The following is a 71,372-nucleotide window of genomic DNA, read 5'->3' on the forward strand; positions in this document are numbered from 1 at the left end:
CGCCTCAGGTAGCTGCCAGGCAGTCTCGTTCCAGAGTCTGGGCCCTTTACCACGAGGCTCTACTAGCCTGCCTGCTCTATGGAGGCACAAGTATGGAGCTGTCAAGTCTCAAGGCCAGTGACAGGCCCAGAGGGGTGGAGAATGGGAGGGAGGGATGTAGAGGTATGGGCAGGAGGTGTGGGAGGGGGAGGGGGTAGGAAGGAGAACCCAACCAGAGACAGCCAGTGTTTTTCTCTACAGTTTTTCCAGTAGGAATTCAATGCTGAGTTCCTTTCAAATGAGCATAATGACTCCTCAAATATTTTTTTTGAAGGGCATTTTGTTGAAGTGGTTCTTAATTAGCAAATACAGCTGCTTTGCAAAGAGGGGTTGTTGCCTTTTTCCCTGTGGCCGGGGCCGCCTGTGCCGGAGCTTTCCTGAATGGCCCCGCGGGCTTCCAGTTAGGGTTAGCGAATTACTCTACTGAGCAGGACATGAGCCAGATGGGGCTGAATGGAGGGAACGGTCGGTGTGGATGTGGTCAGATTGAATTGAGCAATGGAAAGGAAACTAATGTAAGTCTATCCAGGGTCTTTGGGACCAGTTTAATTTTTCCTGACTGAATGGAAAATTATAAGGACAGCTTTGTGGAGGTGGAATGATCCCATTTGGGGAAAGGAAAACTGTAGGGAGACACAGAATTAATAATAAAGCACATGAACCCCGAAGTCAGACTGTCTAAATTCAAATCCTAGCTCTGTTACAGTATGACCTTGGGTGATTTTCTCAGCAAGTCTTGGTGTCCCATCTGTAAAATGGGTATATTGATACCTTTAATCATTAATTGTTCATGTATTAATCATTAATGGTTTATTGTGGGGATTAAAATGACCAAATACAATGTGCTTAACACCACAGTGTTATTAAGAGGAGATGTTATATAGCATATGGGGAACACCGAAAACAATCCTATTGTTCAAGATGTATTAAGAGAGACTGAAGTTAGCTACAGGGAGAATTTCCCAACAGCAGAAGGTGTGGAGCCCTGAGCAAACTGTAAAAGCTCCTCCTCAGTTTCTCCCGAGTGGTTTTCATCTTGGCTGTGTGGGGTCATGTCTGGAGGCGGGACCTGGAGGGGATGCCCTCGTGATGGGCAGGTCTGTTTGGTTTCCTGAATCCATGGCAGTTGATAAACAGATGTTCCAGTTGGCACTGAGTGGGGTTTACAGCCAGGATATGCAGTGCCCAATTGCCGGATGCCCATGTGTAGCTCTGTTTCCTGGACCTGAGTAAATTCCTGTTTTAAAAGTGCACCCTGGGCTCCTTCCTAAATCTCCCTAATATTTTACATGAACAGTTGCTTCTCTTTGGCTGAGTGGGAGCTGAGCTGCAAAAACTTCAGGAAGGAAGGAAGGAAGGAAAGGCGAGGTGGGGTAGGATTGGGAGGCAAGGATGGGTTCTCCGGGATGGGGATGGGCCTGTATCTGGGCCTCTTCAGGAGGATTTGTCCTGACTCAAAGGTAAACTGGAGAGCCTGGCTCCTGGCAAAGAAAGAGCTACTGATCATCAGCTGAAGGGATGGCAAGCAGTGAGGGAGGCTCTGGCCAAGCAGTTCTTATCTTCTGGAAAGTTCCAGAGTCATTGTCACTTGCAGGGAATTTCCTGGACTATGAACTTTATTGCAGAGGGAACAGAATGGCTGGGTGAGAGGAAGTTAGCCTCAGCTCCGACCCGCCCCTCCCCGTTCCCCAGAGCAGGGCTGCTGTTTCCCCAAACAGTAAAGTGTTAGAGACCTAAACCCTGGTTCAGTTATGCCTGGGTTCCCTCCTCTCTAAAGGGGACAACAGCCCTTACAGTTAACACTCAATATATGTTGGACTTAAACAATATAAGAATAAATGATGAGTCCCAGGGTCAGGGTCAGATTTGCACGGAGGGGAAGGAACAGTAAACAGAGTCTGTCCCTCTTCTTGGGTGCTGATTAAAGGAACAAGGGCAGAAGAAATGCGATTGGAAATGCCTTTTGTAGCCAATGGTGGGGAGCAAAAGCAGAAATGCTGGAAAGAGTTTCTGGTTACCCTTTGCAGTATATTTTGTCCCATTTTGCATTGGTTTTCTCTTCCCCATCTATTTGGAGATGCTGTTCAGATGAAGGTGTGTCCCCAGGGCTTCTACAGGCTGATGACAGGAAGTACCAGTCAGGAAGCACAGGTTGGAAAGCCCAACATTGGTCAAATGTGTTCTGGGCCCACTGGCGGATACCAAGCAACTGACCATTTAATTACAAAATCATAGGAAGACCTGGTGGGGACTAGATAGAGTGTGTGGGGTGAAGATTGGGCAGGAACCACTGAATTCAACAGGAGGTAACAAACTTAAACCTGTTACCTGTGTGTTCAGTAATCAGGGAAGGCTTCCAAATGGAGGAGGCTTCTCCCTATAATTTGAGGGAGATTATTGACCCAGGTAAAGGTTAAGGACTTAAAAAGAAAAAGAGGATAAACACCAAGAAGCACTAATGTGGACAAAGCATCTCTGCCCTGGGGGCTTGGAGAGAACCTCTTTTTCGGGGCAGAAACCATGAGGGTTAGAGGTGGCAGGGCAGAGAACATCACCATCCCAGGGTGCACATGGTGAAGCTGGATCAGACTCTGACAACGGATGTGAAATATTAACCCAGGGAAGAGAGACTGGTGTTTGCCCAGGCCTAACTGGCGCAGCAACTTCCATGGGAGGAGGTGCAGGGAAGTGCCCCAGGCCTGGAGGCCCACAGGTCCCAGGCAGCCTCCCCAGGATCCAGAACTCAGTCTCCCTACCTGAGGATTTAGAGAAGGGTGCCTTCTTGGAAATCAAGGTGGGTGTCTACAGGAATACATGTACACAAACACATAAATAATTCAAAGGCCCCTTTTTTTTTTTGAGTTCACCTATGCATAGAAAAACTGGATGGAAATATTAATAGTGACTGTTTGCTTAATGGAACTATAATTTTCTAATTTATGCATTTCAAATGTTCTTTAGTGAGCCTATACTGGTTTTTAAAAGGAGAGCAAACAAGGGCACTTGCATGTCAACTTTTAAGGTCCTAAAATCAGAGATTTCTTTCCAGCCCTACCCTCCTAGTATTTGACACTATTGAACTCATTTTCTGAAGCTGTTTTCTCGCCAAGTTTCCAGGCTGCTGCTTTTCTCCTGGTTTTTCTTCCCTTTGTGGATGGCTGCCTAACCACTAACGTTGATGCTACTCAGGGTCTGTCCTCAATTCACCTATCTACTCTGTCCAGGTTAGCTCATTCACTCCCACGGCTTTAGCTCTATGGCCCTTACAGCATTAACAACTTGCAGCTTCAGCCCAGCTCTTTGTTGAAACATTTCTCCTATTGCCTACTGACTATCCCTACAAATCCCTCAGATTCAACATGCTTAAAGCTTAACTTCCCTCCCTGAAAGCTCCCCTTCCTTCTGTACTATTTATCCCGGTGGTCTGGGTCAGAATCCTAGTAATTATCTACTCTTCCCCACCTCTCTGTAGTGGGTTGAATGGTGGTCCCCCATTAAGATGTCCATGTCTTAATTCCCAGAACCTGTGAATATTACCTTAAACAGCTAAAGAATATCGCCTTAATGACAAAAGATGTGATTAAGGATCTTGAGAGGGGCTTATCTAGGATTGTCCAGGTGGGTCTTAAATCCAATGACAAGTGTCCTTTAGAGACAACGGAGAGAACATACACTGAGAAGAGGCGACTTCCAATGTCACCCTCCTGTCCCCAGCATTTGTTGCCTACTATTGCAATGATTTGTTAGATGCTCTGCTCACACCTCTTTCTTTCTTCCTCATGTCCTCGTCCCCACCCCTCACCTGGTCTTCCCCATCCTCACAGGGAGTTCCAGGAGCCATGTTGATGCAGCGACCACATACTCTGGCCACTGTTGAGTAGGAGCGAGTGCTGGCTCACCCTGTGGGGCCGAGTCCCTGCTTGAGGGAATCTACAATTGGACTGAGAGATTACCATCCTTTCCAAATCTGTTGCAGTTTTATTTTTTGTTTTTCTTAAACACAGTAGCTTAAAGACTCAGAGCTGTAGGCAGCAACCATTTTTCATCACGTGGTCCAGGAGGCAGAGCCAGCCTATAGAGCGAAAGGGGAGTGCTGAATCAGAGAGAAGTAGGGTGGGAGACGGCAGTGAGGACGTCTCTGTGCTGCCTAGACCTCCAGATGCCTGGGATTCTGAGACATTCCTAAATCCCTGTTTCCACCATGTTCCTCCCCACCCTCTCCAGTCCCTTCTGAGCTCAAATGAGCTTGTTAGATGTGACCTAGCTAGATGGTAGGCTTTGAGGACAGAAACGGGTTTCTTTTTTATATTCTAATACTTTTGCTTAAAAGTCCTTCGCATTCTGGGCCAGCTTCTGGTCCTCACTTCTCCCTCCCCTTTTGTAGAGACCCTCAGGACACAATCCCCATTTTTGTCTGCTATTTCTGTCTCTTAACCTCTTCAAAACCACACTCTTATAAGACATGTTAACTTAGGCTTTGATCACACCTTAATTAACACTCAGGTCCACAGCCCTTAGGTCTTTAGTTTGCAAAATGGCTTTCTTTATCTTTGTGACATTAAATTGCTTTTGCAGGTGGTTATCTCTTTCACCCATCTGGTTAGGATTCCCCTGAAACCTGAGACTCTCTCTCCAAGAAGTGTGAGAGTTTGACTGCAGAGAGAGTATCTTCGTTGATCCTGTGTATCCTCCACGGGAAGATTTTCTCTTATATTTTAAAAATCCTGGCACTATACTAGCTCCACACACACTGTGGTGCTCAATAAAGACTGATAGCCTCAGTAAACAGTAGACTTAGTCTCCACAGTGTTATATTCTTTCTTTCCACAGGAAGAAAGTAGTAACATTAGGCAGAGCAGAGCCCTTAATATGAGTACCTGGGATTTGTGGGCTGGTGACACTTGGCCCCCAACTTTATTGGGTACATTCATCTCCATGGACTAGCTATTCCCAGGGGCCACTACTGCTGCTGCCAAAGGGTAGGCTACCATTAATTGCCTGACCGGTTAATCTTGATTTCATCACCATGGAAACTGCAGCCCAAGACACAGGGAGAACCCAACACTGTGTGGCCATGGGACGTCCTGAGACACGTGTACTCTAACCAAACTCAACATTGTTGCACTGTACTTGAGACATCCTATTGTGAGCCAGTGTATGACCGTAGCAAGTTATTTAACCTTTAAGAATATAACAACTTGAGATAGAAATCACATGGCATACAATTTGCCCATTTAGAGTATATAATTCAATGGTTTGTAACCATCTCCCCAATAGATTTTAGAACATTTTCTTTACCCTCAAAAAGAAACTCCACACCCAATTAGCAGTCATTCTTCATTTCCCCCAACCTCCAGCCTTAGGAAAACATTAATCTATCTTGTTTCCCTGGGTTTGCCTATTCTGGACACTTCATATTAAGTGGAATTATAGAATATGTAGGGACTGGCTTCTTTTGCTTAGCATGTTTTCAAGGTTCATCCATATTGTGACATGTCAGTACTTCATTCCTTTTTATTGTCAAATAATATCCCAAACAGTATTCTATGTACATACCATATTGTTTTAATTTACCTATTCATCAATTGATGGACATTTGGGTTGTTTCCACCTTTAGCAAGTTATTTGTCCATGTTTCAATTTTCTCATTGATAAAAATGGGAGTTAATAGCTGTCTGTTTCAGAGGTTATTGAAAAGTACACATGGAATACAGGAAATACATTCTAACTATAAAACACTACATGCATGTAAGGATGCTATTTTAATATTTATATGAGATCAACTAAAGAGAGCACTAGGGCCTGAGCTTGTGGCCTATTCTTGGTTAACTCAGGGGAATTAGGAGAGTATCTCTTTGGGTTTGATATCTATGTAGAATCCATTTTGCTTTTTTTCCCAGGTAGTGGACTGCATCTCTCAGCCCAGCCCATCAGCTCATTAACATTTGTTGCTAGGAGACCAGACTGGCATATGCTTAGGTCAGTGCAAGCCAGGGCTGCTGCAGAAAATCACTCAGCTCATAGGAGAATATTTAAATATCCAGGGATTCATCCCAATTTTTAGCAAGAACAGGGAGAAGGGCTGAAGCTACAGGTGTTCTTCAGGGCCTAGGCTTATCGAGTATCTCGCCAACTCTGCCTTTTCTGATGTGAGGTTAGCCTTCCTTCACCACTCTGTCATACTCACATGTGCCAGGGTGACTTCTCCCCCATTGCCCAACTAGCTGTGCTATAGCAATGCAAAAAATTTTAGTATTAGACAAATATAATATGAATTGGGAAGGAAGAACTTGTTGCCATAAAAAGTACAAAGATTCTAAGATCCAATTTAGAAATAAATACTCTTTGCTCTCATAACTTCCTGCTATTTTTTGCAGGTACTTTAAACTACACAATGTGTGGCTACAAGGGACATAGAGGGGGAAGGGCTGGGGTGAGGAGTGGATCATCTAGGAATGAGTGCTTCCTTGACAACTAGGAGCTGCATGGAGCATACTTTCCCTTTCAAAGCCTTGGGAAGAGCAGCTGGGGATAATGAACAGTGGTTACAGATACTTTGCTTTACATCCAGCAAAAAGGATCATTAACACGTCGTTTTTTCACCAAGGCTGTGGAAGGGTTCCTGCCGATGTTGATAATCATGGTAACCCTCAGGGTAGCAGGGGCAGAGGAGGGGTGGGTAATTCACCAGAAAATGGTATTCACTGATTTGGATTATGTGCACTGCTGCTCCCCTCCATTCATGTGCTTAATTAAGAGCTGACTAGGACAAAATAAATGAAAGTGCAATTCTTCACTGGAACTATCTGGGGAGCAACAGAAATTTTGCAGGGAGAGAGAGGATCTGCTGGGAAAACTGCATTACCATCTCCCCATTACATTTCCATTACAGTCAGTCGTAATGTCACATCTGATTCTTAAGGGGCAAAAGGCTGGTAAGTCCAAGAGACATCTTTCTGAAGTGGTGATACAGGAGTAGTAGTCATATAGCTTAATCTTCATTTTATCAAAGGAGAAATAAAGGCGAGGAGCTGTGACTAGGCTAGTATAGTTAGTTGAGGGCATTAACTCCATCACATCAGGGAAAACCCCAGAAGGAATGCAGAGCTATGGCTGTCTCAGCCTTCTTTATGACATCATGTTTCACATCATTCAAATGTTTTTGTAAAAGTCTATATTGTGACCAGCTGGTTGGCTGCCTGAGAGTCATTTCCATTTGTTCAGTCCCTGCGGGGGAAGGAAAATAGAACTGCTTTCTTAGAGCTCAATTAGGCAAATCTGGATGAAGGGAACTGAATTTAGTTCACAAAGAGGGCCAAAATCTACACTGTCCCCTTTCAAAAACTGCATGGAAAGTTAAGAGCAAGAAGTCAGCACTCCTGATTTCTCAAATTAATGCTTTGGCACCTTCCTCTCCACCTCAAGATAACTGCCAGGACACTCTCTTGATGACTAGTGAAGACAGGCGAAGAGAAATCACTGGTGGGGTCTCAAATTCCCACAATCCTTTGACTATACTTTTCCAATAAACTTCAACATAAAAGACCATAAACTCAAGATTTATTTTAAATTGCCAAAGTCCCTGAAGTAGAGGACTCATTTATTTTTAGTCTTAAAGAGATGAACAATAGTTCTCATTATTCTGACTTATCCATATTCAAACTCACCTGCTCAGAAAGTTGCAAACCATAGTTTCTAACAACTCCTACTAACCACTAAGAAAGGACTTACAACAATAAAAGTTACATGCATTGAAAAGATCAAAGAGTAGAAAATGCCAATTAGAGAATAACAGAGAGAAAAAAGGGTTTCTGTAATAGAAATAATATTTCGCCTCACAGTTCAGGAATGAGATGCTTGTGTTGCAAGCTGAGAAACCAAGATGAGAAAACTCCGGTGTCCAAACGGGGTGTCTGGGCTCTCTGCCACGCCGTTTGGTAGCCTAATGCAGTCAGTGGGCCAGAGGTCTGAGGCGGCAATTCTCTATTTCTGGTCCGTCTCCAGCCCCAGGGTTAGGCCTGAGAACTGAGTAACACTACACTCAAGGCCTGCCCTTGAAAGGCAGTGGGACAACTTGGAAAACGAATCACTTAGTACTCAAGTTAGGCCTGTTGTTCCATCCCAGGGTCCTCGTACTGGGGACCCTCAGAAGAATGGGCACCATAGGTGAGAGGCTGACACCACTAGAGTTATTATTTAAAAGGTAGGAACCCACAAGAATGGAACTAACAGCCCTTAACACTATTCTTCAGATAAACAATGTGACTCCAACTTTAGGGTAGCAAGACTAAATCCCTAGTAATCTCAGGTTAGGGAGGATCTTGGGTCATAACTCATAGTAGAAGTTATAGGCTCTATTTTATAAAATCTATGTGCAATAAAGACCCATGAGGCTGGGACACTTATAGAGTGTGACAGAACACATGGTCTTCAAAGATCTGCTTCTCTTTTGCTGGGAAGGTCTTGTAACAAACTGGACAATTCAAACAAAGGGTCTGCACATGCTGCTGCTCCAAGGTGTGATCAAAAATGTCATCAGCAAAGTCTGACTTGCAGGTGGGGCATTTCTTGATGGAAAGCTGAGAGGAATGGCAAAGAGGTGAGTACAAATATAAGCTTAATATTGTATATCAACTATACTTCTATAAAACAAACAACAAAAAACAAATGTAAGCTATATGTGGCAGAGGCCACATCTGATTTTCTACTAAGCCTTCATCACCTGGCATAATGCTTGGCACACTGTAGGTTCTTAAGAAATAGAGGATGAGTGGACAGATTCACATTTGGATATACTCCCTGGGGCTTTCTCTAATCCCAGCTTAATATTGCTGATGCAGTCAAATAACTTCCAGCCTGGAAGGGGCACTGGGCAGACCTTGTTTGGGTAGCTGCCTAGTTCACATCTCCTTCCTAGTCCTGCTACCAAATTCAACTCACAGGTGGAGGCACTGAGCAGAAGGCTGATGGGCGAACTTCTCCCCACCTCAACAGGCTCACTGCACTTTGCGCAGTGACCAAATAGATCCAACTGACTTCTGGAGTTCTCAAAATGAACCAGTCTCCTTACGGTTCTCCCATGAACTGGAGCAGGAATGGACATTTTCAAGGATATGATGTGGGCAATTTAACGAATCAAGTACTTACCAGGCTGGGGGCAGAACTTTCCTGGATACCTGAGGGTAAGAAAAAAGAAGAAAATTGAAAAAATAACATCTCTGGATTCTTCAATTGCATTCTAGCAGCTGTTTTCTGTAAGGGTCATTGTTGCCTTTCTCCCCACTGTCTCTGACTCTTTCTCTCTCATATATACCATATACTTCTGACAGAGGGATCTAGGTCAGTGATATAGGGAAAGAAGGAAAATATAATGAAGCTGTGTATATGTTATATAATCAGGAAAACCCAAAAAACCTATTTTCAGTGTGGGGAAAGTGAAATTTTAATAAAAACAGTAACGATTTAACAAGGCAACAGTGTGTGAATAGAATTTAAGACTGAATCCATGCAGTAATTTTTCAAACAGAATGCTTAAAAATATTTTAAAAGAAAAAAATAAACTTGCACCTTTGTCTGTTGCAAAGATCTGATAATGATTCTTAAGAGAAAGTGACTGCTTTAAACAGTCTCCCCAAAAAAGCAAATGAGACCTCATATCCCTTTTGGAGACAAAAGAGGGAAGTTCCCTGTTTGGCAAGGACATTTGACCCCCAGTCCTCGACTGACAAAACTGGTCTTCATCTCCCTGTCCTGCCCTCCAAACTGTCCAGGGCTCTTTGTGGAGACCACTTCTGTCGCCCTGGGTCAGGCTGTCGGGGTGGCTGCCATCACTGCCCACTCCCGGGCAGCATAACCTGCCTCTTCTGCTTCCATTTCCAAACCTTAATTAGCTTCCTCAGCTTTGTATGTGTATATCTTCTACATAGAGACATTTCTCTGATTTATTTATTTGGAATATAGCCACGGGACTCAATTTGTGTCTGCTGCCTCTAGGCGAATGATCTGATTTGCGTCTTCTAGATTCAGATTTATTTCTCAATTAACACTTCTCGCCTGGCAATCTTTCTATTGAGTCCTCAGCTTCTGCCCAGCAAGCCTTAACAATGAGACTGGTCTTAATTAGCATCTCAGACAAAAAAAAATTTAGTGGGGGAAAGGGATGCAGGCAGGGGCCTTCCAGCTGAAATGGCAAAGTTCTCTTACCAGAATATGGGTTTCCATAGGCAAGTCCTGCGTTTTGTCCTGCACCTCCTTGATTTGAAGTAGGTGTTTGAAATGACAGAGAGTCAAAATCCAGACCCATATAACTCATCAATCTGCTGTTATCCCTCTTCAAAAGCTAAGGATAGAGTATTTACAGACACGTTAAAAGACAACAGCAAAGAATGGCCACACGGAACTGGCTGGGGGACGCACATTACAGGGAGTTCTCAATTAACGATGCGGCACTGGAGAAGCCCAAGAAACGAGGAACTGTAATCCTTTACAGGGGAGGCAGTGGCCTCAACACTTCAAAGATCTGAGTTCATAACCTCTGAACTTAAATATATACCGAATTTTATTTAGATCAATGCGAAAAAGAATTTTAAATCTCGAAGTACCCGCTGAAGGGGGTACAAAAATTGTGTGGATATATGAGGATGGCAGGCCTATATTAAGATGGAAACTGCTGTAGATTGAGAGCAGAATGTTCCTTTTAGTCTTCTTCCTGGAAAAATTTTCATACATACTGTGAATATTCACCTGATACAGGTTTTCCCTTCGTCGTGTTTTATCCCATCAAACTGATACATCAACAGAGAGGGAGAGGGAAGGAGGGAGAGAAGGAATGAGAACAAACTACAAGGGGACAGACAGCATCTCAAGTTCTTAGAAAAAAGAAAAAGTTAATAAATGCCCCTTAACATCTTAAAAGGGCTTTACTGTGGTTCTTAACAGGGCTTCCAAATATTAGATCTTTTCCTTATTTTTGCTAATTGTGTATGTACTCCTTCCCCCACCTCCATGCCTCATCAAACCACCTGAGAAAAATGGGATTTTAAACTCAAGGTACACTTATCTCAGTCAAGAGGATGAGAATGACAGACCTGAAAGAGAACCCAAAGGGCTTCTACAATACTGAAATACACTGGCATAAATAATAGAATCAAACGTAGAAATGATCCCTTTGGGGCATAGCCCAGAAGGGTTACAGAGAGTACAGATGAAGAACGGCTGGAGGTGTGGGTCTAGAAGGAGCAGCCAGACTGCAGAGACTCTAGCTCTTTGATGCCAGTAAGAGCATGAGGATGACTTCAAGGGCAACCACTGTATTTGCTGCCAACATCTTTAATCAGTCAATAATAATTTGTGTTTAACACACAGCAGAAGATATATTGGTCAGATGAATGAATGAACTGATGAATGAACGAATGAATACAGAGCGTTTATTAGCGGCCTACCATGGGTCCAGCACGGGTACAGACCACCACTTCTGCTCCTGTTTTGGCAGCAGAAAAAAAAAGGAAAAAGTTGTGCTGAAGGAAAGGGGTCCCTCAGCTAGTATAAAAGTGATGTAGGATACTATTCCCCAAAGACAATACTTACAATAGCTATGAAGTCAAAAGCAAAAATAATGTTAGATCTTCAAGACTGTTCCTTTCAAGTTGGCTACTGCCATGCCAAACAAGTTTCAGTTATAGAACAAAGAAAGGATTTTGTGGTTGATTTGGAAAAAATGGGATTAAATTTACTCTTTGTTAAAGAGTCACTGTCTCATCCACTGTCCCAGAAAGGCTCTTTTATTTTTTATTTTATCACCACATCTCTAGGTCACCCTGCTCCTTCCTCTTAAAACCTTGGGGTTTTCTAACCTTTTTACACACTTACATCATTTTCTTTTTCCATTTTCTCTTTCTCTTTCTGCAGAGCATTAAATATAATCTTGTTCTCACTCAGCCTTTTTGACAAGTCAAAGTTCTGGTCCTGTCAATAATTAAACAAAATTAGGATTAGGATCACACATTGTAATCTGGATCTAAGGTGGGGATAAAATGAAGACTGCAGAGAATCTGGCTTTCCAAAGTGGTGGGATGGAGGTGGGGGAGAAGGACACTAGGCTGGGAAGCACGGTGGTATGACGGACAGATGCTGACTTCCAGAAAAGTGACTTAACAAAATGCCTGAAAACCTGAGCTGGCATCGAGATGCTGGTTTCCTTTGGTTTAGCTGGGAGTATAAGTGACCAGAGAGAGAAAAACTAAGCTTGGGGAAAGCCTCCAGACTGACTGATCAGAATCAGGGATAAATGGAGCTTGTTTGGCCCCACCCAACCATGAACACAATGCTCTTTGTCTTGAATAAACATCTCACTCCATGCAGCATAAAGCATTCAGGGATAGGTTGGTGTGAATCCCTCTCCTAGTGTGAAGAAGGGCATCTGGACTCAGGTTACACCGAGGAAGCAGGACCCCAGAAGGCATTTATTCAAGGTTACAGATATGAACTATCCAGCGTGATGGGTTCATCTGACTAATTTCATGGGCCCAAAACTTGTAGGCATGTTTCAATGCTTCCCATCTCCTATCTACATACATACACATGCGCGTACCTCACAAAAATGCTTAAGCCAATCCTACTAGTTGTGGTTTGTTTTTTTTTCCCCAAGATTTTTTATTTGAATGCTGGTGCCCAAACTGTTGTGCACTTCTAGCCGACCCTGCGGTATAATTGCGAGAGGGCTACCCGATGACAGTGCTGACTGCGGGCTCCTGGCTCACCATCCCCACTGGCTCTTGCTGGCTCTTCTGGTCCTGCTTCACTTCCTCAAAAGGCAGAAATAAGAAAGGACTATCTTGAGTCTGCACAGAAACCTGCTCAATGGTTACAAAACCCTTCCCTGTAACCCATGGATGGCTGAGCTGGGGGCTAGATTCCGGGTATCCCCAGGCTGGTTTCTGGCCACACACTCCATCCCTCCTCTTTTTGGCAGAAAGATAAATTTCTCTCCTTGACAAGGGTGTACAATCCTCTAGGCTTGGTTTAAGAACCACAAAACTTCACACCCTTTGCTTCCTGGGCCCTTATCTCTGTCACGTACCAGTGCAGCAGCCCTGAGTTGCCTGATGTCTTTGTGGAGACGGTGACACTCTCTGTACTTCTCTAAGCAACAGGCTTTCCCGGCCTCTACCTTTGCCTTTAGGCGTTCCACCTCTTGTACTAACTGCTTCTCCACTGCTCTTCTCTTGTTCCTAGGCTCCTGAAGTATGAGATACATAGTCCTCACAGTTGGTGGCCTTTTGGATGCAGGAGGAATAGTTGCTAGCAGACAGCTGGGGAGCCCCTGGGTCTTGAAAAAGAACCGTGAAACCGAGGAAACCCATGCCTGACCCAAGGAGGTTCAAACCTTTGAATGGTTATAGATTATTTAAAACAATAGTTTCTTCGCTATCTCAGAGTTCATAAACTCAAATGTGCCAATAGGGGCAGCAAGTAATGTAACTGAATGAAGGAGCTGAATGCAGTGAAACAGTTGAAGCCTGCAGCCAAATGGGGGACACCCGGCCCATCTAAAAGGTGCAGCAGCTCTCAGCTCCAGACACTCCTGAGCTTCAGACACTCCTGCTGTGCGGGAATGTGGGCTCAGTGTTGCCGGCACCTCTAGTGTTTCAATAAGCTGGAAATAAAATTTTTTTAAATGGGAAATACTCCTATTTTTAGTTGTTAGTAACCAGTTCAATTTTTTAAGAAACACCATTTAGGCCTAATACATTTTTGGGCTAAACTTAACCTCTGAGCTGATTTTCAAACTCTGTTCTACTCTTAATTATATCATGCTAAAATATACATATCTTATGTATAGTAGGTCCTTAGTAACTGATTGAATAATGATTGAATGAATGAAAGATGCCTATGTGATTTGAGTTATAGTCCCAATAGCTGGATATCCTCCAGATTTCAGGATTTCTCATTCCTTACATCAATTCAGAACATGGGGCTCCTAGATACCTGTTATCACCATAAAGCCTCTTTTCCAACAATGTAATGCAGAAATTATTAGTCAATTAGCTTTCATTGCTATATTACTATAGCTCAGAATAACATGATAATAGCTCATATTATATGAATTATAACAAAATTTGTTTTGATTACTGTAATATTACCTAATTGTAGAGCTTAACTTTATAATCATTAATTTGTCTGCCCCTACAATCTCTCTTTAAGAAGTGGGGAGGGGTATTCTGTGTGATTCTCAGCCCAAGGTTCTATTTACTACCTGTCCTGCAGTTTACCTTTCAATATTCCTTTATCACTCATCACACAATAGAAATCTCACCTCTCCTAAACAGTCTGTAAATACAGATTCTTTGCCCTACGGGGTAGAGCTAAATGTCTAGAGGCAAATGCTGTCCTCATCTGTCTTACTTATCCTTTCCACCACCTGGAAACAGACCCTATTCCCTCCTTTCTTTAGGCTCCCTCCCACATAGCCATCCAAAGACAGACATGCCGTTAACTCCCGCTGCTGCTTCACTGCGGTCGTTTCTTTCTGCTTCATCTCCTTCACTGTCTGCTCGAGCTTCTTCTGGTGCTCTCTCTGCACAAAACCAGATCTCAGGATCACTGCTGGGCACACACACACACACACACACACACACACACACACACACATCACTGCTGGGAACACACACACACACATATACATCACTGCTGGATGGACATACACACACACACACACACACACACACACACACACACACACACACACACACACACACACACACACACACCAACCCCCCCCCACCACACACACAGAGGGAAAGGGCCAACTGAGCTAGTAAGCAAGCAGAAGACAGAGAGGTAAGTTGTCTCCTGTTACTTTCTGAGAAAAGCCATGAGATATCTCATTTCAGCCGGCTTCCTCTGAAATCCTTTCCAGAGCCAGTGATATCCAGGTATATGACAGAGTAAAGAAAGAACAATGTAACTCACAGAACCCAACAATGGACTAACAGTTACCAAAGGGAAAGGGACTGGGGAGGATGGGTGGGAAGGGAGGGATAAGGGGGAAAAAGGGGCATTACAATTAACACACATAATGTATGGGGCACGGGGAAGGCAGTACAACACAGAGAAGACACGTAGTGACTCTATAGCATCTTACTACGCTGATGGACAGTGACTGTAAAGGGGTATGTGGTGGGGACTTGGTAATGGGGGGAGTCTAGTAACCATAATGTTGCTTATGTAATTGTACATTAATGATACAAAAAAAAAAAGAAGAATGTATATAATTTTCTCAAAAATGCCTAAAAGTGTTATTTTCATCCATGGTTACCTGTTCAGTTAAACTGAGAAAGAGCTGGCCATTTTCCTTTTTCAGATGCTCCAACTGCTCTGTCTTATCTTGATCTCCCTGAACAAGCTTCTCCATTTCTTTCTCTTGATTTGACAGCTGTACCTGGAACAAAAATAGTGAATACAACCAAGATATAAAAGAAGGAAAATAAATAGGAAGAATGCTTTTTAATGTACAGTAATGAGATGTGTGTCCCCTAGCAATTCTCAACCGCCAAATATTTCTTAGAATGTCTTCATTTTTCAGCTTGACCTTTACACCCTAAGAATCTAAGACTCAGCTGAGTAAAATTCAACAAACCACTCTTTAAAGCCCCTCTTTAAGGCACAGACGAGAGCAGTTCTGCTGCTACTGACTTTACATTTCAGACTTTTAAGTATGATTTTGCTTGAAAAGCTTTTGTAGCTAAAAGAAAAAAGTTTGAAGACTGTTGGTATAGATGACAGTTCCATCTTAAGAGCTCATGATAAACATAAACTGAACAAATTATTCAGTTTCTTGTGGACTGTGATTATTTAAAAAAAGGGTGTGTGGGGAGTCAAGAATAGAAAACATACACTCTTGAAATTTTAGTCTGATGCTGTGGAAAGGTACACCACTAGGCACTCACTACAATGAAATGCATTTTTCTGGGCCACCAGAGAGGCGTGGCAGCAAGGGTAAGTGATATACTTTGGCTTAAGGTCTGGCATCACCTACCTGAAGCTGATCTACGCTGACTTTCATCTTCTCATTTTCTGAGGACATCTTCTGGTTTTGCTCTTTCAGTCTGTGGAAGTGAAGATGACTATGTGAAAAATATGCTGATTCTAGGTCAAATCCCCCAGGCCTTAAATGACTGAAGGCTGCCTTGGCCCCAAGCCTGCTGTTATTTTAAAAATCCAACAGTCTCTTCTTCAGTTCTGTTTTGGCTTCCGGACCTCTCACTGCAGTATTCAATACTTAACATTAATACTTGAGATCAGGTCATTTCTTGTTAGTATTCTGATACTGATTCTCTAATCTACAATCAAAGAGCTCATGATTCAGAGGGGCAGACCATACCTGTCATTGTTATCATAGGAAGACTGTTTTCTAACAAATCCTAGAAAGCTAAGCTGACCCCCACCCTAAGGGTGTCGATGACGCAGCAGCTCCTCCCATCCAAGAATCACACTCACTGAATCAGCTCTGTCTCCCAGTCCTTCTGTGCTCTGACTTTCTGTTCCAGCTTCTGATTGATGCTCTTTAGGGTTTCTAGCTCCTCCTGTAGATTGAAATGTCAAAGGGACACACCATTTCTAAGACAGTTTCTAGTATTTCAGGCAGCCAACAAATATTTATGGAGCACTCATTGTATGTCAGGCACAGCATGACACAGCACTGAATGAAATATCTAAATAAACGGGTTTCCATATTAAAATGTTCTTAATGTGTTCTTTCCGAATTAAAAATGCATCTGCCTTAATTTCTCTTTCAATGGAACTTATATCTGTCCATTAATTCATCACACCAATGTTGAATGAATGTCTATTACCCACCAGACACTGTTCTGGCACTGCAGACAAAATAAAGTTGCTTTTCTCCTAGAACAGTGCTGTCCAATAAATTTATGAAAGCCACATACATAACTTAAAATTTTTGGTAGCCATGTTAAAAAAGAAGTAGAAAAAAACCAGAAAAAATTAATTTTACTAAAAGCATATCTAATCCAATAGAGCTAAAATACCATTTCAACATGCAAACAATAAAAAGGAAATATTTTACACTTCTTTCATACTAAGTCTCCAAAATCTGATATACATTTTATGCTTACAGCACATCACAATGCACCACATTTCAAGTGTTCAATAGCCACATGTGGCTAGTGGCAGCCACACTGGTCCTAGACATTTGCTTTTTCTTTCCCAATTTCACTCTGCATTGAAGCCAACCTTGTATGTCAATAACAACTCCCTATTTTTAGCTTCAAGATTTAAAAATTTTTATAGTCTTTTCTCAATTCATTTTTTATTTTTAAAATATTGCAGTAAAATGTATGTAACATAAAATTTACCATCTTATCCATTTTTAGGCATACAGTTCAGTGGCACTAAGTACATCTACAATGTTGTGCAGCCACCACCACCTTCCACCCAAAGAACTCTTTTCATCTTGCAGAACTAAGGTCCTGTACTATTTAAACACTAACTCCCCATTCCCTCCACCCCCAACCCACCCCAGCTTCTGGCAACTACCATCCTACTTCCTGTCTCTATGACGTTGACTACTCTAAGGTAATTCATATAAGTAGAATGATATGGTATTGGTCTCTCTGTGTCAGACCCATTTTACCCAGCATAATGTAGTAAAGGTTCATCCATGTTTCAGCATGTGTCAGAACTTCCCTTTTAAAGCTAAACAATATTCCATTGTATGTACATGCCACACCATGTGTATCTGTCTATCTAACCTTGGGTGTACACCCAGACTGCCTCCACCCTTTGGCCTTTGCAAAAAATGTGGTTATGGACATGGGTGTACTGGATCTCTTTGAGAAAGCAGGTATTATTAAATTCTCTTTTTAAAAAGGGAAACTGAGGCTCAGTGATGTAAAGAGATTTCTCCCAGTCATTGAATAGTGAGAGAACAGTCTGTGTGACTCCAAAGTTAAGGTTTCTAACCACCGTATGATCCTGTCTCTAAAAAAACATGGGTTTTTGAAAGACCTATACCCTGAAAACTACAAGACACCCATGAGAGAAATTAAAGACACCAATAAAGGGAAATATATCCCATGCTCATAGATAGGAAGAATTAATTTTGTCAAAATGGCCATCCTGCCCAAAGCAATCTACACATTCAATGCAATCCCTATCAAAATACCAACAGCATTCTTCAACAAACTGGAACAAATAGTTCTAAAATTCATATGGAACCACAAAAGACCCCAAACAGCCAAAGCAATGCTGAGAAGGAAGAATAAAGCTGGGGAGATTACACTCCCCAACTTTAAGCTCTACTACAAAGCCACAGTAATCAAAACAATTTGGTACTGGCACAAGAACAGACCCATAGATCAATGGAACAGCCCAGATATAAACCCACACATACATGGCCAATTAATATACAATAAAGGAGCCGTGTATATAAAATGGGGAAATGACAGCCTCTTCAACAACTTGTGTTGACAAACTGGACAGCTACATGTGAGAGAATGAAACTGGATTATTGTCAATTCCATACACAGAAGTAAACTCGAAATGTATCGCGTTCGCTCCTTGTGGCGGTGACGACAGCAATATGTACACAGACCTGGTTCACTTCAGTTCTTTATTGTTGCTCGGAGGGTCAGGAGAAGGTGAGTGAGAAGAAGCAACAGCCGGAGAGAGCGAGTGAGAGGAAGAATGAGAGGAGAGAGACTCTTTTTCTCTTTCCTGCTTATGCCTTATATAAAGGAAGCTGGCCTATGGTGATCAAGATCATGCGTGACCTTTAAGCTGATTGGTAGCATGCCTTCCGCATGAGTTGAGCATGAGCGCGGAAGCATGGGGCAAGCCTATAGGAGCAACTTCCTTATGCTAATGCCACCAAACCAGGAAGGGTGGCGCCCAGGAAGCGGGCGCCATCTTAGGGCGTTGGTCAGCTACAGTGGAAGGGCGGTGTTCAGCCATAGTGGGATTCAGCCTCGGCCGTAGGCCGGCCCCTACAGAAATGGGTCAAAGACCAGAATGTAAGTCATGAAACCACAAAACTCTTAGAAGAAAACATAGGCAAAAATCTCTTGAATATAAACATGAACAACTTTTTCCTGGACACATCTCCTTGGGCATGAACAAATGGGACTACATCAAACTAAAAAGCTTCTGTACAGCAAAGGACACCATCAGCAGAATAAAAAGGCATTCTACAATATGGGAGAATATCTTTGTAAACAACATATCTGATAAGGGATTAACATTCAAAATACATAAAGAATTCACATGCCTCAACACCCAAAAAGCAAATAACCTGATTAAAAAATGGGCAGAGGATCTGAACAGACACTTCTCCAAAGAAGAAATTCAGATGGCCAACAGGCACATGAAAAGATGCTCCACATCGCTAATTATCAGGGAAATGCAAATTAAAACCACAATGAGGTATCACCTCACACCAGTTAGGATGGCCAACATCCAAAAGACAAGGAACAACAAATGCTGGCAAGGATGCAGAGAAAGGAGAATCCTCCTACACTGCTGGTGGGAATGTAAATTAGTTTAACCATTGTGGAAAGCAATATGGAGGTTCCTCAAAAAACTAAAGATAGAAATACCATTTGACCCAGAAATTCCACTCCTAGGAATTTACCCAAAGAAAACAAGATCCCGGATTCAAAAAGATATATGCACCCCTATGTTTATCACAGCACTATTTACAATAGCCAAGATATGGAAGCAACCTAAGTGTCTATCAGTAGATGAATTGATAAAGAAGATGTGTTACATATACACAATGAATATTATTCAGCCATAAGAAGAAAACAAATCCTACCATTTGCAACAGTGCGGATGGAGCTAGAGGGTATTATGTTGAGTGAAATAAGCCAGGTGGAGAAAGACAAGTATCAAATGATTTCCCTCATTTGTGGAGTATAACAACAAAGCAAAACTGAAGGAACAAAACAGCAGCAGATTCACAGACTCCACGAGACTAGTGGTTACCAAAGAGAAGGGGGTGGGGAGGGAGGGAGAAGGGGATTAAGGGGTATTATGATTAGCACACATAATGTAGGGGGGACATGGGAAAGGCAGTATAGCACAGAGAAGACATGTAGTGACTCTATAGCATCTTACTGTGCTGATGGACAGTGACTGCACTGGGGTGTGTCGGGGGGACTTAATAATATGGGTGAATGTTGTAACCACAGTGTTGCTCATGTGAAACCTTCATAAGATTGTATATCAATGATACCTTAATAAAATAAATAAATAAATAATAAAATAAAATACCTGTGGGGACACACACACACATAAAAAATATGGGTTTTTAAAATAAAAAATATCTTGAGTTCAAATCCCAGCTCATACCAAAGCCATGAACTGACTGTGACACTGAGCAAGTCACTTGACCTCTCTGAGATGGGGGTTGTTGTAGGGATTAAATGGAGCCATGTGCTTAATTATAGTGCCTGGCACATAATAGGTGCTGGATAAATACTGGATTTTGTTATCATTATAGTACCTGGTAGCAAGTATGGAGGAGAGCTAACCCAAGAACTCAAACCTTCTGATTCCTTGGTCAGAACCTGATAGGTAGGCTGTAGAGCTCCTGGCCAGATGTTGGTTCTCGACAGCTGGATTTTGAGTTACACCTCTGCCACCTTTGTTTATTATCTAACTGCCTGGGACAGGCCAGGTCTGCAGCCTGGGCCTGCCATCCACACTTCTATACCAGCCCAGGGCTGAGGATATCACAGGCACTTGTGTGTCAGGAAGGTGTAAAGAACAGAGCACTGTCTGGGAGTCAAGAGACATGAGTCTTAATCCAGTGTGATCACTAACCAGACCTCTTTCCTTCTCCTTGGGGCCTCAGTTTCCTCACCTGTAGATCAAGGGCTTTATAGGTGGTAACTGCCAAAGTCTGTGTGTTCTGAGAACTTCTAAGCTAATGATTTCAGTATAATTACTTTATAGTCTTTAGAGAAAATTCTCTTCTTTGGCTCCTAGCATTATCAATTCTCATTTATCACCTGCTGATTTGAAGGGTGATTCCAAAGTGAAGAGGCAAAGACTGGATAATTTGCAACCTTTCTTTAATACTCTGTTCTCTTTCTTGATGCCCGTATTATAGCTAATCAAAGCAAGCATTTCAAATTATAATAGGCAGTGGGAAGAACCAGTCAGCCTGCTTGGGTCTGAATCCTGGCTCCATCACTGATCAGCTGTATAAAAGATTACTTAACACATCTCTAAGCCTCAGGCTACTCATCTATAAAATTGGGATAATAATAGTACCCATTCCAAAGGTTTGCCATGAAGTTTAAATAAAATAATCCGTAACAACTTTTAACACCATGCCTATTCAAAAGTATTAGTATTAAGGGAGTGCGATCACAAGCAAACAGAAAATGGTGCTGCATAAGAGGCACTGTCTCATACTCCAAGTTCACATTTAACAAGCAGCCATACCTGCTTCTTCTGGAGCTCAGCCTGCAGGTCTGAGTTCTGCTTCTGGAAGCTGATACAGTTGTCCTTTAGCTGCTGGTTTTCTTTGCAAAGCTCCTTGTTGTGCTGCTCAATCTCTTCCACCTCACCCTACAAAAGAGCATTTCACAAGCTTGTTTTTGATCTTTTATACCTGAATGGATATTCAAGTTCCCCTCTAGCAGCAAATTCCAATTGGCAGGGATGGTGAGGGTCTGGTTGATTTCCACTCACTGTAGTGACATCTGTGTACCCCAAATGGGAGCAGCATCTCAGTATATAGGGAAGGAAGTAAGAGAGGTATGTCTGTACAATTGTAGCATTGAGCCTGCCATCACCAAGAAAGAAAGATAAGCAAATGAAGGCCACAAAGAAGTTAGAAGAGAAAATGGCAGAAAAATGTATAGTCTTCTTCTCCTACTAGGCTTAGCTCCTTGAAGCTGGGCACAGTGTTTTAACTGATCCTTGACTGCATCCCTAGTGCCTATCATAATGTGGGATGGAAAGTAGGTGTTCCTGCTAAGTAACTGAGTAAATCGAATATTCATGTCTGACAGACTCTAGGTCAGAACTGAGAGGTACACAGAAGAGTATTTGGTGTGAATCTCCTCAAAGGAGCTTAGAAATTGACTATGGTGGTAAGATGTACAGATGACAAAAATTAAATAACTGGAAAAGTTAAGGGAATAAGTGAATGCCAGTGAGTTACACAAGTTTCAGTGATAGCAGAAATCACATAGATGATTCTTATTACTGTTCCTGAGTCATTACTGATAGAGTAATGCATAAATTTCCCCCAACCCCAGTATCTGTTAGATATTCAATAAAGACTTATTGGCTCAACTTCCACCCTATCCTTGGATTACAACTCTTAATGGCAGGAATGGATTGACATGAGATGTTTACAGACCTGCGTGGTAACAACCAGTATGTCTTCCTCATTTTCGGGACGGAACTGGAAAGGGATACTTGCTCCCCGGACCACACCATCTTGATCCACATAGCAGAACTGGTAATACTCATCATCTTTGGGCAAGTAATAAGCTGAAAACACAACATGATTTTTAACCCAAAATAAGGTCTATTCAGAAAACTAAAAATCTGAAAGTCTTTTACCTGCCTCACAAAGCTCAAGTTCAAGGGAATTAATTAGTCTTGGCTGCTAACCGTCTTCAATACCTTTAATTCAGTATTTTTCTCACCTTTAAATTCGACTTCGTGCTGTTTGGCTGATTCGGTGTTTTCATCAATGGGCAAAGTAACCCACATGAAGGTATAATACTCACGGGTTGTTTTCCATCCCACCTGCAATGACAAGAGGCTCTCATTCAGCATCTGAAAGTGCTCAGGGGAAAATTCTTATTTGGGCTATGTATTCTTAAAAATGCACTTCCTTTTTATTTATGTTGATGAAAATACAATAGAATAAGTTCATTATGACAAGGTCCACCCACCATGGATCAAATCTTGCTTCTGGACTTCTGACAACTATATATGGTAAAATGTCTGATATGACTAAAAACTGACATGTACACAGTCCAAAATACCTGTCAGAGAAGGAAATGAAAACTGGCCACTCAACACCAATGAAGTTGAGTTAAAACACGAGTTCCAAAAATTGTCTCCAAGTCAGACATGGAACTGAGAGGGACTGGGGAAAAGAGTCCTAAGATCATGAACTTTGATCCACTATTTTCTTACTACAGTGTTCCTGGAAGTTCTCAATCAGAAAGCACTTCTTCTCTGATCTGCCCTCTCTATTGGTTTGTCCTTTCCTGGTCCAACTCAGTCTTGTCACCTACCTGACTATACCATATTGCCTTTAAAAAAATGTGTTTTCTGAATAATAAGTGTGTTAGGGGTGGAGAGGCCAGATGGTTCTTAGATTATGAGGCACGAGATAGTAAGTTCAGTACACATAGTTTTCTTTCTTCAGTGTTTTTCTTAATACATGCTTAATGAAGGTTTTTGGTGATAAATATAACAACTATCTGGTAGTCATAAAGGCCTCTTCCAGGTACTGAATGCAGTAAGTCATAAGATATAAGTAAAATATGCCTCAGAACAGAAAGCTGGCTAAGTGGCAAATATCTCACCAGATACGAAAAGGGTAAAAGATGGCTCAGATCGTACCTGGAAGATAAGAACATACCAGAGAATAGAAAGGGAGCCATTGTGTCTTTAAGGGGAGAACACTCAGCAAATGAGAAGCAAAATTACATTTACTGCTGTATTTTGACCCTGCCTGAGCCCAGTGGGAGCAAAAAGAACTAAAAATAAATTCTATTTTTATATATTAAGGAATCAGAGCAGGGTTGAAAAGGCTACACTGAAAGCTCATCAGAACATACTAAGGCATGTTTTAGTGTCTCATTAATACCCCATTGCTGTGTCTCAGAGCCACTGCAGCCTGTGGTGGTACAGAAAGCAGGAATTTTATGGAGTCTTCATTCACATCCCGGAGTTTCTTAATGCACTGTGACCAAAATATCAGCTGAGAAGATCTAAGAATTACTGCCACCTTGGAACAAGGAAACAACTCCTCGCCACCTGCAATTTCTGTCCCTGGCTCCTCCACCTGAGTAGTCTTAGTCCCAGTCTGTCTCTCATGGCATGGTATTTCCCCTCTCTGAAACCTCGGGGACATTTAAGGGTCCAGGTAAAGGAGAGTATGGCGCACAGGATTATATAGTGAAGGAAGGAAAGCCAACGCCCACCACTTTACACTCTATCTTTAACAGTAGCTTCTACCATATAGGGAAGATGTAGCTAATGCAGATGCAAAGACATTTCATGAATGCCTACTAGGTACCAGAAGTACCAGCATTAGAGTGATAAGGAGTAAGACTACAGTGAAAGAACTCTAGGAGAGCTTTAGAACTGAGATATGAAAGACAAAACTTTACAGTCAACTCTAATTCTCTAATTTACCATCTGCTGTTCAAAGGAATGCAGCAGAATAGAGGTTAAAAAGCAGAGGTTTGGGAGACCAGCCAGCTTACCCTTACTCACTGGGATACCTTGAGAAAGTCACCTCTTGAGTATATTCATTTTATTCATCTGTGCACAGAAGATACTACTACTTACCTCAGGGAGCTGCTGTGCTGAGAATTAAATTAGAACACACACACCCCAACGCGAACACGTACACACATGTCATCAAAGACCCAGCACATCATATGATCTCAAAAAGTTTGTGTTCTTTCTTTATTAGTCTTAGATCTTTTAGGCTTCAGGGTAGGTATTCAAATCAATAGCTTTACAAACAATGGACACTAGAGGCCATTCTTTGGGTTAACCATGAGTTCTTTATTGAGGTATGACAACACCTCTGAAATGCGTGAAACATCCCAAATACAGGTGCATCTTTAAAAAAATGTTTTTGACTTTTTTTTTTGGTATCATTAATCTACAATTACATGAGGAACATTATGTTTACTAGGCTCCCCCCTTCACCAAGTCCCCCCCACAAACCCCATTACAGTCACTGTCCATCAGTGTAGTAAGATGCTGTAGAGTCACTACTTGTCTTCTCTGTGTTGCACAGCCCCTCCCTGTGCCTCTCCCCACATTATACATGCTAATCGTAATGCCCCCTTTCTCCACCACCCCCCTTATCCCTCCCTTCCCACCCCTCCTCCCCAGTCCCTTTCCCTTTGGTAACTGTTAGTCCACTCTTGGGTTCTGTGATTCTGCTGCTGTTTTGTTCCTTCTAACTATTTGTTTTTAAAAAGCATAAGATTTTCATTTGGTTTATGAAAAGTCATTCCTGGAAAAAGTTGCTAAGTGCTTGGGGAATACAGTCTCAGAAAAACAGAAATACAACTGTGTTGAAAAAAAAAGTTGCAGATTACATGTCAAAGCCTACTAAGTAATTTTGGAATCCATCCTCTTTTATTGTCTATACCTGCACTGTCCAAGATGATAAACTCTAGTCACATGAGGCTATTTAATCAATGAAAATTAAATAAAATTTAAAATCCAGTTATTCAGTCACACTGCCTACATTCTGAGTACTAGTAGTCACATGTGGCCAGAGGCTACCATACTGGACAGTGAAGGTATAGCTCCATTGTAGAAAGTTCTACTGGACAGTGTTGATTGTATAAAATTTTACTGGATAGCTTGCTACATATGGGGAAGTAAAAAACAACTACCATCTTCTTTCCAAATAAGAAAACCCTCTGGTGTGTCAGTTTTCTGTGTTAGAACTTCTTCTAGCCTAGTGAGTCAATATCCTACAGTCTCAGGAGCTGTCATGATACCTGCCAGTGTCCCTCTGGTTGTCCACTATCTCTACTGCTAAATATCAGCTGCCATCGCTCCATCTATTAGCTTTGCATTCCAATCAAGGAAAAGTATCTCAAAGAAGCATGGGAATAAACACCAGCTCCTCCCTCATAGTGCAGTCAAGAATGATGTTTCATTTCAGGATTAACAATACTGGCAAACAAGCACATTGACATACTGAGGTGTCAAAACAAAGGTCACTGACGTTGGGACTCAGCAGTGTAAATTACTTGAATTTGACCTTTCTCTCCTGTCTCTTGATATAATAGGAAGATTTATCATCATGGTGTGTTTCTGTGTGTGTGTGTGTGATAAGATGTGACAGAAGAGACACAGATGGGGGCAAAAGGGAGGTACAGAGTAAGTTGACTATAATATAAAAGTGCCATTCCCGTACTTGAACTGACAGGGTAATTAGATGCTGGAAGAGGTCACTGCTCATAAACTCATAAAACTTTGTCCTTGGAAATCTTTACAAACAAGCAAGTCACACTTAGTCAGGAACAAACTTCTACTAAGTAAGAGAGTGATGTTTAAAGTCACACAAATTATATAAGGGGCTACCTATCCCAGTCAAGTCATAGATGAATATTTCAAAGAAACATAATTTTTAAAAATTTGCATTTGGTCACTGAAAGCATAATACAACTTGGGGATTGTATGATCTGTCTTTTTAGCTTGCTACTAAAATTAAAATTTGAGTCCCATAGAAATAGGTGTGTGAAGAGGAAATGCTAGGGAAGTTAGTTTAGGATTTTACAACTGGCCAGACAAAATGTACAAAATGCTTATAATATCCAGACAGTCACACACTCAGGTAATGAAGATTTACTTCTAGTTCCCAGTCACTTGGTACTAAATTAACCACTTACTCTAAAGATGCCAATCCAATCCTTTCGACGGGGAATAAAATGCTGGGTGAGGGTATAATGGCATGTGATATCCCCTCCAGGTATGTAGAACTTCTCCACACTGTTAAAGATGACCTGGGAGAAATGACAGTGATCCAGCATGACAGCTGATGTGGGGGGATCTTCTATTATCTCTTCCATGGTGGGGGTCCTGTTATGAGATATGGGAAAGAATAAGGCTCAGAAAGGGTTGTCTGAAATGCTGGAGATTTCTGGGCTCTCATCCAAAGAACATTCTGTTCTAGACAAGTTGGGAAAAGCAAAAGCCTGACAAGTATTTGGATCATACAACTTGCTTTCTGTTTCACTTTGAGCCATTGTGCATTCATAACTTCCTATATTATGAGAATTTTCTAAGAATATCTTTGACCTCTTCATGACAGGCACCCCCATCCTCGCATACCTTATTCTCTGCTTATAGCTAGTTCGTCCCCATCTTCTAAATGCCTTAAAAAGTAAGGCAGCCTAGAGGAAAATAACCTGAACTGGAAATTTAAGACATAGATTCTAGGTTTTTCAGCCCAACAAGTCCTGTGACTTTTGGAATGCCAATTTCTCTAGATTTCAGTTTCTCCATTTAATGGAATTAATTATCAGGCCCTTCTTATATTAAGGCAGGAGCTGGGGATGAAAGAAGATTATTTGACATGTAGTGGTGACAATCATGGTTTCTGAAATCAGAATGGTAGAGTTCAAATTCCAGCTTCACTACCTATTCAATGCATGACCTTGGGCAATTTACTTATCAACTGGACTCTATGCCTGTTTCCTTATCTGTAAAATGGGGCTAGTAACACCTACTTTATTTGTTTTTTGTGAGCATTAATTGAAATCATGTAAATAACTGAAATAATGAAAAGTGTCCAATCTTTAGGTCAGTACTTGCCATAGAGTAGTCACTTCACACCGAGTAGAGACTAGCTGAATGGCAGAATAAACTACTCAGCAGAGAATCGGCACAAAGAAAGGGTGTAACAGATGTTAGTGATTATTACTACTGTGAGGTTTTTGGTATTTTTTCTGGCACAGTCTTTGTCCTCAAAAGGGTCCCAATCCAATTTGGAAGTTAGATGAGTAAACAGAGATGCAACTGGTTAGGAAATGAAGAAAACCTTCAGCAGCGAGTAGAATCCTAGATAAGCCCTCAAGGAAGATTAGAATCATGACAAATAGATTTGGGGGTTAGGAAATTCCAGGTGAATTAAACAGTATACATAAAAGCATAAAAACAGAAAAATGCAGCCCATGTTTGGAGGATAGCAAGCAAGTTTGGCTCCCTGTGTATAAAATGGGGTTAATAACCTTATTTTACCTTTCTAGATCACAGTACAGATAAAATGTGATCAAGGGTGGGAAACTATTTGGGAGGTAAAAACAATATACAAAAGAAACAAGATCTTTTTATTTATTGAGATCTGATACTTCCTGCCCCTCAGAAGTCACAAGTCCTATCTTCTAAATGGCTCCCTGATCTAACATTTAGCGAGTCCATGATTCTCAACCCAGTTTTACTGGGAAATGAAAACGATATTGCAGTCCTGCACAGCAGATGACAAAATAGCTGCACTTATACAAACACTGTATACCACCTTACAAACTGGGGGTTGGGACATGTTAGAAGACTGTATACACATACACACAATGTAAAAAAATAAGTACAATAACCAAAAATATACAGGAGCTTTTCTACCCTGCCCCACCCTACTTACTTCCTGATTTTACTTTGAACTCTAAACAACCAGGCCTCTTCTTCCAGCTCCCCCAGAACTCAGTTTCTCACAAGAGAAGGCTAGGGGGCTTTGGAGCACTGAAATGTCTATTCTTGGGATTAAGCTAAGGAACTAAGAAATGTACTGGCTTTCTGATTTGTGACACAGTTTAACTACATCCTCAACTTCAAACCTCAGCTCAGTTTTTCTAAGGAAGGGAGATGTCACATTCCAGTTTAGGTCAGGACTTGTTCCTCATGGTAAGTGGTTGCCTGTGTGATCTCTTGGATGCTAGGGCAGGGTGGGCTGGGAGGTTCTCAGCTTGCAGGCCCCTATCTTTCCTAGTGGTCTCCAGTCATACTGAGGGCTAGGCCTGGAGTACCATTTATCTGAGCATATAAAATGACTTAATCTGTCCTTTGACTATGGATCATGAAGAACACTCAGGTAAGAGTGACTTCAGGGCGGTCTCTCAATTAATATCATATTCCCTGCTCTGTTCCTTCATAACACTATCACCACTGTATACACAATATTATGTCTAGCCCATAGTAATCGTTAAGTATTCATTGAATAAATGAATGAATAATATGCATGCAACTCATCAAAAAAATGAAGGAAGGGGCTCTGTAGGTAGAGTGGTGTGAGTGACAGTGGGGCTAATTCTTTTATTAGCCTTGCTCTTAATTTGCTGGATACCCCTGGAGAAGCTGCTGTTCCTCAGCTTTCTCTTTTCTAAGATAGGGTGAGGAAATGATCTCCAAGTGCTATGTCAGTTCTCGGTATGGCTGGTTCAGCTGGCATAGCTGGTTCAAGTGGCATGGTGCCAAAAAACAAGAGGCACAAATTTGATTTCCTTAAGGACCCATAATATTCACACTCCATTAAACCCCTTCCACACACTCAAACCCTGGCAAGCTGTTTTGCAAATGGATGCTACTCTAAAAGGCAAGACCAGTCAAGGGTATGGGGCTTGGTACAAGCCTATCTTTCCGTACTAGAAAAACAATCAATCTGTAAGTTAGCTCAACAATGGAACACTGAAGAAAGAACAGCATATATATACAAAATGACCTGGCAGAGCTCATGTTCTGAGGCTTGCCTATGTAGCCAATGGAAACTTTATCTCTTCATGGATCTGAAAACCTAATCACCTTTCTGGAAAAGTCAACAGTCTTGGTTCCTTGCTTACAAAAAAATAAGACACTCCATGAAGTTCCCTATTTCAGAGATCTCATCACCTTCCCAGAAGAACTCAAGGGCACCCAATGGCATGTTAGGTACTTGGAACTCAGTCATTCTTAAAACACTCTCCTCTGCCAAGACTGGGGAAAGGGTTGAGTAGGCAGGCGGAGTGGAGAACAGCAGTGACTTCCCTTCCCTGCTTTGTACCAAAGCTGAGAACAGACGAGGCCATGGAGACCTGGGGTACCACCATGTCAATCTGAACTGGGTCAGTGAGGAGGTACTTCATTTTATCTGTTCCTGGAAGAAAGGTCTCTACTGATTTTTAAGGACAGTGATCCTTAAAGCCTTTCCTTCCTCCCAGTGATAAAAGGGCTCCAACAAGGGCTTTGGGAAATTACCTTTCTGACAAAGCATGACAGGGAGGATGTGGAAGAAAGAATGAGGTAAGCATTAACTTCCCCCTCCTTTAACCACTCTTCCCACTATAGAACCTGTCGTAATTCTGGTAATATCCAAAGAAGTAAGAAACAGAAGAAATATAAGAAGAGAGCAAATGTTAAATTTAGAAACCCAGTGAAGCTACTGAATCAGGAAAAAGCAGTGGGATGAATTAGGCCCCCTAGAAATTGTGGAATGGTATTACATCTAATTCCTTACTCCTAGTCTCAAGTCAAAGACTGGCCATATAAGGAGTGACCAGGGAAAACAAATAGGAATTTTTAAAAACAATCCATTAAGCATGGGAAAATAATGCAAAGATTCCACAAGCTGTCAGAGGCACTTGACTTGGACTCTGACAGAGTGGTTACTTTTTTTTTTTTTTTCAGTTTAGTTTCTGAAAGCATTAGGGTCTTCAGAGAAGGTGGGGAATAATATTTTTAAATGAGTGCCCTGAACTGGCCTCTATTTTCTAAGAAAATCTGACACATTTTCATCTAATGAGCTTTTCGAGCCTAATATACTAGTCCCAGGACTGTTCCACGAGGGCATAGATTCTCTTATGTTCTCCTGAAAAAAGGAACAACAGCCAATTCTACTTCTGCTCTTTCTGATAATTTCTAAGTCTATAGACTACACTAAAATGCTTTTTAGCAGAAAAATTTTAAAACATTGTAACATGTAAAGCTTCCTGGTTCAGATTCTAGCGATGTAAATCTTCAACCAAATCAAGTCACCAATTTTCCTAAAGATTTTTCCTCATGTATGCTGAACCACGAAGAAATAACCTTATTAAAAATGACAAATTCTACCTTAAAAGAATGCCCAGCATTTTTACATTAGCATTATACCAGTGGGCACATTTAAGAGAAATGAAGGCGATAGGTAGTTACTCTGGTTTCATTCGCAGAAGGAAACCAAATGCTTCCACAGCCAAGAGAGAAATGTACATCAATTCTTCATTTGGAATCAGTAAAAACAAAGTAAAAACCAAATTCACATTTAATATAATTCCTTCATCCTTCTGCTTACTTAACTTTCTAAACTATTAGCAATGAGTGAAATGGATGACCTGATTGGAATCCCATTCCTCCGCGGCCTTGGAGGAGATGCTGACACAGTACTGCCCCAAGAGAACATGGACATGGACATGATGGGTGCGCGGAGGGCCCTGACACAGGGCTCAAAAGTAAAGACATGGTCACTGGTCCACAAATTACTGAGCCACTTGCTCTAATTCAAATTTTCCAAGTTCATTCTAGTTCCTTGCCTAAAATCTGAGCACCTTAGAAAAACGTTATACCCCAGAAAGCTTTTAATACAACTCATTACCAACTATTTGGCCGCCCAGCTTGTTCTAAGCAGGCCTTCATCCCACATCCCACACCACCACAGTGCCAGCAGTACCAGGGAAGGACAGTAATAGTTCTGGGACGACAAGCAGGCAAACCAGAAAAAACTGAAAAGTTCAAAGCTGTGTACTAAATCTCCATTTTACTTTACTGAGATTTTACATGTTTTTCTTGAAAGGGGTGACTATGCTAACCTCTGAAGGGACATGGGTTGTGACAGTGTTTGAAATGTAGTGGAAAGGGGATTGGGCAAGGCGCCCAGGGATCTGGGTTCCTGTCTGAGTTCTGCCACGAGATAGCTCTGAGATCTCAGCCAAGTCACACTACCTCCTTTTAGGCCTCAGCTCCTCATCAGTAGAATGCATAGGTCAGGACAAAAAATCTCTAAGAAACTCTACAGCTATAGTGATGATCCTAGATGAAAGAAAAAGGAAGTGAAAAAGTTCATTTTAATTGTCGTTCTTTTCATCTAAGAAAATAAGGAAGCATGGTGTTATATCAATAAGCACAATCAAAATGTTAAATTAGAGTCCTAGATATACTATCTGACTGGAAAGACAATACGACTTGCTGGTGCTAGGCAACTCTTACTACCTTTATCAGGGTCCCTTCCACACCACAGCTGTCATATCTGCTAGAGGGTAGAGTTTCAGGTAGAGGCCCTCTGCAAATATCTCTGAAAGTGAGTCACCTGGATATTCCTTAATTATGTGCTCTACATAAGCAAAGACCGACGGCATGAGAAGTCCTTCGCTTTAAATGGTTTTTGCAACAATGGAGAAGTTACACAGATTCCGTATTTATACTACTCAGCTCCAACCACAGCCACTTGTTGGCTTGCGTCAGGAGCAAAGAACCAAGTGTTAGAAAAAGTTAACATGGCCAGAAGGGGTTGGAAATCACGATATGAGTGGGTAGATTAGCCTCCTAACTAAACTGGCTGTTGCTGGCGTTGGGGAGCGGCTACGGGAGATGAACTGTAAAGAAGCAGGTCACTGCTGTTCTCGGCTGCCTAGACCGCCTTCTCCAATTACAGAAGGCCTCATCTGAAGGAAAGGTCCTCAGGGATCACGCCTACTCACAGACAAGAAAACCGAGGCCCAAGCGAGAGGAAACTTGCCTAGGGTGTCTGGGCAGTGCCCGGCATCAGCCTCGACGCAAATGGCGATGACGTCAAGGGCAGGAATTAAGAACCACCACGACGTCCGCCCGCGGGCAGGAGGCATGACGCCGTGACGTCAAGCCCCTGAGTTCCGTCAGTAGGGCCCCTTCTGCGCGAGCAGCCTCCCACCCGGCCACAAGCACTTAAGACCGGGAGAAAACTGCCCCTCAACCCACCAAGGCCGCGGAAGGAGCTCTAGGGCTCCATGACGCCACTCCCACTTACTGTCACATTAAAAAATGGAAGGGGGTGAAAACCGAAACAGGCTGCACCTCTCTCTGCCTATGGCCTTTTCTCGGGACTGGAAGTCTTAATTTGGGGAATCCGAGGGTCCAACTGCCCAAACTGCCCTCCTTCTCTCCAGGGACTCACCAGGGGCAGCAGCCGGCGACGGCGCAACAGCAACAGGGGAGAGAAGAAGACAGGGGCGGGACTAAAAACCTGAGAGGGTGAGGATCCCGTTTGGCCCCGCCCACACACCCTAATGGCCGGCCAGCCCCGCCCTCACCGCGGTGCGTTCTGGGACTTGTAGTGCTGTGAATGGGTTCCAGGGCTTTTCCCACTCCGGAGCAGCGATCGCACTCCCGCGAGCCTGTTTCTTCCCTTAGAGCGAGTTGTTTACTTAACCTTTATTTTTAATTTTTTTGTTTATTTTTTTGTTTGTTTACTTACCTTTAAAATTTTTTTTATTTCTTTCAGCTCTGAACAAGAAAGGGCCATTGAGAGGTCGTCATTTTTCTCCTGCCCCACGTAACACTTCACTGAGTCTTATAGATAAGACTCCCTTTGACAATTATGCCTCCCACCTGCCCCTAAAGGAGACCCAGCCATCTCCCTGGATGCCCCAGTTTCTGTGTTTCATCCTTCTCTTTGTATAAGGAAATTATTCTTCAGCGTTAACTGTCAAGGTGGCACTCTTCCTAACTGCCATACGTTCAGTAAGACTTCTACTAAGTGAGGTTAGGGAGAATTCCCCACCTTTGATAGCTATCTGATCAGTTTCTGGCCTACCTTCAGCAAGAATCCTGTTAAGTCGGTTTAGCAAGAATTCTTCCCCTATCCTTGATTCTCATCCACTTCTTGTGTTTGGAGTTGAAAAGTCTCTCCTCCCGATTGTAATGTCTCTATTGTAATAGTCTTGGATAAAATCTCTCATTGTTTTAACAAATGGCAGAATAATTCTTTCACATTGCATATGCTATCTATGGAAGTTAAGTACAGATGTGTCCTTCTCCAATGAGTAGCATCTGTCTAAATCTGGAAAGAAACTTTTCTATGCCATCTAACCAAGGAATTTATGCCCTTAAGGCCACTTTAGGTTTCAGGCAGGAGAATGAGCATTCCTAATTCTGCCTTCTCAGAATTAGGACTGGTGGCATTCAACTGAGATGAATGGGTAGTGGGAAATGATGAGTAAACCAAGCAATGTGCTTCTGTTGACAGTCCAAGTCATTCTGAGCTACCAAAATAATGCTCTTCCATTTTAAACTCTGTCTACAGGGATAAGTTCCCTCAGTATCCTGGATATATTTCCCTTCATCTTACCAGCTTTTTAAAAAGTACTGAGAACTGACCCCTCCTGCATCCATGCAACTTACTGTCCACATTGACACAACTATTGCAGGGAAGTTAAAAATAAATCTGTTGTTCACTTTAGGAATTTCCTAAAAGAACTATCAACTCTTCAATAGAAAGCATCATATGACAGATATGTACACTCCAAGACTCAGAACTCCTGGCCTGAAATCCTTGTTTGTGTCCACCAATTCTAGACTATCATGATCCTTACCCAATTCTAATCATCTTGTGCACCCTGAATTGAAAGACTACCCATCCAAACCAAACTTCAGAGTTTCAGTAAATACCGTTATTTGTCCTGCTGCCTTAGTCACTACTAAAACTCTGTCAAGGTACTGTTGTTCCTTACTGTGGTAAGAATAAACTTAATTTTGTCTTATGAACAGAGCATTTTTCAATATTTTGGGAACTAACTTTGATAGCATAGTATTTTAAATATATATTAATTAGTCTGATTTATATATAATAGAAATGTCAAGGGAAAGCTGCAAGCCTTTATAATTGGATATTGAAGAAAAGAAAATTGACATTCAGACCTACAGAGGAAATCTTCCACTCTTCACTGCTAGGTATGGAGGCAAAGAAAGACTGGGGGTGAGAGCAGTTACCCTGTGCCTCACACAGTGGATTTTCTTATTTAATCCTTACAGGGGGAGCACTTTTATTATCCCTTCTTTACAAATAAAAAAACTGAGGCTTCGAGATATAAACGTAGTCATCCAAGCTCACATAGCTAGTAAATGCCAGGAGACAGCTTTGAACCTAGCATTCTGACTCAAGTGACTGAACTCTTAATCACCACACTCACAGTACTTTTCAGGAGAACTCAGTAATCCATAAGGGAAGACAAATGCATAAATGAGTATAGTACCACATGACACTGGCTTCAGAACAGGAATTTACACAGTGCTAAAATTGCACAGGAATTATTTTTTTTCCTAGGGGCAAGGAAGAAGTTTCATAAAAGAGGTGTTAAAGAAACAATTATTCTGAAGCCTGTTAAAATGGTAAGAAGGACTTTATCCAGGACTATTGCAAAGGAATATTACAATAGTGGGGAGAGATTGTATTCAACTCCAAATACAAGGACAAGTGGGGATTTACAACCATCAAGTAGAATGAAGAGGTCAATTGATGGGAAATTACTAACAGGTGATACCAAGGGTGGGGGGATTCTTTCTAAACTGACTTAATAGGATTCTTGCGTAAGTCAGACTAGGAATTGAGCAGATAACAAGGGAGGGGGATTCTCTCTAAACTGATTTAGGATTTTTGCTAAAACTAGACTTGGCAGGGACAGACGTGGAAGCCCAAGGCTGAGGCCTGGTTGAGAAAGGGCTCAGTGGAGCCTAACGAAAATTTGGTCAAAGAAAGGGTCTTTGTCAAAGGTGACATTTGATTTATTTGCATCAAGCTTAGCAAGCAGAAAAAGAGATGGCAGAGAAATGGGAGGTGCAGAGAAGGAGGAGTCATCTACAGCAATGCTGTCCAATAGAATTCTCTGCGGTGATGGAAATGGTCAATATCTGGACTGTCTAGTCCTGTCACCACATGTGGCTCTCGAGAACTTGAAATGTTCTTGCAACTGGGAACTGGATTTTCAAATTAAATTTAAATGGACATATGTGGTCACTGTCCTGGCTAGTGCAGATCTACAGCATCTGGGTGACAGAGCTGTGGACTATAGGACGAAGGAAGAGGTAGCCTAGGAGAAGGTATACAAGCAGCAGCTGCTACTGATTTTCACCTTTGCCCTCAGCCCCAGCCCAGCCCAGTCCTGTCCAGCAGCAATGACTCTGGCCTTTGAACTTTCAACTCCAGGGAAAAAGAGGGTCAGTGGAATTTTATCCCTGAAGCTTGCTGTCTCTGTAACCACCTAAGTTTCTGCAATTTGTTGACTTACAAAGTATAGATAGTTCCTATGCTCAGGTTGAGAAAGAGAAGGATTGAATAATCAGTGGGAGGAAGGAGACTGCTAATTAAACTGAGATACCATTGGGTTTTTACTGAATGCAGATCAAATATGGTATTTTATAAATTTCAGGAGAATCAGGAGCCAGGTATACCTCATGTCTACCATGTGTTTCTAAAATGTGCCAGCAAACCAAATCACCTATTAAACACTTCAGGGAATGTTGATATTTAAAGGTGATTTGCTTGTGGCCTCTTTAAAAATTTGGGAGGGATATCTTTGTTTTTAAAAATCATATTAAGTGAACTAAAAAAAATTCCATAATCCCATCCATGTTTCCAAGACCATTGTTTATAGAGAAAAATTTGTCTGTTTTGAATTGAAATAGATGATTTGGATTGATTAGATGGGAATTATTTTACAACTTGGTAAATTGCAAGTAATTGACAGACAAGCAATTTCTGTCTGGTCTGATTGAGGTTTGATTGTTTTTCTCCTTTCTTTGTGGAAAATCTGTTTTGCCTCTATTTGCAATTCCTTTCAACATTCCTTTTCTCAGAAAATTGTGCTTTTTTTAGACTAGCAGAACCATCTGACTATCTGGCTGGTTCCCTCACTGAATGATTTAAACAAACTCTTTAATATGCATTCATTTTTATACCTGTATGAGAGTCATCATTTTACCTTTTTTTGAAAATTTTCTTAACATTTCTTCCAGTTTTTTATGCATACATGTTTGACCTAATTGTAGCCTTTATAAAATTTGCTTTCACTTACTATTATTACATAAAAAACCTTTTTTATATCTTCATAATTATTGCCTTCTTTTTTGTTATAAGTGAGTCTCCACTATGATTTACTTCACCATTCCCTAACCATTAAATATTTAAACTATTTGTTAAACAATTTTTTTAAAAGCAAAGATTCTGCATGTATTAAACTGCTTGTAAGTCTGGACTTGACTACATATTACTATTTTTACCATATAAAGTGACACCAGTGTGTAAGTAAGGGGACTCCATACTATATACCCATTTTACACACATACATGGTGTGTGACCCACCAAAAATAAGTGTTAGCGGGAAGTGGATGCTCCAAGCACTTTGAAGAAAAATAAAAACACAACTTTGACTGCAGAGGATCCTTTTACTTCATGTAGTGCATGCATTAGTGCCTGTGTCTCTGTGTCTCCATGCCACCCAGGAAACTGCTTTGCATTGGGGAAGTGCTTGAGTAATATGCCTGCTGTTTCACCTGCAGTCAGGGCATTTTCTATGCAACTTGTTTCTAAGAGCCATCCACACCAAGAAAAGGATGCCGTAAGAATAATCATGAACAGCTCCTTTCAGGAAAAGCTGTTTTCCCCAGAAGGCAGAGGCAAGATGACGAAGTTCATGATAAAGACTGAAGCCTGGAAGCGCTGTTGCTCATGGCCACGCAGGCCTGTCAGATACATGCCAAAGGTGCTGGGCAGTAATTTCTGTTTCTATTTCACCCAGAACAATAATAAGAGTGTGCAAGGAAGTAGTGGGCTCTATGAATGCACTGCAAGGCTTTGGCCAAACCATTTTTTCTGGGCCTTACTGTTTTTATCTGAAAACAAGAAAATACCGGGGAGTCTCTAAGATCTCTTCTGATTTACAAGAATCCTGATTCTGTGATTGTACCCACTTCTACAACATTCCCTCATACATTGCAGACTTGAAGCAAAAAAAAAAAATCTTCTAAGCATCTTTGCTTCAGTTCTGCTCTGTATCCTATCTCTGGTACATATACCAAGACTTTATTCTGGCTACAGGTACAGGAAGAGGGGCTTGCAGGAGGGACCTGGGTTCATGGGAGCAGAACCAGGGCTCTCTCTTTTTTTTCATGAACTACTTAAAGGATGAGTCCCAAGCAAAGAAACAAGCGTCTGTGTGTCAACTGCAGAACAAACAGCAAGCTGGGGGGTTTGTTATTGTCTTATTATTTATTTATTTAGCCTGGTGGCTGCCGGAGGAACAAACAGGCAGTGAAAACAACAGTTTCAGACTTGTTTTTTCCCGCACTCTTGCCTCTTGGTTGGAGCTCAGAGGAGGGGACACGGTTCAAATTTTTTGACAGCTGAAGGGATCCCCTACCACACTGCTTCCGCCTTTCACACTCAGGCTTAGAAAAACCCTCAGGGTTTGCCATGTGGATGTTTCTGTTTCTCGTTTGGCTGGCACAAATCACTGATACTCTCTGATTTCCTGGTTGTCACTCTCTGGCCCTGGAGGGTATTCCTGACAGAGTTGGAGACTGCTTTGCTCTAGTGGGGGCAGCTCTTCACCCCATGTTTGTTCCTGTCATCACCCCTGTGAGGACAGCAATGCTGGGCTCTGGCCTATTAGCACCCACTGCAGCCAGCCAGCCTTCTCATAAATAAACAGTTGTCAGGGATTTTAATGGAAACCCAATGGAAGCCGTAAATCTTGCTGCTCCCTCATGCATCCTCTCCCTCATTTCCATCACAGTATCACTCCAGAGGGACCTGAGACCAAAGCGAGCTTGGCAGAGCAGATTGGTAGGACACTAGGGAAAGACAGAGGCGGGTGGGGGAGGAGAATAGTGCCTGGACAGTTGGTCATAGGGAAGCATCTGCTGCTGCTGGTCACCTGGGCCCCCCAGGGCCCTGGACAGGGAGAGTGACAAGATAGCTCAGGGCCACCTGGAAGGAAGAGGGAAGAGGACAGGATGGCAGAAAGGTTTCTGGAAGAATAGGAGAGTGGCAGCTGGTTCTACTCAAGTCCTTCAGGGTAGAATTACATAGGAGGTTTTCAGTGTCTACTTGGGGCTAAGCTGAGTGTTTGCCTCTAGCTTCCTACCTAGGCAGATCAGCAGGTAAAGGGGCAGTGTCCCCTCTACCAACTTAGGTGCAAAATGTAACAGTTTATTTACATGCATATGAGAGCACTCAGGAGTGAGTAACTCCCCAAACAGCTAGGGATAAAGGTTTACACATCAGCTTAATAAGGTGGGTGTCAGGGCTTCAAAGGATGGAAGTCTCTAATGAGACTTGTTTACACAATTTTTTGGAATGTCCATGTGTCCAAGGAACGAAGCCTGCCATATCCCCCACACGGATTGGAGATCTCCCCAGAGGGCATCGGGGTGTGTGTGTGTGTGTGTGTGTGTGTGTGTGTGTGTGTGCGCGCGTGCGCGCACTCATGTGTGTGTGTGACAGCTAACTCTTGCAAAGCTTTATTCAGATAAGGGATGTTCAGGTAAGATTTCTTTCTCCATCTGCTGTAGCTCAAATGTTTTCACTTAGAAGTGAAAACCATCTTGGAGGGTTGTTGTTTTTTTTTAGTTCCTTCACCTGGCATTTTTCCAATATTCTATCACAGCACAGTATGAAATCCTGGGCACACTCACTGGACACAATGTTTCCATTGAATCTGCTAAAAGCTTACATCGTCTGGGAAACTTTCTGCACTAACTCCAACTTGATCCACATCAGACATGGATATTGTCTGTTACATTAGTTCTTAGGAATATAGGTTTTCTGAGAAATGCCTGTTTTTCCTTATATGTCTCCCTGCAACTGACAGAAAGAGCTCTACCCTCAGTAGAGACTAATGACCTCTAGTCTTGCATAAGTTGGGACTAAAATAATCCTTTCTCACAGCAACAGCTACATTTCAGTGACATCAATTCAAGCATCTGGAAATCTCCAGGATGGAGAGGGATGGACATAGGCAACAAGAACCTTTGGCTCAGTCCATAAGGAAGTTTCCTAAAAACGCGGTGGTTGAGGAATTTAAGATTGATCCTTCACTTGATCTTGCACCAATCCTGAATTAACCTAGGCAGAAACACCCTCACTGCCTGCCAATCGTTTGCAGGCAGTCTAGCAGGCAGAAGTCTGGGCTCAGACAGGTGGAAAGGGAAGGAAACCACAGTTATCTGAATCCAGTCACCACACTGATCCTCCACTTGCCTAAGGACAGTCCAGATGTTGCTGCGAGAAGCTAAGACACCGCCCCTCCCGCCCCCAGCCCTGGGAGGCCCTCTCTCATGGCCAGGCCCCCACCTCCCCAACCCGATGACCCGTCGTGATTCCTGAGCAGTTCATTGTAGGTTTGCCCTATCTACTTTACTGTTAAAAAAGCTAAACCTCAGAGACGTAAGGTCAAATACCCAAGATTGCACTGAGATCTTGACTTTGGATCTCAATCCTATGCACTCTGCACTGCGCCTTCTGCTCCTGGTTTTGGATTTTTACCCTCCCCAGAGGGAACAAGTGATACAAGTACTAGGCGCCCCTCGCTCAGCGAAGCCCTGTAGCTAGAGCTCGGGAGTCAGAGGGATCCAACCAGCTCCGCTCGGACTTGCCAGTCGCGCCTGCGCACTGCGCCCCGACGGCGCGGGCCGGGCTGTGCGAGGGCGGAGGCGCGCGGGGAAGGCGCGGACGCGGGCAGGTGGGAACCTCTGGAAAGAGAGCGGTAGTCGTGCCCACGCGCCAGGAGTGCGGCCCAGCGTCCTCGGCGTCTCCCCGGACAACGTCGGGCGCTTCCCTCTCAGAGAGCTAAGGCAGTTAATTGGATTCGTGGGGAGGGGGGCATGGCAGCCTTCCTCAGGGGCCTATCGAAGGCCTAGAAAGCCCTATATGCAAATATGAGGACCCAGCGGTGCCCAAGTTAGGACCAGAGGGGGTTGGGGTTAGGGCGTGTCTGGCAGCCAATGGGAACCTGCCTCCTTAATCCTTGGAGGGAGCCCTCCTGTGTGGTTGCCAGCTGCACGGCCTCCGAGCGGGGGCGAGACGGGGGAGTAGGAATCGCCGGTAAGAGCGCCCCAAAGCCCGATGCTGGCCCAGATCGCGGCCTCCCAGAGCCTGCCCACTGAAAACCTGCTTCTGCCCGCTCCCGATGTCTCCCAAATGTGCCCAGTTCCCCAGGGCTACCCCTCTGTCCTCCTTTGGTGACGCTCTATGGAACAAGTAACTCACTCTCCGATCTCTGTGGCCCCTGGCAGTGTAGCCCGTCTCTTCTCAGGCCCTCTTGGTAACGTTTGCCCTCTTCCCGCCCCATACTCGCGTTCACCGCTGCAATAACCTCACCTCTCATCCGCAAGGCTCCGAAGCCAGGACCCCGCCCACACGCGGACCCCTCTTTTCCCAGCTTCATACTCCCTCCTGTCCTCACTTCTTTCCCGAATCCAGGTCACCCTCTGTGTGCACCCTCACTTTTTGCCCTTCTTGGATTTCCCAAACCTGGTAGCCCCAGGGGGCTGCCCCTTAGATACCAAAGATCCCTGGGAATCAGCTCTCTCCTCCTCCTCCTTCCCCTTCATTGGGTCTTTCTCCTGATCACCTTTCTTCCTTTGGAGAAACCTTCCAGAAAGACACTTCTGTTTTTGATGGCTACTACAGCCTTCTGCAAATGCCCTTACCCTCCTTTCCTTCCCCCCCCCCCCACTTCCAGTTCTTATTTCTTACCCTCCTGAAGAATTCTTCTAAGTTGGAGGAGAGTTCTCCTTTGGGAGTTGAACCCTAGGGAAGATGTAACTTGCATTTGGGGGTGACACGGGAGGGGAACTAACCTTTACCAAGCACCCATATGTGCCAGACGCTTTAATTAGTTATTTAATATGTACACCAATCCTACTATTTTATTTTAATTGTACAATATAGCCCTTATTTTGAACCAAACACTGCTTTAAGAGCATTAGAAATAACAACTCACTTAATTTTTAAAACAATCCCATGAGATGAATATTATTACCTTCATTTTACTTATGAGGAAGCTGAGGTACGAAGAGGCTCAGTTACCCACAGTCATCCTAGCAAGTGGTAGAACTGGGATTTGGATCCAGATCCATCTGTCTTTGCTAGTCAGGCACTGAGGATTGTGGAGAAAATGGCTGGGCATGAGCTGGCCCTGAAAATGGCCTCTTCCAGTCTTGCAGAATCCCTCAATTTCTAGCAGAAAAAAAGATGGCATCTGTGTCATCAAGGTTCTTGTTCCCAGTGGATGTAGCAGGTTCTTAGCACTTCTTACTGCTCAAAGCCCTTGAGCAGTTGAGTGTCCGCATTGCTCCCTTATTAGTCCATGTCTTGCTAAGAACTCATTCAGGCCCTGTGCTAAAATTACAAGGGTGGCTAGAATAAAAAGCTAAAAGGCGACTAAGACATCTTATTTTATCCTGTCTGCATCAAGCTCAAAGCACTTTTCTAGATATGAAGCCTTTATCTTCCTGGTGGTCCTGTAATCACAAAAAACAGAGGGAATAAGGGAGGAGATAATCACTTGGCTTCTTATACATACTAAGTCAACGAGGCAAAGCTAAAAGCAAGATCCAGAGGCCCTACCGACCCATCTTCTGCCCCACCCACCCTCTCCCGCTTTGACGTTTTCCAAGAGCTAGCTACTGGAAGCCCTCAGAGAGATACTTCTAGTATGGGAATGAGGACCAAAAGATGAAAACGGGAGGGGATACTGGAAAACCCATTATTTGGGAGGAAATCACAGGCAGACACAGTAGGAGAGCTCTTCAGTGCCATATGCATTCCTACAGTTGTAAAGAAAACTCCAGGCTGTGAAGGTCAGGATGAAAAACTTTGTTAAAACTTGAAATTTGGTCCTCTATCATTCTTACCTCAATCAGCCACCAAATGGTCCTTTCCTTCCATTTATTAGACATCTGTTTTAATTCAACTTTGCTTTGAAAGAAAGCCCAAAGCATATTCCACCCCTCTGTAGCACCTTAAGGGGAAAGAAGAGTAGTCAACACGGAGAGTCCTTCAGAAGTAGAATGAGATGTGGATCCTTCTCTGAAAATTTTCAAATAACCTGCGGTGTGTTTACATGGAGCTATCCCAGTGTTCATTCTCTCCCCCTGGTGGCCAATGAGGGGCATTTCATGCAGTCTAACCAGAATTTGAGGTTGCAGTCTCAGGCTTATAACAACCCAAGATTAATCTCTGTACTAAAATGGAAGGAAACATTAGCGTTTTTTTCACTGTCTTAACTATCTTATTTGGAAAGGTGGACTAAATATTTCTGTGCCATTAAGGAAAACTGAAGACAGTGTTTACTATGTTTGCTGCATTGGGAACACAACTCTTTAGTCTTCTTTTTTGAACTCCTCAAAGTATTTAGTCCACATTGCCTGCCCACTAACCTGGCATAGTGGAAAAATACATGGAGGGGACATATAGCCAGGGCTTTGGTCCTGGCTCTGCTGACTTGCTGTCTGGCTTTGTGCAAGTCCCTTCCCCTAGCTGGCAGGAGGGAATTTCAAAACCTCCTTTAAAAAGCAAACAGGTTGAACTAGACCCTCTTTAAGGTCCCTCCTAGCTATAATATTCAGGAATTTTTCTCAGAGCTTCGAAAATGTTGTAATTACACCCCAAAAAAGAGCCCTGGTACAATGTGGGCATTGGTCAAAAGAAGGGAAAGAAATATTGAAAGTTAATATAGTTGGTCCTGAACAAATGGGTTTGAACTGTGTGGGCCCGCTGAAGGATTTTTTCAGTATTTATACTGGAAAACTTTCTGCAGATTTGTGACAATTAAAAAAATATTTTATTTTCTCTAACTTACTTTATTGTAAGAATATAGTATAGAATACATGTAACATACAAAATATATATTAATTGACTTCTTACGTTATTGGTAAGGTTTCCCATCAACAAGAAGCTATTAGTAGTTAAGTTTTGGGGGAGTCAAAAGTTATCCTTGGTTTTTCAACTAGCAAGAGGTTGGTTCCCCTAACCCCTGCATTGATCAAGGGTCAACTGTACAAAGTAGAAACAATAGAGCTGTTCCCAGATTATGGTAAATCTGGGGAGATCAAACCCTTGTTGGAGGTGGGAATTTAGAAGCAGTAAGTTTTAATGAAAATTATGTGAGACCAACTGATTCTTAAGGAACTTAAGTCACCAAGACTGCTGGGAGATAGGAGATCAGTTGCCTCACTTTACAGTCACATTTATGAGTAATGAGAGGAAAAGGTAGGGTGTGGACTGTGGAGGGGAGAACGGTCATGGTGTCAGACAGACATGGCTTCTAATCTCAGCAGAGTCTCTTAATCTTAATCTCTTTGTTCCTCAACTTCTCACTTGTAGTAGAGGGAAGATTATATCTAAGATATGATATAATGAGGAGGAGACAGTATATACATACACATATAAATGTACATATAAAATATACATACACATATACATATAAAATACTTTAGTGCCTGTTACTTGGTATAGTAGCTCTGTTATAAGTGAATAAATTTGTTTTAAGTGCCTACTACACGAAAGGATGCAAGATCAATGCTGTAAAAATGTTATTTATTTAATGCTCTCAACAACGCTTCTGTTAAATAGATGAGGAAAATGAACCTTAGAGAGAGTAAATTAGTTCATGAATTTACTCATTCTTCTAGTCCATTCAAGGGGTCTATGAACCTCTGCTATGTGCTAGACACTATGGTAGGACCTAAGAATTCACCAACATAGACTCTTCCTTCAGGGAGTTCACAGTCCAGGGCCACAAGGCTGGTAATGATAGACACCATTTAGTGTGCCAGACACTGTTTGTTCTTCTAAGAACTTCTGTATTGTAACTAAAATGAGTTAACTCATTTAATTCTCTTAACTGGGGCAAACTATTTTACAGATGAGAAAACTATGCAAAAGGAAGTTAAGTAAATTATCTGAGGTCACACAGTTAGCAAGTGGCAGAGCTGGGATTTAAATCCAGGCAGACAGACCCTAGAATCTGAGTTCCTAGCTACTTTACTACAGCTCTCTCTTAGCAAGTGATTTAAAGTCCCCCATGCCTGACTGCCGAGGCCCCTATACTAGGATGCATGGACATCTAAGGATGCCAGCAGCAGCCCCCTTCATTCTTGTATTCCCCTTAGGCCTTGCCGTTGAGTTTATTGCCTCTCCTCTTTTGCTTCCTCAAGGCTACAAGACTGTATTAGACAACCAAATTGTCAGGCAGGAGAGTAGGTGGGAACCCCCATGTTAGCAGGGAGTGGTTGCCAAGACTGGGAAAGAGAAGTCAGGGAGAGTCAACTAAGGCCCACATCTGAAAACTTGAGAGGTTCTGGGGGAAAGAGCTTTTGTTCTAACTCGTTGCTGCTTCAAGGCCAGAGACACACTAAAGAAGGCAGGTAAATCCAGATATCAGAGGCCAGGTGTGTAGCCTACGTGAGAGAAGTGACCCAGGCATATGAAATGTTCCTTTTCTCTTAATGTGACTGTAAGAAAACTATACCACAATGGCAACTGTCGCTTGGCTTCTATGTCAGGGAGACTCTAGGGAATGTTAGGGACTGGAAAATAACAGACTAGAAAATGTCTAAAGAGTGAGCCATTACTCGGCTCTGGTTAATTGCTGGCATAAAGCAATGGGGATCCACTTCTCCAAAATAAATAGAAATGTGAATTTATGAGAAACGTACACTTTCTGGTTATAGGCAACTACTTTTATTTAACAACTATAACACCAGCATACTCCGGCAGTCCAAATAAATGTTTCTGCAGGTTAGATTCAGGATGCAAGCCCCCGATAGGCAAATTCTGAGCAAGATATTTCCCTTTCAGGAAGGAGCTTTTGCAGAGAAGCCAGCAGGCTTTAGCCCTGGGGCTGAAGCAGGAAGGAGAGGGCTGAGGGAAGAGAAAGCCAGGGGACCAAAGGCAAAACAGAAGTAGTTACATGCGGGAATGACTGTCCTCTGTCCTCTGTCCTCTTGCACCTGTCTCAGGTGACTTCCAAGTGGCTCTCATGTCAAAGCTAGCCTAGAATACAGGGGAAGATAGGCAAGAATGCTGTGTGAATCCATTCCTTTAAAAGTACATGGGCTCAGTTCCTTGCCTTAGGTGCCTGAGACACTTTTGTGCAAGAGTAAACAGAATTTGACCTTTTTTGTTGTTCTTCTCTTTGAGGCAGACAAATTTAAGCAGCCATGAGTTATTCTTACCACTTGGGCAAGGACTCAAAAAAGAGCAAAGACAACTCGCAACTCCAGAGGCCAAATTCAGGGTCAGCTTTCTCTCCTCAAGTGAACATTAACCTTTAGGTAAACGGAGCCACTCCTCCGTGAGGGTTCGGTAAACAGGAGCCATTGTGGAGGGCGAGGGAGTGGAGTGGCCGTTTACCTGGATGGAAAGAGAGCAGCCCAAGGTCAAGATTTCATGCACCCTAGTCCTCTTGAACTTCAACAAGAATGTGGTGCCTGTTCCCTGGGAAAGACCAATGTGCCAGGCCCAGGTTTCATAGGTTTGTTGACCTAGCACCATGCTTTCTCCCTTGCTCAGGTGTCACTGTAAGGGGGCTTGGGCGAAGGGGCAGCCCTCTTCAGCAAGACAGAGAGAAACCAGTGGCAGTCGGGAGCCAACTTAATAATTCTGCCCTCCCTCTCCGTGCTTGTGAGCATTCAATGTGATTGTGTATGTGACAGTTCTTTGAAGAGCCTGAAGAATGGTACCCACATCAGGGCTTATTATTAAATGACACATAGGTAGCCTGCAAGTTAGAGCCTTCCCCACCAGTTGGCTTGGGAAAGGGGAAGAGAGAGATGGAAGGGTGCAGCAATGTTAGAAATACGCTGGTAAGGTATAGAAGTTGTCTGGAGTTAATAAGTTTTGGTACAGAGGGTGATTCACAAAGAGATCGTGTGCCTCCGGTGAGCCTGCTAAAACTGCATATTGTTGGTGGTAATCCAAATTGTTGAAATTCCTCTGGGAAACAACATGGTGATATAGATAAACAAATAAATGTATAAGTAAATATCAGAAGCTACATAATTTTCATATTCGTTAAGCTAGTAATCCTGGTTCTGGATATATCTTAAGAAAGTAATCCTAAAGAAGTAAAAAGCCTTCTGTACATGAAGTGTGCATTTTGGAGCCATTTATATAATAGTAAAATTGGAAGTGATTTACATTGCCAACAATAGGCAATGGTTGGTTAAATTCAGAATGTCCCTGCTTCACTAATCCTTAGCTTCTGATATTTACTTATATATTTATTTGTTTGTTTATCTATATCATTAAATATCCTTTAATGGGATATTATTACACAGACATTAAAACCTGGAAACATGTAAACTTTGCCACAAGCCAAAGGATGTTTTTGATATGATATTAAATGGGTATAGAGGAGATATAAACTTGTTTATCTATTATGGTTGCCATTACAGAAGGATAATTATGCTTAGGAATTCAGAATAAAAGAATACACAAAAGGGCCAATTCTGCTATGTTAGGGTAGAAAAGCTACAGGTGATTTCCCATCCTATCCTTTTCTAAGCCTCCTTTAATATCATATTATTTCATTAATAATAATAAATTACAATCAATTGTAAAAAAGATATTATTAGTATCCTTTTTTTAAAAGCCACAGAGTTTGTGAGGGAAGAATAAGTAGCAAGTTATAAGAAGATTACAGGCATTAAAGGAGAGGGACTGAAATGGTCAGGAGGTCTGCAGGGTTTTTGGAGGTAGTAGAAGACATGAGAGCACCAAAAAATTGGCTTTATCATCACAGAAGTGTCACATCCCTTGCATGAGAAGGGGATATCAACCAGTTAATTGGGCCTGGGTGGTTCTGGATTACCCAAAGGCAAACTAAGCACATTCCAAAGGACTCCTAAGGATTAGTGAAGCAGGGGCATTCTAAACCATTTAAAATTTTTTGATATTTGAAATTTCAAGCAAACATCAAAAAGTCATCAGTGGGGGTGGGTGGATGAGAACTCTGCTAAAAACTTCCTTATAGGTGTTTCACAAGTTGGTCTTGTTTTTATTTTGAATTGGATGGTGAGGGAGACATTATAACCTTTTCTGTGAATGGGGGGTCTCTGAAGGTCTTCATCAGGCCCAGGGCTTGATTCTTGTTCAATCAGCTGCAAGTCAGTCCTGGGCTCTGAGAGTGGCAGCTGCATTCACACTCAGGCCAACATGCAGAAGGTTGGGTTCTGTGCCAAAACAGTAAACAGACCTGCTCGGAGCGGCTCATCTGCCCCCGCTGGGACTAACTCCCTTGGCTAGGAAGGCTTAGGGCTTGGTTCTGAAGCTGTCCCTAGACACTCACTCACTTTAATAATAAGATTGTTTACCAGGTGGTGCTACGCATAGCATCTCAACCCGCTCCTGAAAACCCAGAAGGAAAAGCCAAGGCCAGGATTGGCTGAATGAGTACTCAAAGTCACAGTGGCAAGAGGTAGAACCAGCTCCCTCCCCAAGCTTGCATCAGTGGTGGAGGCGAGGTGACATTTTATACACTGCAATCTGTTGCCTGGTCTTAGAGCGCAAATCCACCACCCCTATGAGCAAGGGAGGGGGTCCCCCTGCAGGTGGATCCTAGTAACTGCTGCTCCCTCTGCCCTCTCTCCAGGGTGGGCCGGTATTTCCCCAGAGCCTCCTCGCAGGCTGGGGAGATGCTCCAGTGCTGGCCTTTGGAAGACGAGCAAGAAGCAGGCTCAGAAGAGAGGGAGGACAGTTACACAGGAGATCCGAAAGAAATCGTCACCCTGGCTTTTGTGAAAGAGGACGCAGGGGCACAAAAGGGGCTTCCAAATATCCAGCAGCAAGGCAAGAAGAAGAGGAAGAAAAAGAGGTTAGGATTGAAAGATGGGAAATGGGATCCATGTCGTTAAGAGCAGAGGGCAGAGGGACCTGGAGGGGGAGGGGCCTTGGCTGCCAATGAGAGTGTGAAGGAGAAACTGCTCAGACTGTCAAAATCACACGTGTCTTGGTTCATATAAAAATAATCCACTTTTAATTATGTTTTATAGAACCGAATAATAGTGTGCATGATCTGAAACCACACCTTGTCCTAATCTTCATTCTATTTGTGTTTAGAATGCCTTTTTTTTTTTTTTTAATTGTGTGGGGAGAGACAATTTCCTTGTTGTAAGAAAGTACAGATTGTCCTGGGAACTTAGCATGCTTTAAATATAACAGAACTAATGCTGACTTTTTAGGATCTGACTGTGACTTCTGCCCTCAGGTTATATTTAATATTTTGTCATGCCTTGTCTGGGGGAAAATGAATCATTCCTCAAACTGATTGGTGTCTGAAAGCTTGTCCACTTTCTCAAGCTTCCCTTATGTGGGTCAAGAGAAGAGAGACCATTAAGTGTTTGGACCAAAAGAGGCACTGCCTCTTCCTGGGGCCACTGGAGTGAAAGGATTGAGGAGGTGGTGATGTTAATGTGAAGCTGCCTGCAAAATTAGCTGACAATCAGCATGCAGAATTTCTAGCTCACAGGGAGTGTATAGTGCTCTGAGCCCGTGTTTCCACCACTTTGGCTCGGTGTTCTCCGGAGTGGGGATGGTCAAACCAGGCTTAGCGTGGCAGGTGAGATTTCATGCAGCTCGGCCCAGGGCAGGATGTTTCTGTGAGCAGTCACTTGTTCGGACAAACGTGTCTGTCTCTGTCTTGCTGGTTTCCTTTTTCTGTTTTCCAGATGATTGGTGATCAATCTATCCAGCTGCCGATATGAGAGTGGTGAGCATCTGCATTCAAGGAATCCATCCTGGGAACCCACTGGATTCCCCCAAAGGCTTGGGAAGGGTCATGCTTGAATATTCTTGAGGATGAAAAGGGATGTCTTGAATTCCTGTTCTTGGCTTGTCCCAGCTCAATTAATTATTTGAGGAAGTTGGGAATCTCATTCCAAGAAAATAAGGGTGTTGAGCACAATGGTGTATATACTTCAACTGTCTTTAGTTCTTGTATATGGTAATTTGGGGATCTGATTGTAGAGAAGGCAGCTGTCACTCCTCTTTAGAGCAGCAGTTGCAGACTGGCAGTCTGTAGGCTGAAGATGACCTGTGGACCTACTTTGTACCACAGAGCACAGTGGTGGTGGTGGTGGTGGTGTTTTTGTTCCGAATTTGAATGCTTTCGGCTGGTTCTGACGCCCCTGGTCACTGCAGCCGTTCCTTCCTTTCCAGGCCCTTGAAGGCATTTGAGTCAGCTCGCAGCTGCTAATACCAGCAGGGGCAGGGGAACAAAGCTGTGGTAGCATGTGTGTGGTTTTGAAATGTATTATATAATTTTTTCTGTCAATTTGCCTTACTAATTACGCTTGACTCTGGCTGATGTTCAAGATTAGTTGATATTCCCTGAACATTCTGTGCTTAGTGTTTGGAGGAACACCAGAGGCCAACTTCCTGGCAAGGGGAAGGCAGGGAAAACATTCATCCCTCTGTAGCGCTCACTGGGCATAGGCTGTATTCCTTGGTATTCTCCATGTCCCTTCTCGGCCATGGTGTGTCCAGACAGGGCAAGATGGCTTCCAGTCCCAAGGAGCGGAGGTGTCTTGCCTCTGTGCGTGGTCTGAGAGCACCTGGGAGCACAACCCCCCAACCCCACGCTCCTTCCCCTCTTCCTGGGCTAACAGGTGTGTCCTCCAATTCCATGGCAGTGCGGAGGGCCGCCCAACTGTATGGGCTTCGAGAAGGAGGGGAAAATGAAGACTGGACTCTCTTCTGGACTGACTACTCGGTGTCACTGGAGCGGGTGATGGAAATGAAGAGCTACCAGGTATCTGGGGCAGAGCTGGTCCTCAGGGAGGCCCCCACTTTTAGGAGTGTCCCCCGAGGGACTCCTAAAAAGAGATCCCCTTGGAGGACACTCCTGGGCACTCCCAGGTCCCTCATTGTTCATGAATTCTGGCTTCCTTTGCAGAAAATCAATCACTTCCCTGGGATGAGTGAAATCTGTCGCAAGGACTTGCTGGCCAGGAATATGGGTCGCATGTTGAAGATGTTCCCTAAAGATTTCCACTTTTTCCCCAGGACTTGGTGTCTTCCTGCTGAGTGAGTGCCTACCACGCTCCCTTCTCACTCCCCAACCGATGTACCTTTCCTTCTTGCCACTGGTTCCCTGGGTGCTCTTTTCCCTTCCCATAGGATCTCCCATGCATCCCTCCTGATCAGAAAGAGAAGGGGTAAAGGGTGTGCCCAAGGGTGAGAAAACGTAAACCTCTGCCTATAAAATTAGATGACATTTAGGGGCTGGGTGCCTTAGAGCCTGTGCCTACAGTTGGAGTAAGATTTTGTTCTGACCCTGAAAGCTGCTGACTTTGGATTTGTTCCAACTTTTTAACTGTGAAGTTTCTGAATTTTTAAGGACCATGAGCACATGGGGGGGAGGGCAGTAATGGTTAGCACCCAGGTTTGGAGGAGGGAGGGGAGCCTGACCTCTGTCCTGTGGCAGTACTGTGATGGTAGTCAGCCTTTCCCTGTCTCTGGTCTCCCTTTATCCATCTTGAAACTGGACACCCATTCCTGGTGTCCAGGACACTCTGGACCACATCACCAAGAAACAGAAATGCAAGACGACATGAGCATGGCTTCAGTACACTCTCGTGTTTGAGATCAGGTACAGGGGGGAGCAGAGAAGCATTGCCATCAGAATCATACTCACATGGCAAGGGCCTCAGAGGAATCCCACCCCCCTCTCCACCGAGTACTTTCCCAAACCAGGAGCTCCAAGGTTCCCAGACTTTCCTAGCTGGTTTGGAACACTTTTCAGGGCTTAGCAGCCACTTAAAAGGAGACATGTTTGACATCAGGTCAACAGGTGCCTCCAGATTTCATGGTCACTGCAGACCACTGCAGTTAAGTGATTTCTCCAGTGGTCACAGGGCTCTCTGCGGTTAAAAGGCAAAACGAGAAGTAGGGCAAGACTGAGATTTATAATGCATTAGATCAATGTCTTTCTTTCTTCTGAATATGCTCTTCAAAGTTCTGAATATTTCTTCAATTCTGAATATTTCTTCAAAGTATATTCAGAGAGAATATCTGCCCTCTGATACTCTGGCTGGAGTGGAGGCGGTCCAGCGCACAAGCCGAGCTCAGGGTGGGGAGATGTCACTTGGGAGGGCTTGAGCTAGATTCCAAGCTCCAGATCTCTGGGTTGTCACATTGGATACCTTTTTTTTTTTTAATGAAGAGCTGGCCTTCCTTTTCCCTGCCCCCCAGCTAAAGGTGTATCTTGCTCCCCCCCTCGTGCTCTGATAGCTGGGGAGATTTGCAGAACTACAGCAGGTCAAGAAAAAATAAGACGTACATTTGTAAACCGGATTCGGGCTGCCAAGGGAGAGGTATATTCATCACCCGGACGGTGAAAGAAATCAAACCAGGGGAGGATATGATCTGTCAGCTCTATATTTCCAAGGTACTTCCTCATTGTGATTAGTTATTTATTGCCCACGGCAACGTTAGGCTCTAGCTTCACTGGATCAATGGGAAATGAGGGAATGGAGGCTGGGGGGTAGGGGGCGAAGCTGAGTCCAGTCTTCTGGCTTGGCTTGGACTGTCAGACCAAACCTTCTGACAGGGACATGACATGTGCTAGGCCAGAGCATCCCTCAACCCTGTACCCTTGTCAGTTGGTCTGGCCCTATCAGGCTGGCCCCTTGATTTCCAACATGACAGCTGAGAGAGCACCTTTGATCTATGGAGGTCCCACTGTTTGGGGGAAGAGAGTGGTCCTGGAGGGATAATGGTAACCAGCTTTACTCCATAACATGCAGTAGAGTCTGCTGCAGGGAGGGAGCCCTGTGGAAGTGTGCATGGAGGGGGAAGGACAGGCCAGCGTTGCAGGTCAGCACTACAGGGTGAATCTTGCAGAACTGCAACAGTAACATAGTCCTGCATGGTCACAGCATGTACTTCATCACAGCATCTCTTAGAGGTGGTTACTTGTGCCATTTGAAACGGAAGCACGTTGTGGTTTAGTGACTTCCACGAGGTCACATGGTGGGCTACAGAGCCCAAGTCCCCTTGTCCCTTTCTCCAACACTGGCCAAGCCCGCAGTCTGTAACATCAGGCAGTGTTAGTGCTGACTCCACAAAAACAAGATGGGGTGCCAACGAGCTCCAAATTTGAATTTCTCCTCTGATGCTTGTGTGACTTCTCTCTTCCCAGCCTTTCATCATTGATGGGTTCAAGTTTGACCTGCGGATTTATGTGCTGATGACATCCTGTGACCCCCTCAGGATTTTTGCATACAATGAAGGACTGGCCCGTTTTGCCACCACCTCTTACTCCCACCCTTGCACAGACAACCTGGTGAGCTCAGGGGACATGCCACCTCCCACTTCCTCCCTTGGTAATAAAACATCCTAGTTAAATCCACATTCCCAAGACATTGTGGATATGGCTGGCACATGCTGAATGCTTGCTAGGTGCCAGATTGCGAATGTTCATTCATTTACCCTTCCAGGAGCCCTCGGAAATAGGGATTCTCATCTCCATTTTGCTGATAAGGAAATGAAAACCTAGAGAGTATAAGGGAATTGTCTGACATCACAAAACTAGGAAGAGATGAGGCAAGGACTTGTGGTCAGGTCTGCCTGCATACAAAGCCAGGGCCACAGTTCTGTGGTGCTCAAGGACAGGAGGCCATGGGCGAGCCCCCACTTCTCCCCCACCCCACTCTCTGGCCCCCCTTAGGCAGGGCACCCTGCATCTCAGGAGTTGGAGTTTCTCATGCTTCAGGCTGTAGGATTCTCCTATGTACTTCCTCTGTTTTGCCAGTTTAAGTAAGCCCTGGGACTTGCCCTGTCTTTCCCATTTCTTTAAGCCCAGGGCCAGGGGATGGCACAGAGAGGAAGGGGGAGGCCTGCCCTTCCTCCTGCCCCCACAGACTGTGTGTCTTTCCCCAGGATGATATCTGCATGCACCTGACTAATTACTCCATTAATAAGCACAGTTCCAACTTCCTTCGAGATGCTCACTCTGGCAGCAAGAGGTAAGGAAGCAGCTTACTTCTCTTGTCTTTCCCTACCAGTCTCAGTGCCGCGCTCTGGAGATCAACCCAAAGCCCCGTCAGTCCCCATCAGTGTTCCCATCTTTGGGTCACATGGTCTCAGAAAATATTTCTTTGCCTCTAAACCCAGAACAGACTCCTTAGTCTCTGCCCTCTGTCTGTTAATCATTAAAAGAAGGCCACATCATAAACCCTCCAAGAGTGGAAGGAGAGATAAACATGAGCCAGTTCCCCAGCAAGACACACACACACACACACACACACACACACACGCACGCACACGCACACACACACACCCCAAAACATACTCTTATTACAGCTGGCTATCCCGACATTTGCAAACCCCCAGATAGTTATTGATTACTCGTCTGCCATGGGAGAACATGCCGGCCAATTGTTTCTTGGCCTGTGGCTCCCTGGGGTGTTGCTCCAACAGAGATTCTCAAATGATGTGTCATGATGCTTGGTGTACATGACATGTGGCTAGCTGGCTTTAAGATTTCCCAGAAGGCAAAAAAATGACAGGAATGCTTGAGTATCTTCCCAAACAGCCTTTACATTCATGTTCTCATCTGATCCTGTCTCATTTGAATTTTAAGAAAAAAGGGGTTTGAAAAATGTGAACCTGGCCAGGTAATAAAAGGGAAGGGGAAAGAAGAGTCCTCCTGTATGTTGGGATGCATGCTGGGTGTTTCATGTGCGTTTTTTTTCATTGAATTTTCACAACACTGTGGCAGAGGCATTATAATCTACCCTTCATAGGTGGAGAACTATGAATTAGATGCCACTTACACTTTACAGAGGAGGACACCAAGTCTCTGAGAGGTTGAGTAAGTTGCCCAAGGTCACATAGCCATAAATACTAGAGCAGGACAGGAAGGTAGGTCTGTCTCATTCCAGGATGTATGGTTTTTCCCTGCACTAGGCTTTAAAGGACTGATAAACAGGCAATCTGTTTGAATTCAGAGCATCAGAGGAGAATCACTAGGTTAAGCCTGCTTGAAGGGGACATTGCCCTTTTCCAGAGGGCACCAGCCCCCTGTCTTGCCTGAAGTTCCCCTGCTTTGTCTTCTCCCCACCCACTGCGGGTCCCCTGGGTCCCTGGCTAGTGTGCACTGGGCACTGGTGCTCAGTGAGGCCTGGCTTCCAGTCCTGGCTCAGACTCTCACCCACTGAGTAAGCTCACGCCAAGTCCCTTCATGTCTCCCAGCCTCCACTTCTTGGTCTGTAAAATGAGGGCACTGGGGCGTCCTGCCCTGTCCTTGCATGCCCTGCTCACCTGACAGGGCCACTGTGGAACTCAGGTGACCTGTGACAGCAGCATGGACAGCACTCATGGCTGCTGCTCTTTTTCTTCAGTTTGAGGGCATGTAATCGGAGAGCCTTCCTGTCCCTCCTCTCATGAAGACTGACACCCTGCCAACAGGCTGTGGGCCCTCAGGCCGTGATGGAGGGGGTGTTCTGGGGTCTTCTGGGTGCCAGGACTAAGGTGAGAGGGTGGAGAAGTTCTGCAGCCCTGTGTGCCCCTCTGTCCTTCCTCTCCCTTCTCCTCACCTCTCTCTCACCCCAGGTCTGGCCTTGCCCCTCTACTCTTCCTCTCTGTCACCCTCTCTGTTCCCCCAGCCTCCACCCTGCCCTCACTTGGCTCAGCCTCTCTCCCTGAGCTCCAGGCCCGTCTCTCCTCTGCTGTGCCTGGCTGTCTCCGTGTTGCTCCTGCTCACCATTTCCCAGCATGGATGCGTTCTCTCTCCTCGCTCCCACCCCAGCATTCCAGCTGACCCGGCCCGAATGCCCCATCGCTCCCTTCTGATCTGCAGGATTAGAGAGTTCGATGTCATCTTGGATGTTTCCTTTTCCAGTGAGTCATTGAATCCTGAAGGTTTCTCCTTCAAATGTCCCTGTGTCCCTTCGTTCCCACCAGGCCCAGACCTCGCTTCAGCCTCAGACCCTGGCTACACTGGCTCCTTGCTCTTCCCTCTAGCTCTGGACACCTCTGCTTAACCTCTCTATGCCTCCATTTTCTCATCTGTAGAATGACATAATAAAATATGAATACTGGCTGGCCAGCCTCACAGGTATGCTGGAAGGCTCTACTGAGATGATATGATGAATGGGCTTCAAAAAAATAACCCATATGTAGGCAGAGGTATCATACATTCTCATATAGTAGCCCCTCTTATCCACAGTGTCACTTACCCATGGCAGAGGATCCTCCTCCTTCTGACATACGGTCAGAAGGTCAGTAGCAGCCTAACATTGTTTTACAATGCCCGCGTAATTCCCCTCACCTTCTCGCATCACCTGGCCATTTTATCATCTCGCATCATCAAGAGAAGGCGGAGGGCAGCACAATAAGACAATATGAGAGAAGAGGTCAAATCTATATAACTTTTATTAAGGTATATTTGTTATAATTGTTCTACTCGCTAATTAGTTATTGTTGTTAATCTCTTACTGTGCCTAATGTATAAATTAAACTATTGTAGGTGTGTATGTATAGGAAAAAGCATAGTATATAGAGGGCTTGGTACTGTCCCGATCCTCTGGAGGTCATGGGACATGTCCCTGGTAGACATAAGGGGACTACTGTACTCATTACATCCACTCTCAGGCAACCAGTATGCCTCCTAGAGTATCAAGTTCAAACTCATCTGCTCAGCCTGCTATGATTGGACCAGACTCCACTTTCCACTATTATTACATAATATTACACAAATAGTCAACATTTTATTTGTTAGCACTTGCTGTATGCCAGGCCTGGCTCTAAGAAATTTACATACTTCAATCCATTTAATCCTCACAACACTATGAAGTAGGCATCATTATTATTATCCTGATTTTGCTTATTAGGAAACAGGTGTAAAAAAGGTTAAGTATCAACCTGCTCAAGGTCGCACAGGCAGCAAGTGGTAGAGCTGGAATTAAAACTCCCAATCCCGTGCCCTTAACCACTAGGCCAAGCAGCTTGTGCTATTCGCTGCATGCTCTTCTACCAGGACACTTTTTGCTCACATTTGACAACACAGGCATGGCTCATTCCCACCTCTCTTTGCTCAGCTGCAACCAAAACATGGGAAGGCCCTTCTGTCTCACTGAGTTTCCATGTTGCCTCCTCTGACCTGGTTCTAGGTTCTGGTCCGGGCATGCAACCACTGCAATGTAGGCAAAACCCATCTTCTCAGGTGAGGGGCTGGGTTCCACCTCTAAGGACACCCCAGTAGAGTCTGCATGTAACAATCCACAGTAACCTTTCTATCTCTAGCCTCCCATCTCCCCTGCAGTCATCATCAGCCAAAGGCCATGACTGCTCTTTGCTTGGTGCGCATGTTTTTCTTGTGTCCTTATGCTCCCTAGGGTTAGAATGGTGCCCTGGCCTTCTGGGTGGTTCCACGTTGCTGAGCAGAATCCTTTGTACCCTCTCTCTCTCTCCCTTTTCCTTTCGCCTTTCCTCTTCTTCCTCATCTTTTGAGACAACCTGCTTCTCATGCTGCCTGCCTCAGCTGCCCCAAATTCCTCCCTCCCCAGCTTGAGGCCAGCTGTAAATCCGCCACTAGGCTACCAATCAGTAGGAGCAGTAAAGGAGAAGACAGAAAAACTGGAAACCTGGCAGGCTTCTGGGGCAAAGACCTGTTCGTTGTTCAGCATGCCCAGCATGAGCTGGTGTGTCCAGGCGTATTGACTAACCACTGGGTGTTACGAGACTGCACTGTAATGTATGTTCAGCATGAGGGGCCTGAGTCATCAAGAAGAGACTATGATTCATAACGTCTGTTATAAGAAGGCAGGCAAGTGTATAATCTGTTTTGGGAAACTTTATTTTCCAATTAGGCAAATTAAATAAAGTGTTGGCTTTAATCAATCTGGAAAATTCATTTATGTGCAACACTCCATTCCCTGACCGTGACAAGTAGAGGATGTGGCCGTCTATATTGCGTGGCCTTTGTTTATCTGTCTCTATATAGTGCATCCTTGTTTTGTATGTGTGCTGTCCACATATGGTTCTTAGGCTTCCCATGACAGAGGTTGTGCTTTCTTGGGACCTTCTCATTGCACAAGGTTTGCACGCACAGCAGGCCCTTAGCAGATATGCGTTGGCTGACTGACCCTGCTTCCTCCTTTTTGGCTTCATTGAGGTCCACTGAGCTCTTTGATCCGCTTGGGTGAGCCAAGTCTCTTGTCTTCTCACTTTCTTCTTTGCTTTTCACTCTCTTGCCTCTTCTCCTCCCATATTTCCACTTCCCACTTTGGCTGTCTTTGCACACGTGTGTTCACGTGAGGGAGTGCGTGTCTGTCCCCATCATTTCCTCTTGGGCCCGTCAGATTCATCCTCTCGGTTCTGCCCAGTTCAGAGCTGACTGGAGATGCTCTCGGATGTTTCCTCATGAACCTCTCCACGTGGGGTAGTCATCCTCTGAGGTCTGTGATAGGGTTTGATGTCTGCCATCTTGGTTTGCCTGTGACTGAAAAGCAGGGCTGTCCCGTCTGCCCGGGACAGTTGGTAATAACCCTGGTTGTGGAAATGCGGTGGGGCTGTCTTTTCCCCATGGGCATCCCTAAAATAAAATGTTTGGGTCTTTAGTGTCCCCCGAAATCCCTTTAGATGGCTGAGGTGAGATATCAATGTTCTTAAAAGTCTCCCTAAGTGCTTCTAATGGACATCAAAGGCTCAGAAACCATTGCTACCAAATCAAATCCATGATGTAAGGTGTTGGTTTTTTAATATTTTATCCACCCATTAAGCTTTCCACACAGGATACCCAGTTGCCTCCCCAGCCCATGGGTGTTTTCTGTGTCACAGTGAAAGTTCCCAGGCCAAGCCTCTCACATCATTATATCTGTGCCCACTCCAGGCCTGTGGGGTGTGACCCTGTGGCTCCTGAAGGCTCCTCCTGAGCTGACACAGACCTGGCTTCACCTGGCTCTCGGTGTCCATGCCCCCTGGCTCTGGGGCCTGGACTTTTTTAGAAGTTTCTGGTTTCCAGCATGCTGTGGCCTTAGATGACCAGACACAGGCTGTCATGCCTCATGGCCTGTGGTTCTCTCTTCCAGGAAGCTCTCCACCTTCAACACGTACATGGAGAGCCATGGCTACAATGTGGAGCAGATATGGAGAGATATGGAGGATGTCATTATCAAGACAATCATGTCGGCCCAGCCCATCATCAAGCATAACTACCACACCTGCTTCCCCAACCACACACTCAACAGTGCCTGCTTTGAAATTCTGGGCTTTGACATCTTGTTGGACCACAGACTCAAGCCCTGGCTGTTGGAGGTAGGGAGGCCGGGGTGAGGGGCGCAGAGAGCCCCTGTGATTGTTACCTTTACCCTCACCCCTTTGCCCTCCCAGCTCAGTCTCCCACGCCACTTCCTCACCTGGTGCTTGCTTCCTGGGGCTTCTGCCTTAGCTGAGAAGTGGCCACCAGAGGGGGCTGGACGGCTGGGAATTAGAGAATTCCTGGCACCTTGAGGTCTACCCAGACTTAAAAACTCTGATCTCAGGCACAGAGTGATTCTAAAGACAGCTCTGCCTTTTGTAAAATAATTATCTCCCAGAAAGGGGGTGTTCTTCATCAAAGCTGGGTTGATGGTGCTCAAGATCAGACGGGAGCTGCCAGGCTGAGCTCTCAGGGGCTGGACCCCTCAGTTCCAAGTACCAACAGACAGCCACCTGGTGTCTGTGGCCACGAGAGTGGGTTGGGAGCCACTAAGTGAGTTTCCCGTCTCCCTAGACCATGGGGTGGTGGGAGGAGGAAAAGAAGCTTCTGAATCTGAGGGTCTGTCTGCCAGATTAGACTTGTGCTCAGCACCCCTCTTAAGTGGCAATTAGATATGCATCACAAGGGGGTGGTGGGAGAATGAGGTGCAAGTCAGAGATGCTAGTTCCAGCTGACAATCAGCCTTTGGAGCAGAAAACCAGAATTATGGATCAGATTCCTGGAGCCTTGCTTTCCCTCCATTCCCAGTCCTTGTTCCCAGGTATGGGTAAGGACAATATGGTTGTTTGGAGCTCTTACACAAAGAGCAGAATTAGCTGCCAGGCACGAACCTTCAGAAACTGCTAGACATCTTCAAATGCCACATAATGCCTCTGAACAACGTGGACTTTCATGTGAGCAGGAATGAGTCCTCTCCCTCCTCCCACCTGTCTCCCTTAATCTCAGCTAGGATCCTGGATGCATCTCTCTTTTCTGCTCCCTGCCTCCCAGCCTGGCCCTTGGACTGCCCCCTTCCATCTGTCTGTGGGATGCACAGGGTACGTGAGAGCACACATGCCGGCCAGGTGGAGAGGAATCAGGACAAGCACCCCTGGCACTTCTCAAGCGGAGGACTGAAATAAGGGCCAATTAAACTAGAGGGTCTCCACTTCCTTCTTCCCCCACTGCAGCTCCAGGGCAGACCCTCTGTCTCTCTCCATTCCACTCACCTTGGTGGCCAGAGTCCCAGGTGGGCTTAGGGAGCTCCCTGGAGCTGGCATTTGGGGCCACTTCTGCTTTCAGTCTAGACAGGCCAGCCCCCAGCTGCCGCCCTGCTCTCACAGGTCAACCATTCCCCGAGCTTCTCCACTGACTCCTGGTTGGACAAAGAGGTGAAAGACAGTCTGCTGTATGACACCTTGGTGCTGATCAACCTGGGAAGCTGTGACAAAAAGAAAGTCTTGGAGGAGGAGAGAAAACGGGGGCGATTCCTGCAGCAATGTCATTCTCGGGAGACCAGGTATAGTAGTGACTCCACATCCTGGGGACCCCATTCTATTGGACTTCCTTGCTCCCCATAAGACTGGCCTGCCTTGTCCAAGTTCTGGCTTGACAGCCTCAGGCTCTGCAGCCTTTATGTCACTTCTCTGAGGCTCAGTGTTCTTCTGTGAAATGGAGCTAGTGATACATAAGGTTGTTGGGGAATTAAATGAGAGAATGCATATAAAAGGCTTAACAGAGTGCCTGGCACTGTAATTTGGGTTAGGGATTATTAAAGTAATCTAATTACTTATTAAAATAATCTAACCTATAGTTATATGAATCTAGGCATATCAGCATTTTAAATAATAATTAACATAGTTTATATATGTATAATAATCTATTATTATCTTTCTTGGTGGGGGAGTACACACAATGGGTGAAATGGGTCAAGAAGTACCAACTTCCAGTTATAAAATAAATAAGTCAAGGGGGCATAATGTACAGCATGGCAACTATAGTTAATAATGCTATATTGCATATTTGAAAGTTGCTAAGAGAGTAGATCTAAAGTTCTCATCATAAGAAAAGAAAGTTCGAAACCATGTCTGATGATGGATATTAACTGGACCTACTGTGGTAACCATTTTGCAATATATACCAATATTGAATCATTATGTTATACACCTGCAACTAATACAATGTTATATGTCAGTTAAAGCTCCATTTTAAAAGTAATTAATTAACAAATAAGGCTCTTGCCTGGAGCTGGTGGGAAGGGGAGTCAGTTCTAATTCATGATACTCCTATATGGAAAATTAGTTTATATTTGCAGAATGTGGCAGCTTGAACAGTTGTACCATGGATATTTCTTTGCTCCTAAAAATGGGAGATTAAGTTATAGATAGAACTATATATAACAGATGTGCTCTTTCTTATCACATAAGGATTCAGAGATTAACCAGTACAAAAAGTAAAACCACTCCTTTGTTTTTGCAAAAAGAAAGATTTGTCTGTCCTTTTCCACACTACTGAGTTGGCCAGAGCTAAGGTCCCCTGCTCCCTGCCAGGCAGTACTGGCCTTTCAACAGGGGCCTTCCTTCTGTGGAGGGATTCTAGTGTCAGAAGACTGAACCTCATCAAAGAGATGCCTTTTCTGCTTTGGCAATGGTATCTATGTTTGGGTGGCACTGTGCTTCTCAGAGCACTCTCACGTGTGCAGAGTCTTCCCTGTGAGAGGGGTGCTGGGAAGGTAGGTAGCATGCTCCTGTTTGGGTGTGGAGGAGGCCAGGACTCTGGAAGGGGAGCTGACCTGCACAAGGTCACCTTGCAGGGAAGGGGCGGGGGTGGACCCAGAGCCCAGTGAGTGTGCTGCCTGGGATTCTAGAGGGCCTTGCCTATACCACCAGCTTCCTCCGGGCTCCGTGGGAAGGAGACAGCGTCAGCTAAGAGCAGCCAGGGCCTCCTCTCAATCAGTCTCCTCATCACATCTTGGCCCTGGATAGCTCAGTGGCTCTTGGTTCTCCGCTGTAAAGGGGGCTTATCATTCCTCCCTGACCTCCACCTCCCCTGGGGGCTGTGAGGAAGAATGAGATCATTGCAGCTCATAAAAACTCATCTAAGAAGCCCTCAAATTTAGCAAAACACAAGCTGCCATTCTCCAGAGAAGGGCAATAAGGGCTGTGGATGGGGAGGTGGCGACAGTCTGCCTCCTCAGAACTAAGCCAAGAGGGAAATGGGGTTCTTTGTGTGAGGTGAGCTGTCAGAAAGACTGTTCTGACCAGCTCTCAGAGCCCCGGCTGTCCTGAGAGGGTTAGAATCTCCTTTCAGGGGAACAGTCACAAGTTCAGTAGATCAGTGTTTAGTAAATACTGATCAACCGCTGTTGTGTGTGAGGCCTCCTTCTGGCCCTGGACTACATTCAGCTTGGCCATGTCCCTTGCAGGCTTTGTCCCAAGAAAATCTAACTGAAGCCCTGTTATTCTGCTTCTCAACAGGATTGAGGAGGTCAAGGGTTTCCAGGCTGTGCGATTAGAGAAAACGGAGAAGTATGAGAAGGAAAACTGTGGAGGCTTCCGCCTGATTTATCCCAGTCTGAATTCAGAGAAATATGAGAAGTTTTTCCAGGACAACAACTCCCTCTTCCAGAATACCGTTACCTCCAGGGCTCGGGAGGTGCATGCCCGGTAGGAAGGCTGCCACGGTGGGGCGGGTGGGGTGCTGAGGTGGGGGGATTGTGCTTAACCAGTCTCTGGGTGACTGCCCAGGAATGGTGAAGGCATGGGGCTGCATAGAGGGCTGGGCCACAGGAGGGGGAGCCTGGCGTCCTTCAGAGGATGCCTCCATCCAGGCAGAGAGCTTCAGTCTCTCCTGGAAGTTGTCAGAGGAACATCTGCTTTAGTCTCCCAGGAACCAGGAATTGTAATATTCCTTAGTGTGGGGTGTTCTTACATAGACGTGTCGCTGTTTATAGAAACTCACCGATGAGAGGCATCCCCACCCCACTCCAGAATTCCCAGCCCCTCAGAGCTGCCTCCTGGATTCATGCAGGTATAAGATCTAAGAACTGGAAGGGAGTCATTGCCTCCAGTCCAATCCCCTCGCACCACCTCATTTTATGGAAGGGGAGTTCAAAGCAGAGAAGGGACCACAAGCTGATGATAGCAAGACAGAGTCTAGATCCCCAGTCTCCTGACTCGTGTGGCTGTGCGATTTCCATTACATCATTGGCCAGAGAGGCCCAGACTATGAAGTGGTTCAAGATGACAGCCTCTGACTCTGGCCTCCTACCCAGACCCAATTCCTGGCACCCACCTTCTATGGGATTTGGCCTGCTGGGAAGTGGGGAGAGAGAGGTGTGGTGGCATGGGGTATAGCCCCCTTATTGTGCATCTCTCCTCGGGTGCTGTTCCCCAGACTAGGAAGGGTGTGGTTGGAGGTCTGCCTCCTGCTCTGTGACCTTGAATCATTTGTGCAGACTGGTCACGCTGGGGGAGGAAATGTGGAGTGCTCCGCCTCTGCCCAGTCTTGTCCGCCCCTCACGGAGAATGCTCACATCAACAGCCTGTCCCTAACCTACATGACGCTCACTGCTTCTCAATGGGCAGGCAGCTGATTCAGGAGCTGAGAAGAAAACAGGAGAAAAAACACTTCCAAACAAAAGAGAAGAAGGTAGAGATGCAGGGGGAATCGGCAGGCGAGCAAGCAAGAGGCAAGAGAAACAGCTGGCAACAGAAACAACGGCACAAAGACAAGGCCGACACCACCCATGCCTCCAAACAAGTAAACCCAGATGGGAGGGGAGCACACGTGCCCAGCACCCTTCCCCGGCTGGGGCCAGGCCACGGGGGGGTGCCCAGGAGACTGCTATGTAGAGCCCAGACGTACTGAAGGCATGGGGCTGCATAGAGGGCCGGGCCACAGGAGGGGGAGCCCGGCATCCTGCAGAGGATCCCTCCACCCCAGGCAGACGACTCTCGCTGGTCTCCTTCTTGCCTCCTTCAGCAGGAGTAAAAGCAGCCGGGAGGCTGAGCACGATCCCCACATGGGAAGTGGGCTCCACAACTCCATGTACTCATGGTCCCCAGCTCCAGTTTGGGTTGGAGTGCTCCCTGCAGCAGGCCAGGGACCTCCCCTTACACTGTGGGGACGAATACGTCTGACCACAGCTGGGTGCTTCCAGCCTGCTCCCTGCCCAGAGGGCAGACCAGTCCCCAGGCCACGGGCCAGCTGTCCAGTTGTCCTATGATCTGAGTCTTCGGATTCCCCCTTCTCTGCCCAGCTCCCTCTTCTGGCTCAGTGGAAGGATTCAGTTGATGTTCTAGTCTACCTTCTTTTTCTCAAAGACTTACCTGAAAGGATGGGATTAGAGCAGGTTTTTGTTTTTAATAACTTTGTTAGGGTCACAGACTCTTTCAGAGTCTGATAAAAGCTATGGACTCTCTTACCATAACATATACAAAGATATAATTTTAAAACTGCCCCCAGGAAACCATCCATGAGCCCTTAGGAGTCCCTGAGCCCCAGGTTAAGAGCCTTAGATTACTATTGTTTTCCTTCTCCTCCTGACCTCCTTTGCACCTACTCTTGGGTGCAGATGAACCTGCGGGGCGTGCAGAGCTGGGTTCCCAGGGGCTGTGTGTTTGGTTTCCTCCTTCTCAGTACCTCCAGCCATTGACATTAGTGTCCTGCATACCTGACTCGCTCTTGAGTGTCAGAGATGCAAAGACAACTGAGACAAACAGCAGCCTCGACCAGGAGGCCCCTCAGAAGGAGGGTGGCCCTGCACCTCCGGAACCGGCATCTATGAGGTATTGCAGCTCTGTACCTGACCTGAGGAATGCAAGCCTTCTCAGCTGCCCTGGGCTGGAGCTCAGTAAAACCGTCTCCAGAATTCAGGAAGCCAAATCTGCCTGTGCAGTGAACGTGCTCACTGGCACTGTGGTGAGTAGAGCAGTCTCCCCTCCTAGAGGGCTGAGCTCAGCGGGTGTTGGTGGGAGCCTTGCTTTCTGGTCATTTCTTTGTCTCTGACTTACTATGGCTCTTTGAGTAAGCTGCTTAGCCTTCCTGCACCTCACTTTCCCCCTTGTGAAGCCCAAGTTGTGGAACAGCCTACCTGTTGGGAGAACAGACCTGTATTTCTAGGGCGTTTAGAAAGGCCATCGTATGCATCCTTCCTTTTTAGGCAGGTCACTACCTGTTGTACTCATTTGCTAGGGCTGCCATAACAAACTGCCATAGACTAGGTGGCTTCAAACACACATTTATTCTCTCACAGCTCTGGAGGCCAGAAGTCTGAAAACAGTGTTGGCAGGGCCATGCTCCATAGGAAGGCTCTTGAGGGAAAATCCTTCCTAGCTTCTTGCTAGATTCTGGTGGTTTCCAGCAATCCTTGGTGCTCCTTGGCCTGTGGCAGCCTGCCTCCAGTCTCTGCGTCTGTTGTCCCATGGCCTTCCTCCTTGGACTTCTCCTGTGTAGCTAGCTTCACATGGCCTTCTTCTTAGGACACCACCAGTCATTGGATTTAGGGCTCACACTAATTCAGAATGGCTTCATTTTAACTCGACTAATTATATCTGCAAAGACCCTATTTCCAAACCGGGTCACATTCTGAGGTTGTGGGTTTGCATGAATTTTAAGGGGACACTGTAGAACCCAGTATATCCCCTAAACAACGTTTCTCACAATCCTTTGATATATGGAGACCTCTTGAAGGAAAGAAAACATTAAGATCCCCATTGTAGACTTAAGTTATTTTTATAAATATATGCAAGCATAAAACCAGATATAAAATATTCATTCTTATGGTTCTATGCGACTACAAAACCAGACCAAAACAAACTGCACCAATAAAATTCACATCAAAAATAGTAATTTAATGTGATCACTGATTCTCGGTTTCTGCAAAAATGAAGTTGCCACATGAATGTATCACTTGAGGTTCCAGCACAGGTTCTTTTGTGTTCATCACAGTTAGGCCCACCAAGGACTAGGTGATGACTCTACTGTAGCCACTGGACAATCTTCAGCACTGTTGGGCCTTTGCTTGGTCCAAGTGCAGTATGGAATAGCACAGTTTTTCAAATTTCTAACTATAGTCCACAGTAGAAATCCATCTTATTTCATAGTCCATCACATACACCCACAACTGGAAGAAAGTTGCTGGAACAATGCTTAGCTATAGTCCTTATGGTGGCTCATGATATTTTCTGTTCTGTGCTATTCTATTCTATTCTTTTAAAAATACTAGTTCTAATCTACTCAGTTAGTTTCATGACCCACTAATAGGTTTGCAACCCATGCTTGGATAAACCCCTTTATGAGAGTACACTTTGGGGCTTCATGACATAGGATTCGGCAATGATTTCTTAGCTAGGACACCAAAAGCATGGGCAACAAAGCAAAAATAGATAAGTGGAATTACATTAAACTTAAAGAATAAACAGAATGAAAACGTATACAATAGAATGGGAGAAAATATCTGCAAACCATATATCTGATAAGAGGTTAGTATCCATAATGTATAAAGAACACTTATGACTCAACAACAAAAAAAGCAACTTAAAAATGGGCAAAGAACTTAAAAAGACATTGTCCAAAGTGAAATAAGCCAGTCAAAAAAGGACAAATACTGCATAATTCCACTTATATGAGGTATCTAGAGTCATCACATTCTTAGAAAGTAAAGTGGTGGTTGCCAGGGATTATGGGCAGGAAAGTAAGGGAGTTGTTTAATGTGTATAGAGTTTCAATTTTGAAGGTTAAAAAGGTTCTAGAGATCTGTTGCACAACGTGTGTATAGTTAACATTATTGTATTGTACACTTAAAAACAGGTAAGATGGTACATTTTATGTTATGCGATTTTTTACCACAATAAAAAAAATTGAGTAAAGAATATGCTTTGGGGATCTGGCTGCCTCTGTTTGGACCCTAGGATCTCCTTTTATTTTATATATATGAGTTCCATCTAGTCACTCTATTCCCTATACCTCAAGGCTCCCCGTATTTTAAAAAATGTATTAAAAAATTGAGTTTTAATAATAGTTCCTACCAGTGGATTACTGTGAGCGTTAAATGAAAGGATCCATTAGAGTGGTGGTGTTCGCACAGGACTCAGTGAGCAGCCGCTATTTTAATATAATGGCCACTTTCTAAGACTGCCTTTGTTCTTTTCTCATTAATCTAAGAGCTAAAGCAGTAGTACTTAACTCTAAAGAGATTTTTTTTAATAAAGCACCTTTTATTATCTTTTTCTTGTTTTAAATTTCATGTGTAGATGATTGATTTAATCAAATCCTTGGTTCAGGATATTGTATCATACTTGGTTCATTCAAGGCCTTTACCTGTTCTATTTACTTACTTTTCCCTTTTATCCCTATGCTCATTTCCCACTCTCTTGTCTTAGTATGTTTTCTTGCAAAGTAGGGATTTTTTTTTAATTAATTTTTATTTTATTTTATTTTGTTATCATTAATCTACAATTACATGAAGAACATTATGTTTACTAGGCTCTCCCCTACCCCAAGTCCCCCCCACAAACCCCATTACAGTCACTGTCCGTCAGCATAGTAAGATCTTGTAGAATCACTCAAAGTAGGGATTTTTTAAATGCTTACATTTAAAATTCATTAATGTGATTGGGTTATTTGCCTCATTCTGTGTCCTATTTTTTTTCTTGTTGAGCCTCTTTTTTTCTTTTTGTTCTAAGTTTAAATTTATATGCCTTGAAATGATCAAATTTTAACTGTACAATTCTGACAAATACACCTGTGTAACCCATACCCTTATTGCAATATAGAACTGTGGTATACTGAGTTATAAGGAATACATATTTGGCCAGGTATATTTGGTCTTCACCCACAACTCCTGAAAACACTTAAGGGCCTCAAAGGTGAAACGGGTATCTCGTCATGTTAATGAGAGATTTTTGGACCCCACCCAAGGGCAGGGTCTGGAGGTTGAACCAGCCAATAACCAATGACTTAGTCAATCGTGACTATGCAGTGAAGCCCTCACAGACACCCAGCAGAAGAGCCTATCTCCGTTTTTGCATCCTGCTTCTCTGTGGGAGAGAGCTTTCATGCTTGGGGAACCAGAACGCTTCTGTGTGCCACCGAGCCAGGCCTCAAGTGCCACAAGGATAGAAGCTCCTTTATTTGAGATCTTGCTGTTAAACTTGTGTCCTTTACAGTATCCTTATTTATTTATTTATTTATTTATTTATTTATTTTGCTATCATTAATGTACAGTTACATGAACAACACTATGGTTACTAGACTCCCCCATTATCAAGTCCCCCTCCACATACCCCATTACAGTCACTGTCCGTCAGCGTAGCAAGATGCTATAGAATCACTACTTGTCTTCTCTGTGTTATACTGCCTTTCCCATGTCCCCGCCCCTCTACATAATACGTGCTAATCGTGATGCCCCCTTTTCCCCCTTTTCCCTCCTTTCCCTCTTATCCTCCCCAATCCCTTTCCCTTTGGTAACTGTTAGTCCATTCTTGGGTTCTGTGAGTCTGCTGCTGTTTTGTTCCTTCAGTTTTGCTTTGTTCTTTACAGTATCCTTTTTCAGTCTGGTAAACATTAAGTGTTTTCCTGAGTTCTGTGAGCCGCTCAAGCAAATTAATGGAACTGAAGGGGGAGGTAGTTGGAACCTCTGATCTGTAGCCAGTTGGTCAGAAGAAGCACAGGTAACAGTCTGGGCTTTGTGACTTGTTTCTGGAATTGGGAGTGGAGGGCAGTCTTGAGGATGGAGCCCTTAACCTGGGGAATCTGGTGCTCTCTCTGGACAGATAGTGTCAGAATTGAATTAAGTTCTCGGACACACTGCTGGTGTTTGAGAATTGCTTGGTGTCCTGTGTGGGAAGACCCCCTTCCCCCCCACACACACATTGGAATTGGGTCTAGGAACCCAAAAGGACTTGTGGAATTCAAGAACTTTCTTATATATCCCCAAAGTTCCCTCAATCCTTTTCCAGACCATTCCCCCTGCCCCACCCCCACCCCAACCCTATTCCCTTGCATCTTTCCCCAAGGCATCCCTATCTTAGCTGACTTTTTTTGCCTAATGTTAGTTTGGCCAATTCTAGAATTTTTTTTTACTGAAGCATTGTTGATATACAATCTCATATTGGTTTCAAATGTACAGCACGGTGTTTCAACAGTTACCCATATTACTAAAGTCTCACCTCCTCTAGTGCAGTTATTATCCATCAACACAGAAAGATGTTATAACAATTCTAGAATTTTATGTAAATGGAATAATATAGTATTTATTATTTTGTGTCTGGTTTCTTTAGCTCAGTATTGTATCTGTGAGATTCATTCATATTGTTGAGTATATCAATAGTTTTTTCTTCTTTGTTGCTAAATTGTATTCCATTGTGCAAAAATACTGCAGTTTATCATTTTCCTATTGATGAACATTTGGGTTGTTCCAGGTTTTTTTTTATTTTATTGCTATTGTGATTAGAGTTCCTATCAACATTCATGTTCAAATTCTTTTTTTTTTGTGGACATACTTTTTCATTTCTCTTGGATAACTATCTAGGAGAAGGACAGCTAGGTCAAAAGGTAGATCTAGTGTAACTTTATAAGAAACTCCAAAGTCTTTATTTAAAATTATTATATCATTGTACCTTTCAGCCAACAATGAATGAGAAGTCTAGTTGCTCCATCTGTGTCATCATTTGGTGCTATCTGTCTTTTAACTTTTAGCCTCTCTAATAGTTATGTTGTGATTTCATATTGTGGTATTAATTTGCAATTCCCTGATGATTAACTGACTGTTGAGCAATTTGTCAACTGCTGATTGATCATATACTTTTTTTGTGTAGAGTTTGTTCAAGTTTTGTCTCCATCCCTTTTAAAAAATAGGATTATTTATCTTTTGAGTTGTAGTAATTCTTTTTATATTCTGGAAAATTGCCTATTCTTTTTCTTTATAGTGTTTTTTGATTAGTGAAAAAATGTTGCTTTCTGTGTTGTAAGGACTTTCATGCACTTCCACGTCACAGAGATATTCTCCTAGGTTTTTTCTAAAAGCTTTATGGCTTAAGCTTTGTGTATAGGTCTATGGCCCTTTCAAATTAATTTCTAAGTATGCTAGGTGATGAGAACCAGGGCTTGTTTTTCCCATTATGTATAACTAGTTCCAACACTATTTATTGAAAATACTTTCCTTTTTCTTATTGAATTGCTTTGGTGCTTATACATTCTAGTATTTTGTTGTTGTTGTTGATTCTTTAGAATTTTTGTCATAAACAATTGTCTTCTTTAAGAAATACAGTTTGCTTCTTTCTAATCTATGCCTTTCATTTTTCTTGGCTTATTGCACTGTCTAGTATTTCTAGTACAATGTTGAACAGGAGTGGAGAGAGTAGACATCCTTACCTTTTTCCAATCTTAAAGGGCAAACCTTCAGCCTTTTACCATTAAGTATGATGTTAGTCTTAGGGGTTTTGTAGATGTCTTTCATCAAGTTGAAGAAGTTCACTTATATTCTAGCTTGCTGAGAGTTGTTTTAAATCATGAATGGATATTGAATTTTGTCAAGTGAGTTTTTGGTATCAATTGATAAGATCATATGGTTTTTCTACTTTAAACTGTTATTTGGTGGATCACATTGATTTTTTAAAAAAATATTGAGCTAGCTTGCATTCCTGAAATAGACTCTACTTAGCCATGGTATATTAATCTTTTTACAGATTGCTGAATTCAATTTGCTAATGAACAGAGCCAAGTGGTAGGAGGTCACAGAGAGAAAAAAATATTAGGGAGAAACTCCACCCCCTTGGGACCATAGCTTCTTCACTTGGAGAGGACGGTTCTCCTCCCTCAGATCTTTAGGTTCCTCAGGTCCTGCTGGCAGCTCTGTCACTACCATTGGTGCCACCACCTCAGGACATCATGGAGATGGGGCTCAGAGTGGAGAAAAGAAAGAAAAGAAGGTATTTGAGGCAAAACCATAGGGCTCCTCCTGGAGCTCTCTCTTTTTACTTCCCAGAACCCACTTCTGAATTTTAGGTTGCCTTAAGTCCAGGTCAGGGGGTACTGGAGGAGAAACTAAACTCACCACTGACTTGCTGGTACTTTGGATTCTCATTTTCCTTCACCTGCCTGCTACTATTTACTTTTCAGAACTGTTAAATAGCTACTCTATGCATGCATTTTGTGCAGGTTTTATAGATACAGTCATTGGGATGAGACAGGATGCAATATACTTAAGCCATCTTACCTAGAGCCAGAACCAAACTACTGTCCCTTCTGGTCGTTTTAAGTCGTATTATCCTTTTGATGTCTGCACAATCCATGCTGATATCCCCTCTTTCATGACTGATAACAGTAATTTGTGTTTCCTCTTTACCTTGTTCTTACTAT

The 71,372-nt window shown here is 43.8% G+C and overlaps 2 protein-coding genes across 5 annotated transcripts in view; one reads left to right on the forward strand and one right to left on the reverse strand.

Annotated features, from left to right (window-relative positions):
* Window positions 1–7,598: 7,598 nt before the first annotated feature.
* CALCOCO2 (calcium binding and coiled-coil domain 2) lies at window positions 7,599–33,073 on the reverse strand. Of its 4 annotated transcripts, none has more exons than XM_057501387.1 (14): window positions 32,942–33,073; window positions 26,682–26,871; window positions 22,722–22,824; window positions 22,430–22,563; window positions 21,505–21,630; window positions 16,537–16,622; window positions 16,076–16,145; window positions 15,356–15,478; window positions 14,528–14,614; window positions 13,118–13,276; window positions 11,908–12,003; window positions 10,243–10,378; window positions 9,187–9,215; window positions 7,599–8,618 (listed from the first exon to the last, which is right to left on the reverse strand). In XM_057501387.1, the coding sequence occupies exons 2-14, from the start codon at window positions 26,859–26,861 to the stop codon at window positions 8,442–8,444; spliced, it is 1,506 nt and encodes a 501-aa protein (XP_057357370.1). In that variant the 5' UTR covers window positions 26,862–26,871; window positions 32,942–33,073; the 3' UTR covers window positions 7,599–8,441. The 4 variants fall into 4 exon arrangements, with proteins under 4 accessions (XP_057357370.1, XP_057357371.1, XP_036735508.2 ...); XM_057501388.1 differs by lacking the exon at window positions 32,942–33,073 and adding an exon at window positions 32,795–32,919; XM_036879613.2 differs by lacking the exon at window positions 13,118–13,276 and having other exon boundaries at window positions 32,942–33,072.
* A 17,126-nt stretch (window positions 33,074–50,199) lies between these two features.
* Window positions 50,200–71,372, forward strand: part of TTLL6 (tubulin tyrosine ligase like 6) — a 24,766-nt gene continuing 3,593 nt past the window's right edge. Inside the window, exons 1-10 of the mRNA XM_057499520.1 lie at window positions 50,200–50,576; window positions 50,721–50,851; window positions 52,058–52,214; window positions 52,968–53,111; window positions 53,708–53,793; window positions 58,861–59,086; window positions 60,353–60,528; window positions 62,486–62,674; window positions 63,596–63,770; window positions 64,650–64,931. Coding sequence (XP_057355503.1) covers window positions 50,283–50,576; window positions 50,721–50,851; window positions 52,058–52,214; window positions 52,968–53,111; window positions 53,708–53,793; window positions 58,861–59,086; window positions 60,353–60,528; window positions 62,486–62,674; window positions 63,596–63,770; window positions 64,650–64,931 — 1,860 coding nt within the window. The 5' untranslated portion in view covers window positions 50,200–50,282. The remainder of the gene's footprint in view (window positions 50,577–50,720; window positions 50,852–52,057; window positions 52,215–52,967; window positions 53,112–53,707; window positions 53,794–58,860; window positions 59,087–60,352; window positions 60,529–62,485; window positions 62,675–63,595; window positions 63,771–64,649; window positions 64,932–71,372) is intronic.

This window comes from Manis pentadactyla, chromosome 4, assembly GCF_030020395.1.
Source record: "Manis pentadactyla isolate mManPen7 chromosome 4, mManPen7.hap1, whole genome shotgun sequence".
Lineage (NCBI taxonomy): Eukaryota > Metazoa > Chordata > Mammalia > Pholidota > Manidae > Manis > Manis pentadactyla.

What these genes read in the sequence shown, in the direction of transcription:
- CALCOCO2 (XM_057501387.1), bottom strand. Translation starts at nt 26,861, where the DNA reads ATGGAAGAGATAATAGAAGATCCCCCCACATCAGCTGTCATGCTGGAT. An exon ending in TGGGAGACAGAGCTGATTCA is followed by an intron (nt 16,146 to 16,536) that starts GTGAGTGTGATT and finishes TCACTTCCACAG; the next exon opens with ACTGAAAGAGCAAAACCAGA. An exon ending in TTCTCAGTTTAACTGAACAG is followed by an intron (nt 14,615 to 15,355) that starts GTAACCATGGAT and finishes GGTTTTGTGCAG; the next exon opens with AGAGAGCACCAGAAGAAGCT.